Source organism: Dromiciops gliroides, chromosome 2, assembly GCF_019393635.1.
Source record: "Dromiciops gliroides isolate mDroGli1 chromosome 2, mDroGli1.pri, whole genome shotgun sequence".
Classification (NCBI taxonomy): domain Eukaryota; kingdom Metazoa; phylum Chordata; class Mammalia; order Microbiotheria; family Microbiotheriidae; genus Dromiciops; species Dromiciops gliroides.
In genome coordinates this window covers 488255653-488327741 of record NC_057862.1, presented here as the reverse complement: position 1 = coordinate 488327741, position 72089 = coordinate 488255653, and the positions used below count along the sequence as shown (strand labels likewise).

General features: G+C 37.8%; 1 protein-coding gene across 2 annotated transcripts; it reads right to left on the bottom strand.

Moving 5' to 3' along the window:
* Positions 1-17230: 17230 nt before the first annotated feature.
* On the bottom strand, positions 17231-49982 carry MLYCD (malonyl-CoA decarboxylase). Of its 2 annotated transcripts, XM_043987031.1 has the most exons (5): positions 49041-49970; positions 32203-32315; positions 31171-31327; positions 24275-24424; positions 17231-18683 (listed from the first exon to the last, which is right to left on the bottom strand). In XM_043987031.1, the coding sequence occupies exons 1-5, from the start codon at positions 49635-49637 to the stop codon at positions 18150-18152; spliced, it is 1551 nt and encodes a 516-aa protein (XP_043842966.1). In that variant the 5' UTR covers positions 49638-49970; the 3' UTR covers positions 17231-18149. The 2 variants fall into 2 exon arrangements, with proteins under 2 accessions (XP_043842966.1, XP_043842967.1); XM_043987032.1 differs by lacking the exon at positions 24275-24424 and having other exon boundaries at positions 49041-49982.
* Between the last annotated feature and the right edge of the window lie 22107 nt (positions 49983-72089).

Genomic DNA, 72089 nt, shown 5'->3' with positions numbered 1-72089 from the left:
TTATTCTTGGTTGTAATCTTAGCTTTTTTGTCTTCTGGAATATCATATTTTACTCCTTTAACATAGAAACTGGTAAATCTTGTATGATCCTGACTGGCTTCCCAGTATCTGAATACTTTCTTTCTGGCTATTTGTAATATTTTCTTCTTGACTCTGGACTTTGGCTATAATGACCCTGGAAATTTTCATTTTAGGATAACTTTCAGGAGGTGATTGGAAAATTCTTTCAATATCTATTTTAACCTCTGAATCTAAGGTATTGAGGCAGTTTTCCTTGATAATTTCTTGAAATACAATGTCTAGGCTCTTTTTTTTATCATGGCTTTCAGGTACTCCAATAATTCTTCAATTATCCCTCCCCATCAATTTTCTAAATAAGTTGTTTATTTCCAATGAGATATTTCACATTTTCTTTACTTTTAATTCTTCTAAATTTTGTTTTATTGTTTCTTGATGTCTCATGGAGTCATTAGCTCCCACTTGGTCAATTCTGATATGTAAGGGGTGATTTTCACCTGTCAGCTTTTGTGCCTCCTTTACTATTTGGCCATTTCTGTTTTTTTTTTTTTTAAGGCACTCCTTTAAATGAAGAGATTTTGAATTCTGTGGACAAGTTCACTGATCTTGGCAGTATACTTTGCAGGCATGTACACACAGATGATGAGGTTTACGCACACATTACCAGAACTATCTCAATGTCTCAGAGACTCCTAAGGAAAGCGTGGTAGAGAAGAGGTATTATTAGGCTGCCTACCAAACGGAAGGTCTACAGAGATGTTATATTGATTTCATTGTTGTGTGCCTGTGAAACCAAGACAATCTACCAGTGCCATGCCAACAAACTGAATCCCTTCCATTTGAACTGTTTTAGGAAGATTCTGATGATCACCTGGAAAGATAAGGTACTGGACATTGAGGTACTTTCTCAATCTGAACTACCCAAGCATTCAAACTCTAATATAGAGAGCACAACCCTGATGTACTGGCCATGTTATTTGTATGTCAAATGTGCATTTGCCTAAAAGACTTTTCACAGAGAACTCACACAAGGTAAGTGCTCACATGGAAGTCACAAGACACGATATAAGGACACTCTTAAGATCTCTCTGAAGAGCTTTAGAATTACTTGTGAGACATGGAAAACACTGGCACAGGACTGCACAGCATGGTATGTCCACATTAAAGAAGTCATTATACTGTATGAGCAGAGCAGAATCACAGTAGTCTGAAGGATATGTGAGAAGCACAAAGCTAGAGACACCTCCACTCCAAATAGTCATGTGGACTTTGTGCCCAACCTGCGGTATAACCTTCTATGCTCATATTGATCTAAACAGCCACAGTCAGACACACTGTAATTTGATCCTGACATAGTGATGTCATTTTGATCCTCCTTCATCCAAAGGACAACACTAATATTTCTGTACCTCTTTTACCAAGCTCTTTTCATAATTTTCTTGCATCACTCATTTCTCTTCCTAATTTTTCTCTACCACTCTTATCTCTTTTTTTAGCCTTTCCAGAAATTTTTGTTGTGCTTTGCATTTTTCCCTTGCAGCTGTGTTCATGTTGTTGTTTTCTTCCAACTTTGTGTCTTGATATTCCCTGTCATCATAGTAGTTTATGATCAAGTTATTTTGTCATTGTTTGATCATTTTTCCCCGCAGACTATTTCTCAATTCTTAGCCTCATGTTAATATTGGGCTCTGTTCCCAGGGTGGGGTAGGAGGCATGGCTCCAAACTTTGGGCTTTTTCACACTGCTGTTTTCAGAGCTAAATCTGGGGTCTTTAAGTTTTTGATGCTTCCAGGGTGGTGTGATCTGAGGAGAAGTATGGTCACTATTGTCCTGGTCTGAGCTCTCCTGAAATCACAAGCACTAGTGTTCCTCTCAGCCCTAGAACTGTGACCAAGCTCCCATTCCCCTGTAGCTGTAAGCACTAGTGCTTCTCTCTATTCTGGAATAATGATCTGCAATGTGTATCAAAAATGCAACAGGGTCATGTGCCCAGTGCCAGCTCAGGGACCCCTATAATATCTTTCTGACCAGTTGTATGACTGTTTCTCTGGTCTGAGAGTCCCTGAAGCTGGGCACATTTGAAACACCAGCCCTCTGGGCTCGCTAGAGCCCAGCATACTGGGCTGAGATTGAAGAGCTCTCAAGGTGGTACAATATATTTCATGGTTGGTGATTAATCCAGGAGCCCTGGCACCAGGAGCACTTACCCTTTCTCCTCCTTGTTGAGCCTCCTCTAGCCCTGGAGGAGTTCAAGGGCTCCAGATGGAAGTCTGCTTCTTCAGGAAGCCTTCTTGGACACTTCTACACACACTAGTCTCTCCCAACTTTCTCCTTATAGGACCCCTTTAGAGACTGTCTTTCAAAAGAACAAGCATTGACTATTTGCTTTTCAAATTGTTGGCACTCTGCTAAGCACCGGGATTACAAAGACCCAAGTGAAAGTCCCTCCCCTTAAGAAGCTTATATTCCAATGGAGGACACAGTGTGTTTATATATCTATATCATCTATATCTGTATCTATATACATATATCTAACTATATATAGAGATATAGATAGATATAGATATACACACATATACATATATGTGTGTATGTATATGTATATGTGTGTATGTGTATGTGTGTGTGTGAGTGTATAGAGTGTGAAGACAAGAAAGGTGTGCCTCAGAAGGTAACTGCTTGAGCTCAATCTTGAAGGAAGTTAGGGATCCCAAGAGGTGGAGTGAGGAAGATCATTCTAGAAGGGGGAATGAGAGTGGGGTTGGGGTGGGGGAGCCAATGCAAAGGTAGAGATAGGACATGGAACATCATGTGTGAAGAATAGCAGGTAAGCCCAGACAGCAGAGTGGCAAATGATTAATGTATAAGAAAACCAATTTGAAAGGAAGGGAACATGATGTGAAGAGTTTTACATGCCAAGCAAAGAATTTAATCTTTCATCCTAGAGATTATAAGAGAGCTACTGGAGTTTTTTAGGGAGTAGGTTCTTTTTTTCTACATTCTATTCACCTTATCTGTGTGACAGTCCTTGGGACTTTCACTTCTATACCTCCCATAGATTTAATATTTGTCAACATTTGTTTAATTGAATGAAGTAGAAAATTAGTGATCCTCTCAAGACTTGTCTATCTGTTTTTGAAGGCCAGCCCCTCTTTTTATACATCTTTAAAGCTCCTGGGATTTAAAAATCTGAGAAAAGTAAGAAAACAAGATCATATGGTATTTAAACTAACTTTCAGAAAAGAATGCTAAATTTGGAGTAAGAGGCTCTGGCTTCAAATGCTGGCTTCCCTGCTTAAGACCTGTGGCATTTAAAATTATATGTGGTTGCCTTATTTCTGTCCCAAGTTTGGGGAAAATTAATTGAGGTTCTAATATATTGCTACTTATAAATTAGAAGCTTTAGCACCAGTTTGAGGCATTAAACATTTATTAAAACATACCAAATATTAGTAATGAGAGAACACTTGGCTCAGTAAGTTAAGAAGGCCTATCTAGCCTAGAGGAGAGATAGAGCTCATCCTGGTTTCCTTCTTTCCCAAGTCCTCCACTGAGAGCATCAGAGAGCCCCTCTCTCTCTACCTCCTGCTCTGAAGGAGAGCCGCCCTCTCATAAAGCTCCAAGCTAATTGCCTAGCATCCTTCAAATCTATTGGTTTACTGGACTTGAGGGTGGTCCATGAGCAGAAAGTGCTGAGGTCGGAGTTCAGAGAACACACCCTTTTCAGGTAGGTGTGGTTTTAATTAAGTTAACTTTAAGCGAGTTAATTAGCAAAGTCAATCCGATCAATCTTAATATTATACCCTCAGCAGGGCCTCTGGGCGACTCAAAACCCATTATTTTCTCACAGACCTGTGTGACCTTGGACAAACTATGTCTCCTCTTTGTGCCTCAATTTCTCATCAATAAAATCAGGTAGGTGGGTTGGACTAGCTGCTTTCTTTCTTTCTTTTTTCTTTTTTTTTTGGTGAGGCAATTGGGGTTAAGTGACTTGCCCAGGGCCACACAGCTAGTAACTGTTAAGTGCCTGAGGCCAGATTTGAACTCAGGTTCTTCTGAATACAGGGCCAGTGCTCTATCCACTGTGCCACCTAGTTGCCCCCTGGACTAGATGTTTTCTAAGGTCCCTCCCACCTCTAAATCTATAACACAATAAATTGTTCTGTTTAGAATGGCACTTCTTCTTTTTCCATGACAACTTGTGGATTTAGCCTACTAAGAGGGATAATTATGATATTATATTCTTAGACATGCATGCCACTGGTTTGCTTCCATTTTACCAGTTTGGTTGATCTTAGACCTTTATTATCTAAGGCAGATGATCTCCAAATATCCTTCCATCTTGAAATGCATGATTTAATATGACCCTTGGAAAGAACAGAATTTTTTGCTTGGATTATTCTTACCCCTCAGTTAGATTAAAAACAATTTTTCTTGATATCTTTTGTTCTATCACCTAAATTTCCTCCTGTATTCTTCCCTCTCTCCTCCCCCAGTGGAACCTTCCTATAAAACAAGAAAAAAAGAAAAAGAGGAAAAAATAAGCAATATATTGAATATGCATATATAAATATCTATGCAATGTTTCACTCTGATTGACTTGTCGCCTCTGCAAAGGAGTAGAAGGGGTATCTATTCATATCTATTCTTTGGGGCCTTGTATGTCCTTTTTAATTTTCCAACATTATTTTTTAAATTATTATTATTATTTTTGGTTCTATGTACATTGTTGTAGCCATCATGGATAGTTTCCTTTACTCTGCATCAGTTCATGTAAGTATTTCCATGCTTCTCTATAGTTATCATTTATTGTTTCTTCTGAAATATTCATTGCATGGAAATATTTCATATTGTTTATGTACCACAATTTGTTTAGCCATTTCCAGTAGATGTGCATCTTTACTATTGGAAAAAAAGAGCTGTTATAAATATGGGGGTGTATATGGGAACTTTCTTTTTATCAATCACTTTATTGGGGTATAAGATTACTAGTGGGATCTCTGGGTCAAAGGGGTGGAACATTTGATTACTTTATTTGTATAATTTCAAATTGCCTTCCAAAATAGTTATATTAATTCACAGCTTCACCAAGCATGCATTAGTTTGCCTGTTCACAACCCTTCCAACATTGCCTAGCACCATCTTTTTTCATCTTTGACAGTTTGCTGAGTGCAAAATAAAACCTCCATTAGATTTTTAAGTTCTTCAGGGTAAAGATAAGAAAATCTGTATGCTCTTTAGCCTATATCACTATAGTCAGTCATTCATCCTATGGGCACTTGATAGTATATAAATCATAGGGACCAGAAGAAAAAGAAATAATTTGTCTAATACCCCTCATTTCACACATAATAAACTGAGGTTCAGAGGGGAATAGTTACTTGACCAAGGTCTAACAGCTAGGAAGTAGCATACCTAAGTGCTTGTTTACCTATGTACCTAATTACCTAAGTGGCTCTGTGTATAATTTCCTAATGTCCTAACTACCTAAGTACCTATATACTACTAAGTCCCTAATTAGCTAAGTATCTTTATACCCAAGTACCTAAATGACTAAGTACCAAATTGCCAAAGTGCTTAGGCAGATAGGGATTTAGGGAATTAGTTACTTAGTTACTCATATACTTATGAACTTAGGCAATTAAGTATTAGATACATAATTAAGTAATTTGCTATTTACACATTTAGGTACTTGGGCAGTTAGGTACATAGGTACTTAGGTGCTTAGATAATTGTACTTAGGAAAGTACCATAAAGGTATTTATGTGCATAAGGACATAGGTACTTAGCTACTTAGATATACAGGCACTTAGGTATACACATTTGCCTGTGTATAGATACACACTTATTAGTGCTCTATATACATTCATATAATTTAAACAATAGCCACCTATCCTCTCCTTAGTTTTTCCCATGTGTATTACTGAACTCTTAAATGATTGTGAATATCATTCAGGAGGCTCAGCAAATGTCCTAGATTGTATCATGTAATCAGAACAATATCATCTGCAATTAAAGCATCTGGAAGACCTCAAAATCAGCAGAAAAATCCTCTTTCTATTTGTCCTCTCTACTAGTTGTCCTCTATAACAGGAAAAACATCTTTGGTGAACATATTTTCTTTTTATTCTTTGCTTCATATTAGTAACCAGAGCTGCAGGAAAAAAGTTATCTTCGTGTTGAGAAATCAAGCATGATTCTTATGTATACAAGGCAGACATTTTCTTAAAGGAAAGGCTGTAAATGGTTATTATGCTTTGTTGAATCAAATCAACAAATGAAATGACATCTTGTAGTCTTTCCATATTTCAAGCCATTTTGTATTGTAATGATGTGTTCTGCTGAAGAATATAATTTAGGAAAACCTATGTCTCCATTTCATATTTTTATCAAAGATGACCTTGATATAAATGTATGATATTCTCATAAATAGGTCATCTAGGTGACCCAGTGGATAGAGTGCTGGGCCTGTCGTCAGGAAGATGCATCTTCCTAAGCTACAATCTGGCCTCAGATTTATGAGTTGTGTGACCCTGGGCAAGCCACTTAACCCTGTTTGCTTCAGTTTCCTCATTGTTGAAATGAACTGGAAAAGGAAATGGAAAGCCATTCCATGCTATTTTCCAAAAATAACCCAAATGGGGTCACAAAGAGTCAGACATAGCTGAACAACAACAACAAATTCTCATAAATACACTCACATATATATTAGAGCTGAGAAAAATATATGGATTGATCGTTATCAATGCAGCTTCTATTCTCTTTTATTAAGCAGTAATAATCCCATGCTTTCCCCCATTTATTTGGTACCTTCTCATCTTCAAATATCTTAAAAATATATCCTTTCATGTACTCAAAATTTTATTGGTTCAACTATGCACCTCCTTGGTGTAAAGTTAGTATCACTCAGGTGCTCTTGTTGTCATTGTTTTTCTTTACTGAAATTTCTACTTCCTCATAGTGAAAATTAGAGACTGTGACTCCACAAAGGTGGTAGGTCTGCTGTCAGTGATGAATAATATCATTTGTTATAGAAATGCTAATAGATTCCACTCACTATATGCTCACCATTATTATTATTATTATTATTATTATTGTTGTTGTTGTTGTTGTTGTTGGTTTTTGGGTGAGGCAACTGGGGTTAAGTGACATGCCCAGTGTCACACAGCTAGGAAGTGTCAAGTGCCTGAGGCTGGATTTGAACTCAGGTCCTCTTGATTCCAGGGCCAGTGTTTTATCCACTGAGCCACCTAGCTGCCCCCTCCCCCCATCATTTTTTATCTGTTCATTGCCTTCCATTCAGTTTCATCCTTAAATGTTATGGGGATGGGCTTGATTAATTTGTTCTCATGCCAAGTGCCTTTCAAAGTCAATTACTCCCTGCAGCACTTTTTTTTCTTGGGGGGGGAGGGCAATGAGGGTTAAGCGACTTGCCCAGGGTCACACAGCAAGTAAGTGCCAAGTGTCTGAGGGCAGATTTGAATTCAGGTCCTCCTGAATCCAGGGTCAGTGCTTTATCCACTGTGCCACCTAGCTGCCCCCAACCCCTGAAGCACTTCTTACTAATTCATTCAATCAACATATCTTTAGTAAGAGCCTACTATGTGCCAAACATTGTGTTAGGCTCCAGGGATACAAATTTTAAATAACAAAACTCCCTATTCACAAGGAACATACATTTTATTGCAGGAAACAGTGTATACTATATATAAGAATTCACAGAATAATACAAAATATTTTTATTTATTTTTTCTTTTTCTTTCTTTTTTTTTGGGTGGGGCAATGGGGGTTAAGTGACTTGCCCAAGGTCACACAGCCAGTAAGTGTCAAGTGTCTGAGGCCAGATTTGAACTCAGGAACTCCTGAATCCAGGGCCAGTGCTTTATCCACTGCGCCACCTAGCCGCCCCTGAATAATACAAAATAAACACAAGGTGGTTAAGTAAAAGGTAGCTATAGAGGGAGAGAATTAGCAGTTTTAACTAACAATGCATATTTTAACTAACAATATACATTTTGTATACTATATTTAAACTGATAAGGACAATAGAATATATTTGTCATGGTGGTATCTTTTAAGCTGATATTAAATAGCCCATGAATATCACATTTTTTTTAGTTTGACACAATTATTTGATATTGAAACCCTTTGACATTCTTGTAGTAGTATCTGCTTTTTGTTGCTTAAAAGTCAACAAATTCCTTAAGGAATGGTGCCATTCCATATTAATATTTATTCCTTTATCAATTTCCAATTTTGGCTCTATCAGTGTGTTATTTAGATAGGTCATATTGGAGCTGCTTTATTTGCATAGCTCACCTCACTTTTATTTTTCTAATTTGGTGCTGAATTTGATCTTTGCTCTGACTAATCAGTGGCATGACTATACACAAAAAGTTGATTTGGGAATGACTTCATCAGTAACTAATTTCTAGTCTTTTTAATAGTCAATTTCATTGTGCAGAGATTTTATTCCATGTTTACCATGTCTAGCTCTTAAGTATAAATGATATACATTCTTTGGTCCCTTTGTTTCTTGACTTTGAGTCTTATCTTTGAACATATTTTTTTTCACCATCAACTCTTATTTTTATATTGAACTATCAAATCTCATCTGGATGTAAATTAGGACTTAATAAGTGCACAGACTCATTCTACCTCTTGAATCTCTGTAAAATGTTGGCAAAAAAAGAGGTTTTTTTTTTGATGGTCTTTTTGCTCACCATGAACACTGTGGTAAGATGATCCAGTATCTTATGAAATTTTTCTTGTTGCCCTCGTATACATGATGAAAGCATTTCTGCAAATGCTTAAAGGTGTGTCATAATCTAGCCTTCCATTTAGCTTCCACTTTCTTACATTTAATGGTTTCAGTTACAACCAACTGGCAATATTGATGTGAATTAGTTCCTCAAGAAGATTAGAAAAAATATCATTTAATCAGTTGATATTTATTGATAGTATAAAAAATTCTATATCTGGTTCCACCACTGCCACCATCACTGCATGTAGCAGTGGTTAGAGTATGGAACTTGGAGTCAAGAAGACCTGAGTTTGAATCCTGCTCTGACACTTGCTAGTTGTGTGAACTTGAACAAATCACTTTTTCTCTCTTAGTATGTTTCCTCATCTGTAAAGTAGGAAGAATCATAGTACCTATGTGGGTTCTTGTGAGGATCAAATGAGTTATTAAAATCCTTAATGCACTGTATTAATACTTGCTGCTCTTATTAAAAGGAAACAAGAGGGCCAGATCTGAGATAGGCCATAATTATTCATGATGATAATAATAGCTAACATTTATATATGCCAACCTCATTTGATTCTCACAACTGTGGAAAGTAGATGCTATTGTTTTCCCCACTTTACAGTTGAGGAGACACAGCTAGTGTCTGAGGCCAGATTTGAACTCAGGCCTGCCTCTCCTCTTCAAGGAGAAAACAAACAAAAAAAGAATGTGGAAATGCAGTACAAAGGTCCTTTCAACCAAACCTCACATGACAGCCTCACTATTCTAGTCACGCTCCTCTGGACTTGATCCAGGTTGACAAATGGCCTCATTAACATGTCATGGTTCAGAACTGAAGGCAATATTGTCGATGTAAACAACATAGAACATTACAGAGGGATAATCACTAGTTTCATTCTGGACATTATATTTCTCAATACCATCTAAGAGCAAGTCAGCTTTTTAGGTTATCATGCCATATGGTTAGTGGACAGAGGGTAGCCCTGGAAGTCAGGAAGACTTGAGTTCAAATCACTTACTATCTGTGTGATCATACTATGTCACTTGCAATGTAGTTTCATCTGTAAAATGAGGGGGCTGGATATGATTCCCTCTAAGGTTCTTTCTAGCACTAAATCCATGATCCTATTAGACTAAATCTATTTTTTTCCCCAGAGAAGTAGCTCCTCTCACCCTATACCTGTACAAATTGAAATCTAGGAGTTGCTTATAGGAATTTAATTTATTCTTATTAAATTTAATTTTAGATTTGACCATTCTATTCTTTCAAGATCTTTTTGGGTGTTGATTCTACCATCCAATATATTAGCTTTCCTGCCAACCTCACACTATTTACAAAATTGATTAGCACATCATCTATGTTTTTATCTAAGTTGTAGGTAAACAGGTAGAACAGTGAAGAATCGAATTTAGGCTTCCTTAGACCTCCCTGTAACATGATGTGGATCTAGTAATCATTAATGTTTGGGGTGGTCTGGCAATCTATTTCAAGACCACCTAACGCACCGTTGTTCTGTCAATAATGGCCCATCAACTCCACATGGATAAGATGAAAGAGTTTAAAATGCCTATATAAATGCCAGACATATTTAAAAGGGAGAACAACTGATCTGCAAATAATGAGCTTGACTCTTACTTCTGGCTATATAATGAAAACAAGATTATGGTATAACACATTTAGACCTCAGAGAAACTTTAGAGGCCACACAGTTGAACCTGTTTTTACAAATATGAAACTGAGGGCCAGAAAAAGTTATGTGACTTGCTAAAGGTTGTGGGTGAGTTTGAACACAGTTTCTGATTACAAATCCAGTGCTTTTTCACTGTACTGAATCCCCCATCTAGCATGAGATATGTGCTGAGGTAAGGGAATATTAGGTCAGAATTCTGTATACATTTTCAGATGTGATCCTCGTATTAGACATTTATGCTTGTTTTTCTTTCTCACAAGAGAAGGAGGGTAAGGGAGAAGAAGAGGAAGAAGAAAAGAAAGGAAGCAAGCATCTATCAAGTGCCTAGTCTGTACCATGCACTGTGCTAAGGCCTTTACAAATATTATCTCATTTGATCCTCACAACAACCCTGAAAGTAGGTGTTATTATTGCCATTTTAGCTGAAGAAACTGAGGTAGGCAGAGGTTAACTGACTTGCCCAGGGTCACATAGCTAATAAGCATATGAATTCAGATTTGAATTCAGGTCTTCCTGACTCTGGGCCCAGTGCTTTATCCACAAATTCTTCCAAAAATTACTGTGATGTAAAGACAAGTTTCCAATAAATGATTTAAAAAAATGTAAGTCATGTCAAACTAGTAGGTTAGGGCAACCCTGTAGAGAAGGTATTCCAAGATTTTAGGAAAGCATCTTAAAAAAACGTTATACCAGACAAAATGGGGACACATAGGCAGGATGATGGCTAAGGTAAGTGAACTCAGAATTAAGTGACCAGCCTCAAAGGATTGTCCTTAATGGATCAGTTTAAACTTGGAAACGGGCCTCTAGTGGAGATCAGGCATCCTATTTTCCATGCTATGCTGTTTAACATTCTCAGCAATTTCTTGAAGTCATAGAAGCCAGGCATGTCACAATTGCAGAACTAAGAAGTACAGGTAATAAGCTGAAGACAAGAGTCAGTATCCAAGGAAAGATCCTGATAGGACCTAGCAGTGAAACAATGGGCTAAATCTAATAGGGATAAATGTCAAGTCATACTTGGGTTCAAACAATCGATTTCACAAGCCCAAGTTGGAAGAGGTAGCTAGAGATCAGGGAGTTTTAAAACAATTCAGTACAGCCTGACAGACAAAAAAAGCTCATGCATTTTTAGCATCAATTGATGGAGGCTGCCTGCAGAATGAGGGAGGTGATGACTGTGCTCTATTCAACTCTCCACCCCCACCCACTGCCCACAGTCTTTATCAAGTTTGTGTTTTGTTTTGGGTATCAAAATGTGTAAAGGATGAAAATTAAAGCTGGATTTGAGAAAACCTCGATCTGCTACTTCCTATTCATGTGACCTTGGGTGAATCACTTTACCTTCCTAGCAGTGTTAGTGCAATATAAAGAACAGTGTCTGGGATCAGAGGACCTAGGTTCAAATCCTGCCCCGATACTAACTTCATGTGTGATCTTAGACAAGTCACTTACTTGGGGTTCAGTTTCCCTATCTATAAAATAAGGGGGTAGGACTAAGTGGTCCCTTCCAGCTGTAGATCCAAGATCCTCAGACAAACTAGAAGGGATCCAGATAAGAAGGTGGCCAGCATGATGAAGAAATAAACTAGAAGACTGGAGAAAGAATCTTCTTCTGTTCAGTCTAAGGAAGAGTTAGTCAAGGAACAAGAAAGCAATCTTTGAAGTGCTGTCACATGAAAAAAGAGGTGGTGCAGTTCTACTTGGCCCCATAAGGTAGCCCTAGGAACAAAGGGTAGAAGTTAGAGAGAAGCGTATTATGGTTTTACATAAGAAACACTTTAAGATACATTCTATTCTGTCTCAGGGTAGAATGCCTTAAGAAGCAGTGAGTTCCTCCTCTACAATGGAGATCTTTATGTAGAGACTGAATGATCATTTGTCAGAGATGTCTCAGAACAGATTTCTCTTTAGGTCCACGGTGTATGAGATGATCTTGGAGGTTCCTTCCAATTCAGAATCTGTGATTAAGTTTGAAAATTATTTTGGACTAAAGATTATAGCACTTGATGAATTCTACCTCCTGTAGCATCACAGTGACCATCTGGTTTTCAATGAGAAATAGATGTAAACAAAGACCAGCATTGATGACTCAATCCCAAGAGAACTGCACCTGGATAGAGCAGCTTACCCTGGAATATAAAATCACTGTCCAAATGGAATACTCTAGGCCCACACATCAGGCTGTAAGTGAAGATACAGAATAATTACCTATTATTTAAAACTAGCATTCAGTAATGGTTAGAGGATAACACTTTGAAGAATCCAAATGAAATAGAAAATAATTTTGCCAGATATATATGGTAACAGAGTCAACTGCTGAAAGGTGGATAAATAAAATCTACTACCTTAACTTCATTATTTAAAACTGGAATGTTTAGAATCATCTGGAAAAAATTTACTTGAAAATAAGTAGGATGTGAGTTACCATTGCAGCACTCATTTTGTAAATACAAAGAGTACAATAATAAAATGTTCCAAAAATGTGGAATGTGTAGGACTAATGAGGTAGTCTCCTCTTTATAATCAGTAAGGGTTGTAGTACTCTTCATAATATACAATTTTGGGATTCAAAACCTATGACATGACTTGGTACAAGAAGGACTTTCCTTTCAAGGAGTGTTAAATCTCCACATTTATTATGGAATATCTCTCCTCAGATATCTTTGAAAGCAATTCACATTTATTCTAGCTTAAAATGAATTCCTATTTCTTGAGGATGGTATCATGGCCTACCAAAAAGGTGGCAAGATAAATCTGGTTTGGTTAATGTTTATCAATATTTTCCTGTTTCTTTACTTTATGATACCATTATCTGATAAAAGGGATGTGTGTGTGTATATGTATGTGTGTTAGAAGGTTGTAGATGAAGTTGAAGAAATTTGGGGACTTAGTACATAAAGGTGCCTATAAGAAACACCTCTATACCCTACTACATATAGCATTAATAAAAATTTAAAGGGCCCTTCTAGCTCTACTATTTCTTTTTTTGGGGGGGGGCATTAAGCATTTATTAAAGCATACCAGGTATTCACATAGAGTTCAGAAAGTTAAGAAAGGCCTATCTAGCCTAGAGTTCCAGCCTGGTCTGGTTTTCTACCTTTTTCTCCCTCCCCCAAAGGGGAGGTTCTTCAAGTAGTGTGGCTGAGACTGGCTCCTTATTGATGACACAGTCCACAGCCTCTGAGGACACGACTTCTCAGGGTTGGCCAAGTTTTTTTTTTTTTAAGCAACAAACATTTATTTTATTTTCCATTTACATGTAAGGGTAGTTTTCAACATTCATTTTCATAAGATTTAGAGTTCCAAATTTTTCTCCCTCCCTCCCTCCCTTTCCTCCTCACTCCACAAGATCACAACCAGGTTGTATATGTACAATCCACAAGTGCTCTTTTTATTAGTTCTTTCTATAGGAGTGCATAGTAAGCTTCTTCATTAGTTCCTTGGGATTGATTGTCTTGGGTCATTGCACTGCTGAGAGTAGTTAAGTCATTCACAATTGCTCATTGAACAATACTGCTGTCACTATGCACAATGTCCTCTCAGCTCTGCTCACTTCACTATACATCGATGTTCATTAGTCTTTCCAGGATTTTGGGGGATCATCCTGTTTGTCATTTCCTGTAGCACAAGACCATTCCACTACAATCATATAACACATCTTTTTCCATCATTCCTCAATTGATGGACATTCCCTTGATTCTCAATTCTTAGCCTCCACCAAGAGTTGCTATAAATATTTTTTGTACAATTTTTTCCCCTTTTCTCTTTTTCATGATTACTATTTTTAACTGTTTCCTTTCCTCCTATTCCCTTCCCCATGATATTTATTCTATTATCCATCTTCTTTCATCCTATCACTCTTCAAAAGGGATTTGCTTCTGTCTGTCCCCTCCCCTACTCTGTCCTTCCTTCTTTTGCCCCTCTCTCTTTATCTCCTTCCCCTCCTATTTTCCTGAAGGGTTAGAGAGATTACTCCACCCAATTGAGTGTGTACATTGTTCCCTCCTTGAGGCAATTCTAATGAGATTGAGGTCTTTGAGCCAAATCTGATGAGTGTTAGGCTCATTTACTGCCCAGATTAAACAGATTACTCTACCCAGTTGAGTATATCTGTTAGTCCCTCCTTGAGGCAGCTCTGATGAGTTTAAGGTCTTTGAGCCTTTTCTGATGAGTATAAAATTCATTTACTGCCCTGCTCCTCTCCCATCTCTTCCCCTACTCCATAAGCCTTTTCCTGTTTCTTTCATGTAGGATTTCACCTCTGCCCTTCCCCCTCCCCCAGTGAATTCCCTTCACCCCTCAATTTAACCCTAAAGATGTTATCACCTAGCTAAGTGACACAGTGGACAAAGCATCACCCCTGTACCCAGGGGGATCCCAGCCAAAACCTGGCCTCAGACACAAGACAGTCGACCACTGTACGACCCCAGGTATGTCCCCCAGCTCCAATTTTTTATGGTTCTCTAGGGTCTTGTATTTGAAAGTCAAATTTGCCATTCAGTTCAGGTCTTTTCATCACAAATATCTGAAAGTCTTCTTTTTAATTAAAGTCCCATTTTTTCTGCTGAAAGATAATGCTGTGTTTTGCTGGGTAGGTGATTCTTGGTTGTGTAAAGAATTAATTGTTATTTGAGGTTTTTATGCCTTGGCAAGCACTGGCCTAGGGCTCCGCAAACCGCATGGTGCTCCACCCACTGGTTGTAGCTGTTGCCAGGGCTCTGGCACCTCACGTCATCACCACTAGCCGACACCTACATGGGCCTGGCAAAATTATGATTGGAAGCCTAGTGAGGGCAGTCATGTGACTGTCAGAGCGGCCATCCCATTGGCTGGGGCTGTATGGAGTTTTTCTAGGTTTGAGGGAGAATTCGGCATTCTAGGTGGAAGCTGGAAAGCGACAGGCGTTCTGCTGAGTATTTTCAGCTGATTCCTGGGCAGTGGTATTTTTCAGGTATTATAATTTCCCTTTTCCCGTTTTATTTCCTTTCCCTTGATCCTACTGATCCTGTTTGTGTTTTTTTTTTTTTAAGTTCGTTCTTGTTAAAATAAATCTTGTTCTGTTTTGAGGGAGGCTGCCGGTCTCCTTCCTTGCCCCAATATTGTGGTGAGCAGCTTAGCTAGTACTCCTCAATTAAAAATTGGTCCCCACAGTTGTAATCCCATTTCCTTTGCCCTCTGGAATATCATATTCCATGCCCTCCAGTCCTTTAATGTAGAAGCTGCTAGATCTTGTGCTATCCTGACTGGGGCTCCACAGTACTTGAATTCTTTCTTTTTGGCAGCTTGCAATATTTTCTCCTTGACCTGAGAGCTCTGAAATTTGGCTATAATATTCCTAGGAGTTTTCCTTTTGGGATCTCTTTCTGGAGGTGATTGGTGGATTCTTTCAATTTCTATTTTAGCTTCTTCTTCTAGAATTTCAGGGCAATTTTCCCTGAGAATATCTTGGAAGATGGTGTCTAAGCGCTTTCCTTGATCATGGTTTCCAGGTAGAGCAATAATTTTCAAATTATCTCTCCTGGACCTATTTTCCAGGTCAGCAGTTTTTCTCAGAAGATATTTCACATTGCCCTCTATTTTTTCATTCATTTGGATTTGCTTTATTGTGTCTTGGTTTCTCATAAAGTCACTGGCTTCTATTTGTTCAATACTCATTCTTAGGCAATTATTTTCATTATAGAGCTTTTGTACCTCCTTTTCCCTTTGGCCAATTTGACTTTTCAAGCTGTTGACTGTTTTCTCATGTCTTTCCTGCATCACCCTCATTTCTCTTTCCATTTTTTCCTCTACCTCTCTAACTTTATCTTCAAAGTCCTTTTTGAGCACCTCTATGGCCTGAGACCAATTCATATTTTTCTTGGAAGCTTTAGATATAGGGGCCCTGATGTTGACATCTTCCTCTGAGGGTGCCCCTTGGTCTTCCTTGTTACTGAAGAAATTTTCTATGATCCTCACCTTTCTCTGTCTGCTCATCTTGCCTTCCTTTTACTAGACTTTTAGCTCCTTAAAGTGGGGCACTGTTTCCAGGCTTCAGTATCCCAAGCTTAAGAAGTCCCAGGTGGTACGATTTAAGGAGAATCAGGCTCTTCACTTGCCCGGCCTGTTTCCTGGTCCTTAGATGACCCCAGACCAACTTGCTAATCAACCAGCTTTGTGTGTTGTGATTTGTGGTTGTTAGCTCTGATGAGCCTGTGCCCCTCCCCCACCTGGGCCACTGCTACTCAAGCCTACCTCCTGGTTCTCAGCAGGGGTGTAAAATCCAAGCTCTGCCTTAGCACCAGCAAAGACCCCAGTAGTCTCCCCCCTGCCCAGGGTTCAGCCCACTCACCAGACTGTGAGCTTAGTTCCAGACAACACTGGTGCTTCAGCTGATTCAAAGGCTCTGGGGGTCTGCTTCCCTGGTGAGGCCTTCCTGGGACTGGATCTATGTCATGGTGACTGTGGGGTTGGGCGCAATTGCTCTATTAGCACAGCAGCTCCCTCCTTCTGACCTTCCAAGCCGTTCTTGGTTAGAAGATGATTTCAGCACATTCTTCTGAGCTCTACTATTTCAAGATTTTATTTTATTTTTAAAAAATTTTATTTATTTTTTTGGCGGGGCAATGGGGGATAAGTGACTTGCCCAGGGTCACACAGCTAGTAAGTGTCAAGTATCTGAGGCCGGATTTGAACTCAGGTACTCCTGAATCCAGGGCTGGTGCTTTATCCACTGCACCACCTAGGTTCCCCCTATTTCAAGATTTTAAATAAACAATACACATCAGACAACTATGTTTTTAATATTTAATACGTCATAGAGCAAACTTGCTATTTACTAATGAGCTCATTATAAGTTCACACACTCTCTTACAAAATTTCTCAAAGTTTCCCAATATATCCTTTAAAATGATCAACATATACTCCAGTAGCAATTCTGTTCATTTTTTGTTCATAGTGAGTGACTGAACTTACTGTACTTAAATATTTCCATTTTTGCCAGAAAGCTAAAAACCACCCATTTTTCACATGGATGGCCTTCAAAATTCAACTAGTAAAATGGAGAATGTTTTTGCATTTAATCCTTTAATCAGTGCTTACACTTCAAGGGAGTGGGAAAGAATGACATTAAAAAAAGGACTCATGTACAGTTATTTTTTCCCAATAGGCTTAGTGAACACAATTCTACATGATGTGAATTTATTTATACAATAGAAAGAAAAAAAGTGTCTTAATTCAGACCCCTTTTTTGGGTTGTCATGGTACTTATCCATCCAAACCTGAAGATAAATTTGAAAAATTTTCACATCCTTTTGAAAATGATGTTAAGACAAGGACACTGATACTGAGAATGATACTGAAAATGAATAAAAGGGTGAAGATTATTACATACATCTTAATGATGACTGGTAGTTTCTTTGGTTAAATATATAGGTCCACCAAATTTCTTCCTTTCCTCTGTAAGCTCTTGTGTAGCTTATCTGTATATTTATTAGGCTGACAGCTAGACTGCAAATAGCATTCATTTGCTAGTGCAAAGAAATAAAATTACTGTAAATTGGGACACAGAATCTGTCATTATAAATCCATTGTTTGGAAGAGAACACAGTTCAGTTTGTTTCATTACAAAGGATTCCTTTAGGACATAAGACCCAACATTTACTTCCTGATTTGAGAAAAACAAACAAACCTCCAATTCAAGAAGTGTCTGTTTAAAGCTTGCTAAGTTTCTGAAACTGAGAAACTAAATTTAGAACCTGTTCAGAAGCTTTGATATTCTTGGCTCCCAAGTATGCAGCACTGTTCACACCAGTTTCCTCCAAAAAATATCGATAATTGACCATCATCCCACAGGATGAAGTAGTACCTTTGAGGCTCAAATCTGCCAACCAATTGATCCGCCACATCACTGCCCCATTCTGCAGATGAAAGTTTGCCACTGGGTTGAGGGCATAACCACGATGCTTCTCTCCATATAAGTACCAAGCACAGAGTCTCATCAAAGGGGACTGTAATACCTTAACCAGTTTTTCAGATTTCACCCATTCATTGCTAGTTAAAAGTATCTTCAAAGTTTCACTTATAGGGCCACCTATGATATCTGAGATTTCATTGCACTCAGAATCTGTAAAGAGTTCATTTCTCCCAAGTTCCTTAGTTTGAGAACTCAGTGTTCCAAGAAGCCATTTGGTGAATCCAGGTATAGGTGACAGGCTTGAAAAAGTTTCAAGATGAGGAAATTCCTTCTATAAATAGAAGAAAAAGAAACCTTTTATCTAAATGAACAAAATCTATATTTTCCTAACATATAAAAGTAACTTTAAAATTTCTTATGTTGCTAAAATACTGCATATCAACAATTTGCATTACATTTTCAGCAATTTGAACTCATTTCTTTAGAAGAAAAGATTGGTGAATGTCAATATTGTTACTAAATGATCCTCAAGAAAAGTTTCTATATAATTGGGCAGTGAGAGATTAGCACCTTTTAAAGAGATACATACTTTTGTACTTCCATTCTTAAGGATATTTTAAGTGAAATAAATTAGTATGTCTGATTACACTTTCTAGGGCACTATGATAATTTTTGTTTATATGGATACTTCTTCAAGTGAGGCCATCTATAAACCTTATTCAATAGCCATCATAGGAGGCAATAAGCTTCTCCACACATGGCCAGGCTGTTTTTCATAAAACAGATACACAGCTTTTCTCTGGGCCCATATTCAAAGCCTCCCCAAGCTGGTAGTTGCTGCCAAAGCTCATCCACTGGCAAAAACTTCAAGAACTCAGGGTCACTTCCATGTTACAATGAGGCACTGAAGTAGAACTTTAATGGTGATAGATATGCTAATGTGATACATCATTCTTAAGTGCAAACTCTTCATTTCTAAGCAGCAAATCAACCATAAAGTAACACAACAATGACAATAGCAAAGTGTTCAGTGGCTAGGGAAAGTGCTTAAATGTAATTGCCACTATTTTCTGATCCATATTAGTCAAGCTCTCTTAGCTCTGTCTTGGGCTTTTTCTGACCAGGAGGAAAAAGGGGCATATTAATTTTCTAAAAAAACTCTTATAAATTCTCATACATGCTATCTTCTCCACTACTATGGGGGTGGGGTGAGGAGCAGAGGGCTATTTGCCTGCACATTTCCTGATTTCTTCCTTGTACCTAGGCATACACAAAGATGCTACTAGAGATACTGCCTACTCTTTTGCCATTGCTATAATGCTGGGAAAAGTAGAAAGAAGAGAGCAAAATATTAGCAATAATGCTGACATTTATATAGCACTTCATGAATTAGAAAGTATATTACATAATATCATCTTATCTGATCTTCAAAGCCAACATATGAGGCAAAGTCCAAGTAAACTTATTTCTTTTCTTTTTTTTTTTTGGGTAAGGCAATTGGGGTTAAGTGACTTGCCCAGGGTCACACAGCTTGTAAGTGTAAAGTGTCTGAGGTTGGACTTGAACTCAGGTCCTCCTGAATCCAGGGCTGGTACTCTATCCACTGTGCCACCTAGCTGCCCCAAGTATACTTATTTCACAGAACAGAGAAACTGAGGCATAAAGAAGCACTGTCTCATGTCATACAATTATTAACTATGACCATATTTAAAGATATTGTGAATATAAATCAGTTAAAAGGGAATAACTATAATGCCAGCATATATGTATATATTTAGTGCATAAGGTTATAGTTTTAATCATTTTATGCCCTGCTCTTTTTCTATTACTTCAAACTGCTTGTAAAGGAATATGAAAAACATAGAGCACTTTCCTAACAGGAATCAGTCTGTTAATATTTTTTATTGGAAATAGTTCTTAAAAGGTTCCATATTACTGTCACTACCAAATGTATTATCTCCTTTGTGGAAGAACTAAAATAGGTTATTAATTAAATAACAAATCTTCAATTAAAAATTGTGTATAAGATCCTTTTAGAATAAGGGATTATTTTATTTTTTGCTTAGCATCTATTGTAGTGCCTTGCGTGCAGTATGCACAAAATAAATTTTTATTTGTTTAATTGAATGAAATATGAAGAATACTTGAAAAAATATAAACAAGGTCCTGGTTCTCAAAGTGCTTATGTGGAATAAGGGGAGATACACTACATTCACATTCACACATACAAATAATCTATGGTAAAAACAAAGTCCTATATTAAGCCTTAGAAACAAAGATTATTTCCTTGGGGATGAGAAAGAGGAGTAGAAAATAGAGAAAGGCTTCACTTAAGTGAAAGGAACAATATGAAAAAAGATTCAAAAGTATAGGCTGTATTTAGGGGAAAACAAAAGGCCTAGTTTAATTATAATGTAAGGTAACTTAGAGAGTGCATGGTGTTAGAAAAAAGTAGGGAAGGTAGACTGGTACTAGATTTTAGGGCCTAGAATGATAGTGTCATAAAATTGCAGAGATAGAAGAGAGAAAATCTGACAGTCGAGTCGAAGTTTTTTAAGGATAATTTAAAAATGAGTATATTTGTAGGTAGCAAAGAAGAAGCCAGTCAATATAAAGGAAATCTCTAAGATGCCTTTATATTGACTGGTTCAACTTGACTGTCAAATTTCTCTCTTCTCCTGATAACTATCAAACATCTAGAAAGAAGCATCTAAGTTTGCTTCCAATTGGCATCCACTACATCAATAACCACTCCTCAATTTCATTTTGCAATACCAGTCCTTTGAAACTGTTCTTGCCAATGTTATTGACAAGTTGTTAACTGGTAAATTCAATGGCCTTTTCTTAGTTCTCACACTCTTTGATCCTTCAGCAGCTTTTGACACTGCTGACTATATGCTGCTTCTGGGCACCCTCATTCCCTGACTTTCACAATACTTCATTCTCCTGGTTCTCCTCCAAAGTCTCTACCCATTCCATAGTCTCCTTGACTATATTATCATTAATCTCTCTCTTAGCATGGGTTTTCCATGTGATCAGAGAATTGTAAATTTAGAGCTAGAAGAGACATTGGAGGGCACTCAGTTCAAACCTCTTGTTTTACCAATGAGGGAATTGAGGTACAGAGGTTAAGTGATTTATTTAGTGTCACAGAGCTAGTATGTCACAAATAGGATTCAAATTCAGGGTTTTCTGACTCCAAAGTTTATTGTCTATGCCACCTTTTCTTCTCTTTCTCCATTCTTCTCAGTGATCTCATCTGTTCCCATGAATTTATATGCCATAGGAGTCATATGACTCCCAAAGCTATAAATATTGCTCTATCTGACATTGTCACCTATAGGCTGAACATCTCTACTCCAGGCAGTCTCTTGGACATCTGAAATACCATGTTTAAAGTGGAATTGATTCCCTATTTCTGTTGTGGGCACTACCATTCTCTTAGTCACTCGGGTTAAATTACCCTTGATTACCTTTGAATATTCCCTGCACCCCATTCCTTATATCCAATGTTGCTAACTCTTGCTGATTCTAACTCCACAGCACTTCTCATATCCATCCCCTTTACTCATACAGTCAGTCACCCACTTAATATGGGTACTCGTTATCTCTTACTTGGACTATTTTAATAGATTTCTAATAGATACACTAATCTCCCTGTATCAAGTTTCTTCCCTCCAAACCCATCCTGTACATAGACATCAAAATAAATTTTCTAGAACCAAGTCTAACTGTAGAACTCCTATAGAACAAGCAAAAAACCTCCAGTTATTCCTGAATACTTCTTCAATAAAATAAAAATGTCTCATCCTGGCATGTAAAGTATTTACAGTTTGGTTTCTATCTACTTGCTATCCTTATTTCATACTACTCCCTTTTATATTTTCTATTCTCCAACCAATCTATATTCTATTTTCTTTATCTGTGCATAATAAACTAACATCCATGCCTAGAATGCACTCCTTTTTTTGGGGGGGGGCAGGGCAATGAGGGTTAAGTGACTTGCCCAGGGTCACACAGCTAGTAAGTGTCATGTGTCTGAGGTCAGATTTGAACTCAGCTCCTCCTGAATCCAGAGCTGGTCCTTTATCCACTGCACCACCTAGATGCCCCCTTAGAATGCACTCCTTTCTTCATTTCTACCATTTCTAATCTTCCTTTAAAGCCAGCTTGGTTGTCATTTCTTCCATGATTTCCTTGATCTATAGGTGCTTTCTCAAATGATCTTGGTATTATAATCATGTCTATACATGTCATATTACCACCAGAAAAATATAAGGTCCTTGAGGGCAAGTATTGTTTTGTTTTGTCTCTATTAACAGCACTATGCACAGTGCATTCCATATAATGGCTCTTTTTGTTTGTTTGTTTGTTTGTTTTTTTTTTTGGGGGGGGGCAGGGCAACAAGGGTTAAGTGACTTGCCCAACATCACACAGCTAGTACATGTCAAGTGACTGAGGCTGGATTTGAACTCAGGTGCTCCTGAATCCAGGGCCAGTGCTCTATCCACTGCGCCACCTAGCTGTCCCCCATGTAATGATTCTTAATAAATATTTCTTAAATTGAATAAAAATGTAAGTCTATAGCTGGAAAGAATGGTTAGGGAATAGTGATAAAGATTTGGAAATCTTTTGCATGGAGGTAATAATTGAAGCCATGAGGACTGATGAAACTGCTAAAAGAAAGAACATAGAAAGCAGAGATCACTTTGGAGGTGGGAAGAGAAAGGAGATCGAGGAGAGGAATCAGAGAAGCGGCAGAAAGGAAGAGAACTAGTAGGAAGCTAACGGTGGGGTGTGGGTAGTCTGTACTATAGAGAAGTCAAGGAAATTGTAGAATGAGAAAACAAAAACAAAATCCTTGTCAAGGAGTTATAAATTCAGAAAATATGCAGGAGATACCTATCTTTCTAATACCCAGGAGATATCTATTGCTACAATACCAGGAAATGACATGGATCCCAGGATTCCTTTAAAAATATGGACAAAGTGCTTGTAAAACCTTTGCTGAGTGCTAGTGAGAAAAGGAAATTTTAAATTTGCTCCTTACTCTATAATACTTTGTGAAATCAAGAGACACACATATGAAAAGTTAAGTGACAATATAGAAAAGTAAATGATAAACACCAAAATGTTGTGTGTTTTCTTTGTGGAAAGGACAAAGGGGAAAACAGTGGGCTTGGGTATCTGAAAGGACTTAAAAAGGTAGGAAGAGAAATGAGTTAAAAGGTAGATAGGATTGAAGGAGACAGAAAGAAGAAAGGGCATTCCAAACAAGAGGAGGAATAACATAAAGATTAGGTTTTGGTTGAGCAATCAGACTATTCTTTAGTGAAGTGAATGCCTCTGAGATTTGGTCTTGGTTGAACATCTTAGAAAATACCTTGGATGAAATCTTATATAGTATGGTTATTAGATTTATAGAAGACACAAGGCTCTGGAAGACAGATTAAGTTAGAGGACAGATAAAATGGGGAACCTGTTTTAGCATCAAGATGATGAATTTAGGCTTAAATAGTTTGAGTTTAATGTGGAAGCAGAACATTTTAATGGAAATGCCTAGACAAGAGAGGATTTTGGGTGAAAGGTAGGAACCATAGATATGTAACTGGGGTTCATCCAAATAGAAATGGACAGCTAAAGCTATAGTGGATAAGTTTTTCAAGGGGCAGTAAGGGCTTAATATTGCTCAAATTTTCATATTTTAGTTGGCTAACAAGTTACAAAGTAATATTAAATATAAATAGCTGATGAAAGAATAAAGCTAAGGTGTTTACTGGTTGATAGTTCAAATCTATGGTTCATTGTGAGACCAACAAAGACATGTATATAACTTGAACACACAAATAAAAATACAAACAAAAACCCACTCAATGAAGATGAGGACATGCAAAACAACATGACCACATTTGCCAAACATACCTGCAGCTCCTTAACAACTCGTTTTATAAGAAAACTTCCCAATTCAACACCTTGTAGGCCTTGCTGTGTCAAACTGATAGAATAGAAAATTGCAGTGACAATTTTGTTTTTGTCTTCTGTTTCCGAAGAAGAAAATTCTTTCACTATTGCCTGAAAAAACATATATAATGTTTTACGAATATGATTTAAATACATATAAAATTATAATCCTTTAATTTTGGACTGCAAAGTAAATACCTATAGAATGGGAATGTAATAAAACCTCAAAAATGACATCTTTAAGGTAAGCAGATTTACAGATGGAAAATGTTACCTGTCCACAGCAAAGCAAGGAAGGACAGGAGATAGATTAGTGGAATGGGAATCAGAGAACTGGGTTTTAGCCTTATAGCTTTTTTTTGGGGGGGGAGGGGGGCAATGAGGGTCAAGTGACTTGCTCAGGGTCACACAGCTAGTAAGTGTCAAGCATCTGATACTGGATTTGAATTCGGGTCTTCCTGAGTCCAGGGCCAGTGCTTTATCCACTTCACTACCTAGCTGCCCTAGCCTTATAGCTTTACCAGTAAAATACTTTCACAGTTTGAGAAGTGGTTTCCTCATTTGTAAAATGAAGATGTTGGATTAAATGAACTTCAAGATCTTTACTCTTCTCTTTTCTAATCTAAATAGCTCTATATTTTCCACTTATTTCTTCATTTTTTTAAAAAAAAATCACTTTTCAAATATGGAGATTTAAACCAGAAATGCTTGTAAATGCAAATCTAACTGCTGATAAAATTTTCAGATACCAATAAACACTGTCTACCAGAAGGTAATCTCAAATTATCTTTGAGATACTATGCCTTACTCCTACTAAAACATTTCATTATTAGGCAAATGATAGCATTATACTTATGACTGATTTATAGATTCACTATTCGTTCGTTTAACATAAGATTTATATATACTTACTTGCCCAGAAAAATGTGCTATGCACTGGGGAAAATATATAGATGATTAAGACATAATCTACCTTCATGGAGTTTACAATCCAGGAGGGAGGATGTGACACATTCAAAAACACACAGTAACTATATTTCAGAATAAAACATGATAAGAATATGAGAGGTAGAAAGTGCTTCTTTGGAAAGAAAAGACCATTTATGATTATGGGGTTGGGGGAGATCAAATCAGGAAATACTTCATGGAAAAGGTAGCACATTTGGGCAGGGCCCTGAAGGATAAATAGGACTTGGGATTATTGGCAGAAGAGGAGAGAGAGAGAGAGAAAGCATTCCAACATAAACCCAGGCAGATAGGTAAGAAAGTGCTAAGTATGTACAGGGAAGGTATTCTATTTTGCTTGTGACTATTATTTCCAAGATATTGTTTGCCATTCTTTCTCTAACCAGTGTGGTCCAATTCTCTATTTCTACAGATTTGTTGAAAGGTGTTTTACACTTAGTGAAACTCTGTCAAACGCCTTGCTGAAATTTAGGTATGCTAGAGTCCTAATCATCTAGCAGTTTTATAATGTATACAATGAGGAGGTTAGATTTGATTACCTCTAAGGTCCCTTTCCACTTGTAACAGTCTGTGACACTTCCTCCATCTACTAGTCTAGTATTCCTATCTATACTTGGCTACTCAAGAGAAAGTACGATTTTCTATTTTTCCTTGTATCCCCAAGGCTTGGTACTTAGTAGGCAATTAATACTTATTGACTAACCTGTCAAAAAGGAAAGCAGATGTTCTTAATAAACCCATTATATTTCATAACAATCAACAATCGCCTAAGTGTTCACAAACTATCCACTTAATAATCTATTCTAGAATTTCCCCAGAAATTTAAACTTGGTTATTTATAGTTTGAAGAATCTATATTTTTCCTTTTTGAAAAATATTTGCTGCCCCATTCCGTTATTCCTCCATTCTTTTTGTTTTTTTCAAAGATCACCAATGGCAGTTTGGCAATTTGCAAATTCTTTAAGACCAAGGTTAACTGCCCTTAGTAAAAACACCCACCTACCCTTAAAATTCCCTTATTTGAGTTTCAATTCCCTGACAACAATCTTTTGTTAGAGATAATCTAAACTCCTTCACCCTGTACTTCCTATTCTGAATATCATTCTCTTTTAAGTAAAACAGAAGTAGACCCAGCTTCTTGCTATTCTTTATCAATATCTTTCTTTTTTTTTAAATTTTTCTTAGCAAAAACCATTTATTTTATTTTCCATTTACATGTAAGGGTAGTTTTCAACATTCATTTTCATAAGATTTAGAGTTCCAAATTTTTCTCCCTCCCTCCCCCCCTTTCCTCCTCACTCCACAAGATCACAACCAGGTTGTATATGTACAATCCACAAGTGCTCTTTTTATTAGTTCTTTCTATAGGAGTGCATAGTAAGCTTCTTCATTAGTTCCTTGGGATTGATTGTCTTGGGTCATTGCACTGCTGAGAGTAGTTAAGTCATTCACAATTGCTCATTGAACAATACTGCTGTCACTATGCACAATGTCCTCTCAGCTCTGCTCACTTCACTATACATCGATGTTCATTAGTCTTTCCAGGATTTTGGGGGATCATCCTGTTTGTCATTTCCTGTAGCACAAGACCATTCCACTACAATCATATAACACATCTTTTTCCATCATTCCTCAATTGATGGACATTCCCTTGATTCTCAATTCTTAGCCTCCACCAAGAGTTGCTATAAATATTTTTTGTACAATTTTTTCCCCTTTTCTCTTTTTCATGATTACTATTTTTAACTGTTTCCCTTCCATCCTATTCCCTTCCCCATGATATTTATTCTATTATCCATCTTCTTTCATCCTATCACTCTTCAAAAGGGATTTGCTTCTGTCTGTCCCCTCCCCTACTCTGTCCTTCCTTCTTTTGCCCCTCTCTCTTTATCTCCTTCTCCTCCTATTTTCCTGAAGGGTTAGAGAGATTACTCCACCCAATTGAGTGTGTACATTGTTCCCTCCTTGAGGCAATTCTAATGAGATTGAGGTCTTTGAGCCAAATCTGATGAGTGTTAGGCTCATTTACTGCCCAGATTAAACAGATTACTCTACCCAGTTGAGTATATCTGTTAGTCCCTCCTTGAGGCAGCTCTGATGAGTTTAAGGTCTTTGAGCCTTTTCTGATGAGTATAAAATTCATTTACTGCCCTGCTCCTCTCCCATCTCTTCCCCTACTCCATAAGCCTTTTCCTGTTTCTTTCATGTAGGATTTCACCTCTGCCCTTCCCTCTCCCCCAGTGAATTCCCTTCACCCCTCAATTTAACCCTAAAGATGTTATCACCTAGCTAAGTGACACAGTGGACAAAGCATCACCCCTGTACCCAGGGGGATCCCAGCCAAAACCTGGGCTCAGACACAAGACAGTCGACCACTGTATGGCCCCAGGTATGTCCCCCAGCTCCAATTTTTTATGGTTCTCTAGGGTCTTGTATTTGAAAGTCAAATTTGCCATTCAGTTCAGGTCTTTTCATCACAAATATCTGAAAGTCTTCTTTTTAATTAAAGTCCCATTTTTTCTGCTGAAAGATAATGCTGTGTTTTGCTGGGTAGGTAATTCTTGGTTGTAATCCCATTTCCTTTGCCCTTTGGAATATCATATTCCATGCCCTCCAGTAGTCCTTTAATGTAGAAGCTGCTAGATCTTGTGCTATCCTGACTGGGGCTCCACAGTACTTGAATTCTTTCTTTTTGGCAGCTTGCAATATTTTCTCCTTGACCTGAGAGCTCTGAAATTTGGCTATAATATTCCTAGGAGTTTTCCTTTTGGGATCTCTTTCTGGAGGTGATCGGTGGATTCTTTCAATTTCTATTTTAGCTTCTGCTTCTAGAATTTCAGGGCAATTTTCCCTGAGAATATCTTGGAAGATGGTGTCTAAGCGCTTTCCTTGATCATGGTTTCCAGGTAGAGCAATAATTTTCAAATTATCTCTCCTGGACCTATTTTCCAGGTCAGCAGTTTTTCTCAGAAGATATTTCACATTGCCCTCTTTTTTTATTCATTTGGATTTGCTTTATTGTGTCTTGGTTTCTCATAAAGTCACTGGCTTCCATTTGTTCAATACTCATTCTTAGGCAATTATTTTCATCATAGAGCTTTTGTACCTCCTTTTCCATTTGGCCAATTTGACTTTTCAAGCTGTTGACTGTTTTCTCATGTCTTTCCTGCATCCCCCTCATTTCTCTTTCCATTTTTTCCTCTACCTCTCTAACTTTATCTTCAAAGTCCTTTTTGAGCACCTCTATGGCCTGAGACCAATTCATATTTTTCTTGGAAGCTTTAGATATAGGGGCCCTGATGTTGACATCTTCCTCTGAGGGTGCCCCTTGGTCTTCCTTGTTACTGAAGAAACTGTCTATGGTCCTCACCTTTCTCTGTCTGCTCATCTTGCCTTCCTTTTACTAGACTTTTAGCTCCTTAGAGTGGGGCCCTGTTTCCAGGCTTCAGTATCCCAAGCTTAAGAAGTCCCAGGTGGTACGATTTAAGGAGAATCAGGCTCTTCACTTGCCTGGCCTGTTTCCTGGTCCTTAGATGACCCCAGACCAACTTGCTAATCAACCAGCTTTGTGTGTTGTGGTTGTTAGCTCTGATGAGCCTGTGCCCCTCCCCCACCTGGGCCACTGCTACTCAAGCCTACCTCCTGGTTCTCAGCAGGGGTGTAAAATCCAAGTTCTGCCTTAGCACCAGCATAGACCCCAGTAGTCTCCCCCCTGCCCAGGGTTCAGCCCACTCACCAGACTGTGAGCTTAGTTCCAGACAACACTGGTGCTTCAGCTGATTCAGAGGCTCTGGGGGTCTGCTTCCCTGGTGAGGCCTTGCTGGGACTGGATCTATGTCATGGTGACTGTGGGGTTGGGCGCAACTGTTCTATTAGCACAGCAGCTCCCTCCTTCTGACCTTCCAAGCCATTCTTGGTTAGAAGATGATTTCAGCACATTCTTCTGTGAGTTTTGCTGCTCTGGGCATTTTCCTATGGTGTTATTTGGATGTTTTTTAGAGTGATTGTGTCATGAGTTCGGGAGCCCACTGCCTTTCCTCCACCATCATCAATATATTTCAATCCACTACAAGCAATAGTCCCATCTTTTCCTTATTCTTCTTCTTGAACCCTAAAATCTAAATATGGCTTGTTATTGTTAATATTTTTCATATTAGATCATACTATACTATCATTTTCCTGATAAGTATTGCAGGATTATGTTATTTTCATATTTGTGATTTCCCTTTTCTCCTTTACTGTCCATTAAAAAACATTTTGGCATTTATTATCTACAGTTAATTTTTTCATATGTCTATCTTGATTTTGTGAGGTGTTGTAGAGCAGGAAAGCAGGTCTAAATCACTTCATTACCAGTTCTGTTTTTTTATTTATTTGATTTTTGTTGTCCTTTTTTTTTTCTTTTAAGTGAGGCAATTGGGGTTAAGTGACTTGCCCAGGGTAACACAGCTAGTAAGTGTTAAGTGTCTGAGATCGGATTTGAACTCAGGTACTCCTGACTCCAGGGCCAGTGCTCTATCCACTGCGCCACCTAGCTGCCCTGATAATGTCCTTTTGAAACCTGTGCTCAATTCCTCAGTGAGCTTACCATGAAGCCACTTTGGCCTCATGTTTCTTTCTTACTCTACTGCAAAGGAATTACTTGTAACTGTACTACCAGCATTTCATTCTTGAGAATTTTATATTGCTCCTGTGTTAGAGTCTCAGGTGATATGACCTTATTCATCCTTTCTGAATTTTTTGAAATCTACTCTTCTAAAGCATAGGGTACATATTGAACTATACATGGATTTCCCCTCCTTATCTATTACTCACTCTAAGATGGCATTCACTTCATTTACTCTGAAGGTTCCCATATTTCCACTTTCCCAAATAGTTGGTTAGAATAAAGTCCAGAAATAGTTATTCTTGTCACTTCATCCACTTTATGGAGGATGATGTTATTAACTAAGAAAGTAAGGAATTTATCAGCTGCTTTATTAGTGGAGAGACCTTGAAAAACTGTATAGACAGCTGAAGTAATCTCATCATAATTACATTTCTGTCACAGTATCGGTTCTATGATTTACATTAGAAATTCGTCGTTTAATTTCTCTTTTTGATCATATGGTCTATAGTATGTATCCCTATATAGCTTCCGTTTTAGCTCCTTTTTATTTTTATCCATATGCTCCCTACTGCCCACAGCTAATAATAAACACCAAAATGTTGGACTAGTTTATAAGTTTTCCTTATTTTTTGGCCTTCCATATTTTCTTCTTTCATTAGAGTTTTCCTACTCTAGCTGAAGGTTCAAATATTCATTATAATTAATGAATATATTTTCTGATTATCTGAAAAAATGGACTATAATTCTGTATTTTTCAGTCAATGAGGCAATAACTATATTAGTTTACATACATCATTATAAAATAAAATTAAACAAAATGATACAATTTAATTTTTAAAAGTTAAATATCTACTGTCTAAAGTCCTGAATATACAAAGATGAAAAGTAACAAAATAATTATTTTGAAGACGCTTACTATCAAATAGAAGTGAAATAGCAATTGTACAAATGATTAAGAGGAAAGTTTAAAATGATTAAATATAAGAAGTCTACCAAAGGAGCTTGAGAGATTAAAGGAAAAAAAATCATTTCTCATTGAGATGATCAGAGAAAGCTCTTTGGAGAAAGTAGCATGTGGAGTGGAACATAAAGGAGAGAAAGGCTGCCAATATGCATAGCTGACCTAGGATGGGAAATGGAAGAAGAGGGGAATGACATGCACAAAAGTAAAGAAGTAGAAAAGGGCAAGCCTAGATCAGGGAATAAAGAGTTGTTCAGAAACCTGAGGACCTGGGAGTTTTGGTGGTGTTTATTTTATGTTGAATATTGTCAGAAAGGATACCTGGATATTGTTGGAAATCTCATTGGTCAAAGCCACATGCAAAACTATCAGTGGTTCCCCGGGTGTTGAACAGTGAGAAAAAAAATAACATCTTCGGTATGAACTAACACGTCGCTTCATGTCCATCCAGTTTTTGACAGGATGCACAGCCTCACACCTGAAGAGAAAATTTTAAGATGGCAAAATAATAGTTAATGATTTTTACATACAGCTAAGTCAGCACAAAACAAACAAACTTGTAAAACAGAGTTTTAGTTGATGCTCATCTCACCCTTATCTTGAATATAAAAATTTCAAGCATCTTAAATTCTGGCTATACTAAACATGATTAGCTATAATTATTATATATTACATGTTATTATAATTACATAATACAGTGTTATTTTGAGAGGCAGCATGGTGTAGGGGATCACAGAGCTAGTCTTAGAGCAGGTCAAGACCTGCTCTGCCACATAATGATCTTGAACCTGGACAAGTCATTTAACCTTTGAGTTCAACAGGACCCCCTAAAACTGGGAATTGCAGAAAAGTTGTTGATCAATATCGGTAATCGAGACTTTCCTCAGTGGAAGCTGCTCACATCAATGAAACCACAGATCAAAGCCTACACCTCTCCCCCAGACCCCAAAAAACTTATTAAAGTTTCAAAACTATAAAATAAACTTTAATATAGTAAAAGTTTTGAATAATATGTGGTAAAATACCTTTTGGATCTGATTTTACAAAATAGTGTTTTTCTTTAAAAGCCATATAAAAAAGTGATCATATTTAGTTTTGAATATCTATATACATACACACAATCTCTCACACATGTGTATATATGTACATGTATATGTATATATCTTTAATGAATTCATTTTTTTCTGATCAGCCTCCTCTTTCCATTTCACATGACCCCACTATTTACAATAAGTATAGGGTCATTTTGTTACTGTTTTCATTAGGCATAGTACAGAAACATACACTTTGAAGCTAGTTTTACCTTTATCTGAACTAATCAAGGCATCAGGAATAGAAATTCTTGATACTTACTCGCTGATTTTTTGTAGTACTTCACAAGGTGAGTGCCAGGTAACACGCTCTAGGTTTAAAAATCCTGTAGAAAACCAATCTGAAAGCATGTTCTTTAGCACTCCATTCATTTCCTGAAAAGGAAAGAACAATCAATAAATGAATTTAGGCCATAAAAACAGAGTCAATGTCATTCATAGTATATGAGAATGTGGGCCATCAGGTCACGTCAAAGATGACTGTGGAAGCTGCTTCTCTAAACAAATAACAAAAGGACATTCAACTATTTTTCTGACATAAATCTAGCCTTGGAAGCTGGAATATAAAGAAGATTAAGCCTCTAATTGGCTCATTTTAGTTCTGAAAATATGAATAATTGTAGTTCACTAAGATACCTAAATGGAAACTTTCAACTTTAAATACATTAAATAATATAATAATATATCAATTCACTATCTGGAGCAAAATGTAATTTGAAAGAAAATTATACAATAAAATAAGACTTGGCACTGGAATACGTTGATTAAGTTCTGACTTTGCAACTTCCTCTATGCGTGGCTCTGGGCAAGTCAACATCTCTGTGGCATCAGTTTTTTTTTCTAAATAAAACAATGCTTGTAGCATAATGTACAAGTATCAAATGAGAGGATGTGCATCAAGCAATTTAAAGCAAAACTAGAAATGTAAAGTTACTACTTAAAAATACATAATACAAATTCAGTTTAACAGTTAAGTATTTTTTAGTTATATAAAACATACTTCCATATTACTCATGTTGTTAAAAAAAAAGATAAAAAACTCAAGAAAAATAAAGTAAAAAAAGTATGCTTCAATCTGTATTCAGACACCATTAGTTCTTTCTCTGGGGATGGATAGCATTTTTCATCATGAGTTCTTCAGAGTTGCCTTGGGTCACTGTATTGGGAGAATAGCTAAGTCATTCACAACTAATCTTACAATATTGCTGTTACTTTGTGCACTATATATATATATATATATATATATATATATATATATATATATATATATATATAGAGAGAGAGAGAGAGAGAGAGAGAGAGAGAGAGAGAGAGAGAGAGGGGGGGGGGGCAATTGGGGTTAAGTGACTTGCCCAGAATCACACAACTAGTGTCAAGTGTCTGAGGCCGTATTTGAACTCAGATCCTCCTGACTCTAGGGCAAGTGCTCTATCCACTGCACCACCTAGCTGCCCCTGTGCACAGTATATTTAACTTTGCATCAGCTCATGTAAGTCTTTCCAGCTTTTTCTGAGAGCATACTGCTCATCATTTCTTATAGCACAATGGAATTCCATCACAATCACAATACCACAATTTGTTCAGCCATTTCCCAATTGATTTCCTCAATTTCTAATTTTTTTGCTACCAGAAAAGAGCTACTATTAATCGTTTTTTATGTATATTTTCTTTTTTAATAGTTAATGTTCTTAAGAATGAAAGCTGTTTGCTACCTGTATTTGTGGAAAGCATCAGTTGAGAATGATGGATAACAGAGTAATGATTCAAGCAGAGAAGGAAAAACAGCAAAACAAAAACCAGCAGAGAGAAATCATTAATGCAAAAAAACCCAAAGAACAGAAAACAAAATCCAGGAGAGAATGGGAATGAAGAACAACAGGATAAAAGCAGAGAAAAAAATTCAACAATAACAAATCTACAGACATCAAGAAGAAATGCCAAGGGGAAGCTGGGTGGCACAGTGGATAAAGCACCAGCCCTGAAGTCAGGAGGACCTGAGTTCAAATCTGGCCTCAGACACTTGATACTTACTAGCTGTGTGACCCTGGGGTAAGTCACTAAACTCTAATTGTATCACCTCACCAAAACAAAAGAGAAGAAAAGAATAAGAAAATGCCAAAAGCCAACAGCATACAAGAGCTAAAATCCTATAAACAGTTACTTGTCTAAAACATATTCTTCAGGAGTTGGCTTCTGGATGTAATGGTTACTATATGTGAAGCAAACATAAATTTTGAAAAAAAAGATTAAACCAAGAAAAGTTCAAATAAAATTAACCAAGTGAAAATTTTTTCTAGCAGCATGTAATTGACACAGATTTAGAGATTGAAAGGTTCTCAAGGGATCATTTAGTCCAACCAAAAAAAGTGAGGCCTAGAGTTTAAAATTGCTAGTGATATTCTTAAAGCACAGATCTCTGTCACTCTCTTGATCATTAAACCTCAATGGCCCTCATTTCCTTTAGGATCAAATACAATATTCTATTTTTAGCATTTAAAGCCTTTCACTACCTGGTTTCAGCATTATTGTACATCTCTTGTTGCCTTTCCAGGATTATCATACAATTCAAGTACCTTTTAGTCAAGCTACACTGGCCTCCATGCTATTTTTACATAGGGATGCTAATTAAACCCATGGGAGCTGATGAGATCACAAAGTGAAATAGCATGGAGTAAAATGAGGAGTAGCCTTGGAGGACATCTAAAGTTAGAAGGTATTACATCGATGAAGAACCAACAAAGGAGACTGAGAAGTGGTCAGGCAGAGAGGACGAAGACCAGGAATCATGTCTAGAAAGAGGAGAGTTTCTAGGAGGTGATCCACAGAGGTCAATTATGCTGAGAGGTCAAGAAGGATCAGAGAAGGATTGAGAAAAGGTAATTAGATTCAGCAATTAGGAGAGATCATTGGTAATACTGGAGAGGGCAGTTTCAGTTTAATAATGAAGGGCAGACCCTAGGTGGCAGAGGGTTAAGACCATGAATGGAGAGGAAATAGAAGAATAATGAGGAAATGGGTGATTTCAGAAAAACTTGGGAAGATATGTATGAACTGAAACAAAACAAAGTAAGCCAGTAAGCCGACTGAGAACAATAACAACATAAGAAAGAAAAACAACATTGAAAGATCTCAAAAAAAAATGTAAAGAATAAACACTGTCTCAGAGACATGCTGCTCATTGTCTAACAGAAAGGTGATAGACTCAAAATACAGAATATGACATTTATAGATTGACATATAATCATCTGGCTATTATAGGGATCTGTTTTGCTTTATTATTCATATTTTCTAGAGAACTTTTATTTACTTTTCCTTTCAATTTGGGGTGGGTGGGAGGAAGAGGTGCTATAAGGATAGAGTACTAAAAAAAAGAAAAAAGAATAGGATCACTGAAATATCTTTATATATATACATATACGTATATGTATATGTATATACATACACACACACAAAAACAAAAACACAGGAATAGAAGGTCAGAAAAAACATGGAAAGGTAGGGCAGTTTTGAAAGTTTTATGTTAAAATTGTTCGATGTTTAAAAAGAAAAAGCTGTACATAAAAGGATTTGCAGTTTTATGTAAAATCCTGTTTTATGTATGTATACACACACATATATATGCATACAAACATATGGAAATGGCCTTTTTATTTAGTGTTTATGTTCTGAATAAAAACTTCAAAAAATTCTAAATATAATAAATTACAAATATTCATCAGTAGGAAGAACTAAGCATATTTTTATGGTGTTGGGAAAAACTGCGGTCAAAATATTGAGTGCTGCAGTGAAAACACTACGTGTTACTTTGACCCTGGAAATTTTCTGAACCTTAAATTGATGTTTTCTATTTTATGATTTACATTAAAAGAAGAATCTGGTGAATGTGATAGCCCTGGACAAGAAAGATGAGGGAAAAAACATTCTTCTATTAGACTTTCAGATGTACTGTGGGCATTTCCTCTAGGAAACAAGAAGGGGTACCAAAAGTCTTAATTGCTTCAGGCTCTGGGGGACCAGTGAGACTGTGTACTGGGTAACCTGGTTCTACCAACTTGTCTTTTACTTACCTCTGAATTTGTTAGCATATGGCTCGATTTATTTTTTTAAACAGAGTATAAAGTAGGAAAACATCTGGAATTTTGTTTCTCACATTTAAAAAAATAATTATATATTTTTTGGATTTATTATATTATGGTGAAGTTTATTAAAAAAACAATACAGATTAAAGGACTGCTAGATTGGTAAAGCAGGTCATATTTGTCTTTCAACTTCTATCTTTACTTTAGGGGTTTCAGATTATAGTAGTGGTATAATGCCACTTCTCTTTATTTTCTGAGTGTACAATTTGGCTAATTTAGAACTGAAGGGAGATTTGAATATTCCCAAGGAAGAGGCTACTAATATCTTTGCTTTATAAACTAATTCTATACATTTTTTCTAACATTGCCTGTTTTATGTTACACCAATATTTACACAAGCTATGACACTAGGCATAGATTACTTGAATCTCACTATATGTTCCCGTATAACATAAAAGAAAAAATAAACGTGTTAGAAAAATAGCTTTCAATAATTTTATTTAATTGATTCAAAGTTATCAAAGCACTTTAGCATATCCAAGTTGTCATAGACATTAGTCCCTTCATGACACTGATTTAATTAGGCTAACACTCTCCAAGGGGCTGAGTGCCTAAATAATAATTTCAATAACCATTTCAGGGTGCCAAGTCTTGAAATTAGTTGTTCCCTTTTATAAAGAACTCACTTCCAGTTATAAGAAAGAACACCCATCTTAACACAGTCCTCCTAATCAATGGATATGCTGCAACATTTGGGGAAGGGGAAATTTACAAGATTTTGTGGGAATGTGAAAAAACTGAGCGGGAAATGAGGAAGATTATTTTCTAGGCAATATAAATTATAATAATGCTAAGAAACTAGTGGAAGGTTAGAAAAATAAGATATTACCTAAAATGATTAAGAGTAAAATGACTGAGCTTTATATAGGAACTGCCAATTATGTTACCTGTTCACTTGCTACTGGCATCTGTCTTACTCTGACACATGCTTATTCTTGTAGAAATTTCTGCTTTTTCCTTTTTAAAGACATTTAAGGAATAAATCATCTGGGTCACCTTTTAAATGTGTCTTCAGTTATGGACTAAAAACAGTTATTAAAATGAGACACTGACACAGAAGAACTGGGAATTTAGGTTAAAGGTTAAAATGTTCTACTGCTTAATTCTAACATTTAAAACAGTTGTTAGTGAAATTTAAAGCTTCAGAATTTAACTCAATTATTAGGAAACAAATATTACTTAGGCAAATTGAGGTATTATTCTTTATTATCAATCCCAGAGTTCAAAATACAATTAGGTGTACCTTGCTTTGGCTTTAGATCACAGAATTCCGCAAGGTTCACTTTGTATTTTATTGCCAACTCTATTAATCCAGATGCCACAGTGGGCCAGCTGGCTCTCCCTTTTAAGAGAGAAGTTTTATCTCCAATGCTTAGGAAATTGAAGTAATGATGGTAGACAATCATTTAACTTTTCCAAAGTACTTTACATATGTTAACTCATATAACCCTCCTATGAAGAAGGGAAGACAAGGATGAGAATGGGAAGGAACAAGCATTTATTAAGTGCCTACTATGTGCCAGGCACTGTGCTAAGCACTCTATAAATATTATCTCATTAAAATGGCAATCCACCCAAACCTTCTCATCCTGTGCAATTCTTATCCATGATCTTTCATAAATCTTTCATAGGAGAGTCTTCATCAAGGTTTTTTGGTATTTTATGGTAACTTGACTCCAAATTACCTTAATATATTAATTCCTTTCATGTGCTCTGGGGTTCAGCCAAACTGTCCAAAAGAACAATTTGCTGTTTCTCACACACAGCAGCATTTTCTGTTTCTATGCCTTTGTATATGCCATCCCTTATACCTGGAATTCACTCTTTTCTTACCTCTGCCTCTTGGAATCTCTAATTTCCTTCAAAATTCAGTTCAAAAGCCACCTCCTACATGAGAACTTTCTTAACTTTCCCAGCTGCTGGTGATTCCTCCCTCAAATTAACCTGTATTATACATACATACATACACACACACATATAAAATTATACCTGTGCATATTGTCTCCCCATATAAAATTTAATCTTCTTGAAGGTAAGTAATGTTTCATTTTTGTTTTTGTATCTCTAGTGCACAGTACAGTGTCTCGTACATAGCAGTGGCATATTGGGTAAACCACACCTTTACTTTTTTGGAGCCTGTGATATTTACTGGTAGCTAAACAGCATCTGCAGAAGAATAGGCTTTGTTTCACAAAGAAGCTTAGGGTGATTAAAAACACTATATGTTTTCCTAAAGGCAATCTAGCCTGTTTTTCTCATTCTATCCAATTTTAATTCATCTATCTTTATTGTTTAAGATGGTGAACCAGCAATGTGGCTTGCCTATCCAATGGCCTATCATAATCTAGACATTAGGCGTTTTTTTATCCACTTGATTTTACCTTTATTGATAGGCCAAATTCTTTTAGATGATTATATATCTCATTTAGGAAATTCTAAAAAAATTAAGGCATGATGCAGTCAGCACATTGTCATATCATCTGCAATAGCCTTTTTCTGTTTTTTCTCTGCAACAGATAGTTTCCACGATAGGGGTAGTAGTTTGTGTAGTGTGTTGTTGTTCAGTCATTTCAGTTGTGTCTAACTCTTTGTGATCCCATTTGGGGATTTCTTATAAAAGATACTGGAGTGGTTTGACATTTCCTTCTCTAGCTTATTTTACAGATGAGGAAACAGAAGTAAAGAGTTAAGTGACTTGTCCAGGGTCACATAGCTAGTGTCTGAGGCCAGATCTGAACTTGTCTTCCTGACTCCAGGCCAGGCACTCTATCCACTGTGCCACCTACCTGCCCCTTTGTGCATTTGTCTCCATGTTTATTTAATAACTCACTTGACAATCAGATAGTCGTTAAACAAAATAATTTCTTTAAAATGTTTCACAATTTTGATACATGTGTGGGAGAACTTTGTTGAAGGAAAATTTTTAAGGCTTTATTCTGCTTTTCTGAATTAACATATACAGTGAGATCTTGTTATCTTCTATACTTTTCAGGCAATTGTGTGACTATAAATATGTCTCTGCAAAGCCATGTTGGTTCCTTTCTCAAACCTTCATCAAGGTTTTTCTTGATGTATGAGTAGATTATTTTTAATTTTTTTTGAAAAGATAAAAAAGGCAGTATACAGATCAATAATTATTGATGTTTTCTTGGTTGTCATTTTTGGGTGGGAAAAGTTTATTATTATTTGAAATTATTTGGAACCTTCCCAGTCATCAAATATTGCACTAAGACTTGGCACACCCTGTGTATTCAAAATTGATTCAATACCTTCAAAATTATGTTTGAGCTAGCACAGATTACCTCTGCACGGGCCTGGTCCCCTGTTCATCTTAGGTTTTTATTTCGAGCTATTTATGCCTCCTTGCGCAGCATATCCAGAACTCTGTTGGTAGAGTTCCTTATGTGATAGCTCCAGTTGTCATTGATGGAACAAAGAGGTTGTTTTAAAAATACTTATAAATCTCCATTTTTGAGACTGGATATATGATTACATAATTAAGAATGTAAAATTACATTTCTGAATAACTACATCAATTCTCCATGGGGTGGAGATATTGCTTTAATGTCAAAATAGTAATTGGAGTAAATGATTAAATATAGAAAGTTATTTCTCTATCATATGACTGCCTTAATTCATAGGCAGTTTTATATACCCCCACAGTGACATGCAGTGATTTAACATAGCCCTGTTCCTGTATTTCTTCCAGTTCTAGAGTCTCTGCTGCTGCACTTCTAGAGTTAGACCCTCAAAACATGAGTTTGGTACTCACAAGACAAGTTATTACAAATAAGATAAATGATAAAACTGATTACAAATCCTGTTCAGTTACTAAAACTTACATTTATTTGAATTAATTATATTAAAGTATGATATCAGAAAATCACATAACAGCTTCTCAATTGAATTTATCCAATTTAAAGTGCATTATAAGATATCTTACTCTGTATCTGAATGATGGAAGCAACAACATATCAAAAAAATCTTGATGAAGACTTTCCTATGAAAGATTTATGAAGGATCATGAATAAGAGTTGCACATGATGAGGAAGTTTGGATGGATTGTCAGGCTCCAAAACAGAAGTTCTTATCCTTTTTTGTGTCATGGGTCACCTGAATACTTGGATCTTATCTCTGAGTCTTTAGCAGATGAAATGCAAGTTTGTTTCTTTTTATTTTAGATAGATGATGACATCTAAGGCATAATAAAAGAGGACTCTTTTCCCATCTAAAAGTCACATCGCCAAGCATATTTCATATTCATACCTTTTATGGAAAACAAAATATTCCATTTTTTAACAAGAAAAATTCTTTACACAAGGCCACAATTTTTGTTTTAAACACCTTTTCAATACCAAAATGGCTAACTCTATAATCCTTTCCTATAATACCACCAATGAGCTCAACGTACAATGAAATAGGCCCCAAATTCCAAAATATTTTTGGTCCAATCAAAAATCTTATGCTGCTGTCTATATATCATGAAGTCTCTGGTCTATTTCTAACAGACCCAATACCCTAGTGCTAAGTGATTTCAGGCATTTTAAAGATTCACAAACTGGGAAAAAAAACCAACAACTTCCTATTCTCGGATCTCTAGAATAGAGGCTCTTCCAACAAGAATAATTACAATAAAAACATGCCTATTTTGAGAAAAGAACTGATTCAATAGAACAAGTTCTTTTTGGGATTTTTTGTTTTGTTTTTTATAGCACAGTACTATGATGGGATGCAGTTAAAACATAATCCCTGCTCTCAAGTTCACAATCTACAAATATACATTCAAATTACTGTAATACAAAGCAGAATCCCCAAAGGTTAAATGATGACATAATGTGAAAAATACAAAAGAAAGTACTAGACAAAGACCAAGCACTGTAAGAAATTTGAAGATAAGGTCATTTCCAGCAGGCTTCATGGAAGAAGTGGCACTTGAATTGAGTATTGATGCACGGAAGGGCTTTCAACACAAAGAGCTGAGTTTTTTGTTTTTTTGTTGTTTTTGTTTTATTTTGTTTTGTTTGTGAGGGGAAGGGGAGAAAAGTGGGAAGTTATGTAGTTCAATTGAGGCATGGGAAATAGCATAAACAGAGTCACTGAACTCGCAGGATAAGAAAGGGGATGGTGAATAGTCCAGTTAGACCATAAAACAACATAAAGAGGAGTAGGAGATACAAGGAGAATAAAAGATTGGAACCAAATTATGGATTGGTAAAACAAAGAGTTTCTATTTCAACTTTATCCTTTAAGAAATGGGGAGTGGAGCAGCTAGGTGACACAGTCGATAAAGTACCGGCCCTGGATTCAGGAAGACCTGAGTTCAAACCCAGATTCAAACACTTAACACTTACTAGCTGTGTGACCCTGGAAAAGTCACTTGACCCTCATTGCCCCACAAAAAAAAAAAGAAAGAAAGAAAAAGAAAAGAAATGGGGAGCCACCTAAAGTTTTCAGCAAAGATAGGAAGCACAGGTTGAAGAAAGCGAAAGCAGACTGAGAAGGAAAATTAGTAGATGAGGTCTTTAATTAGGCTAGTTGTGATAGAAGTGGAGAAGACAAAAGCAAAAAGGCCATCTATTGCAGCAGTAAAATCAATAGAACTTACTGTGACCTACTTATTTAAAAATGTCAATAGGAAAGAAGAGATATCCAAGGATCATAGACTTCTTGTGGTTTGTCCTTCTTTCTTGAAAAGGCCCATGACATCGGGGTGATGTCATGACTTGCAGTGAATTGGATGTAAGTGAGGCAGGACTGTGCAAAGTCACTAGCCTCACTCTTTCCTCCAGAGCCATCTGGATCCAGGGGCAACATCTAGTTCAGGATGACTGGAGATGGCCCTAGATGTTTAAGGCAATTGGGGTTAAGTGACTTGCCCAGGGTCACAGAGCTGGTAAATGCCCAAGGTCAAATTTGAACTCAGGTCCTCCCAACTTCAGGCCCAGTACTCTATCCATTGTGCCACTTAGCTGCCCTGGAAATTGAACTAAGCCTTAACAAAACATAGATGTATGGATGAGAAAGAAGCACACTCTAGGGATATGGACAGCTGTTCAAAGGTGGGGAGGTAAAAGATGTAATAAAGTATAGGGGGAGAATCACATAGGCTCAGATGAGGTAATTTATAAACACAAAGTCCAACTGATGCACCTAAGACAACAAAATCAATTGAGTAGAATTTAGGAATAAATTCTATGTTTCCTTTCTCAGTCTAGTTTTCCTTCTTTCCCAAAAGACTATATTCCCAACCAATCACAGATTATTTAGCAATCTACAGGCATAAAACACCTAACCCAACCTTCTTCATCTTTGTATATAACTGCATCTCATGTGGTCCCTTCAAATTGTTATGTGACTGGTGTCAAATGTTTAGCCTCTGTGGGATGATACCAGTGATCATGAGTAATCTCAGAATTTCAATGTTGAAAGGGACCTTAGTGAGCACCCAAACTCAAAAAGCAACCCCCATTACAACATACTAGCCTTTGCATGAAAATCTTCAGTAAGGAGAAGCCCACTATCCATTTAGGCAGTCCAAACCACCTCTAGATGTAGCCTATTCAAATTTTCTTTTTTTGGTGTGTGTGTGTGTGTGTGTGTGTGTGTGTGTGGCAATTGGGGTTAAATGACTTGCCCAGGGTCACACAGCTAGTAAGTGTTAAGTGTCTGAGGTCGGATCTGAACTCAGGTCCTCCTTACTCCAGGGCAGGTGCTATATCCACTGTGCCACTTAGCTGCCCCCATTCAAATTTTCAATAGCTTCCTATGTCAATGCTAAAATTGCCTTCTTTGCAACTTTTGATCCTGCTCACAAGAAGATTTAGTGGCTCCATATTACAGCTTTTAGGATCAAATATAAACTTTGCCTCTTAGAGCCATTCATAATCTGACTCCAACTTACATTTCCAATAATTCCAAATCATTCTCCCTAACACTGTATGCTCCAGCCAAACTGGCCAACTTACATGAAATTTCATGTCTCCCCCCTTACCTCTTCCTCCTTACTCCTATGCCTAAAATGCTTTCCCTCCTTACCTCTTCCTCTTGGATTCCTTAGCTCTCTTAAAAATTCAGCTCACATAACACCTTTACATGAAGCCCAACTTCTCTCCTTCTCATACCTTGTCTCTCCTTCTCTCCTTGTCATACCCTTGGATGACGTCTTTTATTCCTGTTCTCTGGTGCTTCCGGTTGGTTGCAATGTTGCAGCCTACTCACACCTTCCACGCACCCATCCTTTTCATTGCCTTCTTATGTGGTACCCATCTTTAATTCTTTGGAAGCATGATATTCCATATTTGGCTGACATACAGAAACACTGATAAATGTCTGTATTGACAAGATGGGCCTTCATTTACTTGGGGTCAGTAAAAGATCCTGCAAGTTCCCAAAATAAACCCAGCCCATTCTGTTCCTTTTTTTTTTTTTTTTTTGGTGAGGCAATTGGCTTTAAGTGACTTGCCCAGGGTCACACAGCTAGTAAGTGTCAAGTGTCTAAGGTCGGATTTGAACTCAGGTCCTCCTGAATCCAGGGCTGGTGCTCTATCCACTGCGCCACCCAGCTACCCCCATTCTGTTCCTTTTTAACCTTAGGCCCCGCTTGCATGATAACAACAAATAAATAAATGGTCTGGTTAGATGGGAGATGGCAAAGACCTGGTCCACTGTTATTACTTATGAAAACCAACTTGTTTCCTAATGATACCTCATTGAGAAGGCCCTCAATTTATATATCTATAAATATTTTGTTCAGATTAGAAAGGGAGCAAATAAATCACTAGTTATTGCTGTCCACTTGGTAACTTAAAAAAAAAAAGTATTAACGATACCCAAAGACAGAAATTGTGTGCTATAATTTAATTTGTAGGACTTTCCCCACAAGATCCCCCCAGAATATAAAAGGGATAGCAAAGGAGGCCATTTTAATATTAATGAGTTATTTTAATATTAATGGCATTTCTTTGAGGAAAAAGCTTTGAGACAGAGAAATGCAAAAAACATAGAGGAAAAGCCAAATGGAAAGATCTTCAGGTCAAATGTTATGATGTCATAGGTCAGAAGAGTAGGGTGTGGGTTTTGATTCTGACATTGACCAGTCAAGTGACCTTCCTTGGGCCATGTCCTGAGGCACATCAACTTTCTGGGCTTCAATCTCTTCACCTTTAGATGAAGGGGCTGCCATGGATGATCTATAAGGGATATGCTAATTCTGAGTCCAAATAAATGCATGATTGTATGTAATTGCACACAGGTCAGATTAATCAAATTAATAATTCATTTACATGATTAATTCCTATCAAAGACAAATCAATCCTAGGTGGTTTTACTCCACATTTCTACTGATTTGACCTTATGCAATATATTTTCTACATTTGGAAACGTGCTATATATGGGCAAGAAGACTGGTCAGTGATGAGGCCCTGTGGTGTGTTGGGGCAAAAAAATGCTGAGCCTTCAATTAGAAGATCCAGATTCAAATTCTGACCCCGACACTTAGTAGCTGTGACTGGTGCTTCCCTCTGTAAAGTTAAAGAGAATTAACCTCTTACCTGCCTCACAGAGTTGAAGAGAGTATTTTATAAGCCTTAAAAACACTATAGATTTGAGTCTTGCTCTTATGTAAAACCTTGTACTGGATGTACCAGATTTTCCAGAGCAAACCTTTCCATCACTTAAACCATAATGTTATCATGCCTTGCAGTAGTGATGTCTTTTAACCAAGAGATAACAAAGAAATGTCAATTTGTTGGGTTTTCTTTTTTGGGGGAAAGGGCAGGGCATGCAGAGTAGGTACATTCAGCATACCCTTTTTTCTAGCACTGAGAGAAAATGAATTTTACAGTGTTATCCTACCTATCCCCCACTCCTCAACAAGAACTAAAACTTTATTTTATTGAATCCTGATGTCTTCATGAGAATCTTTCTAAAGCCATTTAAAATGATGCATTGAACTTAAACCATGGTTTTCTTATATTTTTCAGAGTTTAGCATTGTGCCTATCAGGTATCAAATCAATAATACCCTCAGGGGCTATGTTGTATGACTTCCAGAATTTGCTGCTACACTAAATGGCCCCAGAGCCAGATTTTTCCTGTTCTAATTTTGATCTCTCCCTCAAAATCAGGCTGTGGGTCATGATAAGAAGTGGTAATGATTCCTTCTCATTGTTGATTTTACTATCATCTCATTTACTGCTTCTAATCTGCGATGTGTCTGAAAAATCAAATAGCCAAGCTCCCTAGAATTATACATAAAAAGATTAAATAAGGTTCTTGTTAGAGCATTTCTAATAGTGTAACAAGCTCAAACAACTCTGAGGAATTTTTATTGGGGAGGGGATGGGATTTGTGGGGAAAGGAAAAGAAAGACTTTCCAAGCACAGGGAACATGAGGAGAAGCATAAAGTTGGAGAACTGGAACAGGCCAGTAGTTCTATTTCCCTGCAGTGTAAAGTATGTAGAAAGGAGTTCATTTGAAAGAAAGTTGGAGAGATCAGGTAATTCCAGAACATGCAACAACAACCTTGAGTGCTATAAGGGGTCTGAATTTCATCTGGTAGGGAACAAGAAGCCTATGAAGGATTCTGAGCAGAAAAATAGCATGGTTATCTGAATTAAAAAAAGATTAATCTGACAATAATGTGAAGGATGAATTGGAAGGAGGAGAAAATGGAAATTAAAAGAATGGTTGGCAAATGAGTTTTCCATAGGAAAATGTTCAGGGAACAGTGAGCTGATCAGGTTTACTGTGGGAAATAAGGCTAGAAATGTAGTATGGAGCCAGATTACTGAAGATCCTACATGCCGAACTAAGGAATCTGATCCAGAGGAAGGGGCACTTATTGGAAAGACAGTAAAGGGTTTTAAACAAGAGAGTAATGATTTACAGTTTCATAGAACTTAGTAACATTGTACTTTCTTATAAATTGGAAACTAAAGCAACACATCTCAAGGAGTTTAAGTTTTTGTTTTTTTGTTTTTGGTGAGGCAATTGGGGGTTAAGTCACTTGCCCAGGGTCACATAGCTAGCTAAGTAAGTATCAAGTGTAGGAGGCCACATTTGAACTCAGATCCTCCTGACTCTGGGGCCAGTGCTCCACTGTACCACCTAGCTGCCCCTGAGTTTAAGTAATGTAATAGGAAAACTTTGGTTATTGAAATCCAAAGAACTTGACCCTTCAATTAACTTGATTTCCCCTCTCACATTCTATTTTTTTTAAAGAGGCAGATTTTATGAATATAGGCTTGTACCATATATAAAGAAGCCAACTTTCAGATTATATCCTAGGATAGTACAGATGCAGGAAATATGCTGTATGCATTTTATCTATAACCCCAGAAACAATGAGAACTGAAGCACAGATTCCTGATTTCAGTTAAAAACACTGCACATGATTCAAGAAAAATATCCACCTTCCACGGGAGGGACTCAAAGGGGTACGAAGGATTACAGGGGCAGGTTCAAAACAATTACCTAAGAATTGCTTTTCTGCTACAATACAGCTTTGAAAGGAAGGTAGAGACTTTTAAATACCTGCCTTTAACTTTAGTTCTCAACTGAGTATGAAGAAACAAGCAGACACTGGCAGAATTAGAAATCATAGCTTTTAGGTAGGCTAGGAATTGAAAGACTGAAGCTAAGTCCTATTAGGAACAGATATAAAACCTAAGACAACTATCAGCATCAATATGTCAATCACCATTCACTTTTGTCACTTTGTAACTGATATCCAGTCCTCAACTATAAGAGGCTCCTTACAATTTTATAGGACTTAAAATCTGGAGGCAATTAAAAAGTAAAATTATAAAAAGCTCTAGGTAAATATTTTCAACATATTACTAAAATACCTTAGGAAGGCATGTTTGTTACTTAAGTGAATTATAAATAAATGAATAAACAAATAATAAACGGCCAAGTTCACCTGATCAAGAATAACTATATACATAGCTCATTTGGGTTTTATTTATAGACATCAATTTTGTTTGACTGCTTCAACAGTCCTGTGATATAGATAGGGAAAATATCCCCATTGTACTGAAGAAACTGGGGCTCTGAAAAATGAAGTGACTTAAGGTTATATAGCAAATAAGTGGCTAAGCAGACACTCAACTCTGACTAGTTCTGACTATGACGACATCTAGTACTATTTCACACTTATTATATCACTGTGACTCTCAAAGTTAAGAGTACATGGGCTACATATCAAATAAACACTGCCAAGAGATTTACAAATTAACATCATTCTACCTCGGCCAAAAGGTGTAGGCAATTGGTTTTTCCATAACTAGCACTAATAAAGAATTGTTCTGCTCAGCTCAGGTAATTTTTGTTTTCATTGGTGTCATTTTTTTCCCCTAGAAAGGAAAACCAACGTTATTCAACCTAACTATTTTTTTAGTTGCCATTATTGCTCCTGGACGAGGAAAATTCCCTCTACCAATATAGGCTTGCTACCTTCTCTAGAACTTCTAGTTTTAAAGAGCTGCCTAATGCACTGAGAGGTTAAGTGATGTACTCAGGGTCAAATGGTTGGTATATGTCAGAGGTGGGACTTGAACCCTGAGTCTACTTGATATGAAACCAGTCTTCTCTCTGTTATCCCAGGTTGGCTCTACCCCAAAGAATGAAGTTCAATATTGTATAATGTGTTACAAAGGTCTTTAAAAAGCATCTAGTCTGGGGCAGCTAGGTGGCGCAGTGGATAGAGCACCGGCCCTGGAGTCAGGAGTACCTAAGTTCAAATCCGGCCTCAGACACTTAACACTTACTAGCTGTGTGACCCTGGGCAAGTCACTTAACCCCAATTGCCTCACTAAAAAAAAAATAAATAAAAAAATAAAAAGCATCTAGTCTAATTTTCTTATTTACAGTTGGAAAAAATAAACCAAGAGAGTGTGATTTGCCTGATGTCATACAACCTGCTTGCATCACACCTAGGCATTCACTTCTAGAAGCTTTGCTCTTGTTCCATTATACCAGAGACCGCCAACACTGAGGAAACACCAGGAATCTTGAGGGGCAGCTTGGCATAATGGATCCAGAAAGCAATGACCCTGTAGGCAGAATGCTGTGGCTTTTGTGTCCTTAGTGTATAGCATCAAGCATGTCACACAGCTAGATGGCTCAGTGGATAGAGCTCTAGGCCTGGGTTCAGGAAGATCTCAGTACAAATCCAGCTGCAGACATTTACTAGTTGTGTGACCATGATCATGGGCAAGTCCTCAGGCACTGTTTGCCTCAGTTTCCTCAACTGTAAAATGAACTGGAGATGGAAATGGAAAACCACTCTAGTATCTTTGCCAAGAAAACCCCAAATGGGCTAACAAAGAGTCAGACACGATTTAAAAAAAAAAAAAGACTGAACAACATGCCAAAGACAAGGCACTTAAGGAATGCTTGTTGAATCATCTACTTCACCTTTATTGGTGGCCGAGCTGGACCAAAAATCCAGGGCACTGTTCTTTATATTGTACAAAGAGCACGAGAAAACTGCTGATGCCAAAAGAATAACTGTGAAAACCCAAGTCTCTCCTGTTTCCTTATCGGTACTGTGAGGAACCAGATGATATACTTGGATCCCTTTCAATTCTCTTATGAAACAATAGTGCATGTTTCAGTGAAACATAAAGCACTATGGCATCAGGGTGTGTTACTCCTGAGGGATTGTGTCAGTTTTTGTCTTAGTACTCCCTAGCGCCTAGGACAATTCTTGAAACATAGTAGGTGCTTAAAAACGCCTTCTTTATTGCTTCCCTTCCAGGGGTGGTGTGTGTTTATGAGGGGCCGGTACTCCATATCTTGGACCTAGAAGGGGGAAAAAAGGATTGAGGGAGAATGGAAAAGGGGCGGAGCCATGGGTCTAGGGCCGACTAGGGCCCAGGACTTGACCTTGATGCCCTATCCGCCAGCTCCAGGGCTGAGCCCCGGAGGGCGGACAGGCGGGGCCGGCGTCCTTCCTTACCCGGACGTGCGGCCCCTCGGCTATCTTCAGGGCCTGCGCCTCGAGCAGGTCTGCACGCAGCTGCACCAGGAAGCGCACTCCGCCCTCCAGCTTGCTGATATGCTGGAAGAGGCCCCGGTAGCGCGGCACCAGCGCGTAGCGGAGCCGGTCTTCGGCGTGCAGGAGGGCGCCGGGCTCCCGCGGAGTAGGCGCGGGCAGCGAGGGGACCTCCGGCCCCGCCCCCTGCGGGGACCCCGAGACCGCGGCCCCCACCGCCGCCCCTAGGCGCAGCACTCCCGCGCTATGCTCCGCCACCTGCCCGTGGTCCACGCCGAAGCCCCGCGCCAGGCGGCTCAGCAGCTCGGCCCGCTGGCTCGCGCCCTCCAGGCTGCCGTAGAAACGCATGAAATCAGCGCACTGAGCCTCGGCCGGGGCCGGCGTCTTCTCCCGGAGCTCGTAGGCCGGGGCCTGCGGCACAGTACGACCCAGCAGTTCATCCATTGCTCGCTCCAGGGTCGCTCCGGGGGCCCCAAGCCGTCGCGGCCGGGGCCGGGTTGGAAACCGGGACCGGAGTCGCAGGAGCTTTTGCGCTGACAGGCCGGACCCCAGGCCTCTCATGGCGCCGAGCGCCCGGGGACAGCTGTTAGGAACCACGGCCACCTCCACTACCCCGTGCCTTCCGGAATCCCCGAGCGGCGCTGGGCCCGCCCATTGGGCGAACTTGGGGGACGGGCACGGTAGCGGCCAATCAGAGAGGCAGGCGCGTGGTCCACTGCCCAGTGTGGCCAAAGAGGGCAGATTCAGGGGAACCAGGCCCAGTGTGGCCAAAGGTCAGACTCAGGGAAACCAGGCCCGGGACGGCAGAGTGGGGAAGCTGGGTGTGTATGAAAGGTGGAAGGCTGCCACCGGAAGTGAGTCTGATTGGAAACAAGAAGGTGCGGCATCTGGACTCCTCCAGCTCAACCCCCGAGGTCACAGCTGCCGGGGTGGGGTTGGGGGTGGGGTGGAGTTCTGAGGAGTGGCAAAGACCTGGGGAACTAACTTGGTCCCTTTCTGGAGCTGCCAGCCGCTCTGGGGCGTTATCGGATCTCCTCCCAGAAGCCAGGGAAACTGGACGGACGCTCCAGGGATCCGGCTTGTTATTGATCTTGATAATGACTTGTATGTGTGCTTCTGGTTTCTGTCCCGCTTCACTAAACTACGATCCCCTTGGTCATCTCTCTTGTTCAAGGACCACAGACTTCAAGGAAAGAGAGAAGGAAACGATTATTTATTAAGCGCCTACAACGTGCCAGGCAAAGAGCGTTACAAATTTCATCTCATTTTATCTTCACTATCCTGGGAGGTTGTAGTGATATTATTAATACCATTTTACAGTTGTGGAAACTGAGGCAGACAGGTAAAGTGACTTGCCCAGACTCGCACAACTAGTACATGTTTGAGTCCGAATTTGGACTCAAGACTATCTGACTCTAAGCCTCAACACTTATTCCATTTAGTTACTTGGCTGTTTGTAGCTGGTGAAGTAAAGGCTGCAACTTGCTAAAGAAAATAGCATTAAGTAACTGCAGCTGGAGGGTTAATGCTAACTTTTTAATCACATCCCCTTTCCCTCTATCCCTTTCTATTAGGGAAGGCTGAAAGGGGAAGATATAATGTCAACCAATTAATGAGTATCTTTAGGAGCTTCCTACTGTGCTAGATGCTGGGGACACAAAGACAAAAATTAGACAGCAAAGAGTTTAAAACTTAATACACACACAGATACACATATATGCTTGAAATTTGCAGGTTACTTTATGCACGTTTTTGTTCTTGCTCAGTAGAGTCCAACTCTTAGTGACTTCATTTGAAGTTTTCTTGGCAAAGTTATTGGACTGATTGGCCATTTCCTTCTCCAGGTCATTTTACAGATGAGGAAACCGAGGCAAATAGGGTTAAGTGACTTGCCCAGGGTCATACAGCTAGTAAGTGTCTGAGACTGGATTTTTGAATTCAGGTCTTTCTGACTTCAGGCTCTGTGCTCTATCCACTGCAACACCTAGCTATTTTGGTAGTTAACCAGATGATTTTTGATTCTGCTCCTTTTTGCAGAGAACTATTAGTATGTGTAATTCACTCATCTGGGAAGTTCTTGTATCATTGAAATTACATGTCCAATCCCTCCCCCTCTGGACAATATTACTTCATTGCTACAAGAGCCCTATATAGGACATCTTCTTAGTTACTTTGCAAATGTTATGTGTTAAGTGCTTACATGTTTCTTCCTGCAGGTCAGGGTTTTTCCTTTTTTTTTTTTTTGTCTATGTATTTGTATAGAAAAAACACTTGACAACTAATGTTTTATAAATGCATTACTACTTCTAATCTGACTGAGCCTCACAGACGCTGAGAAAAGAACTAGTTTTATTACCACTTTATAGATCCAAAAACCATAGTTAAATGACTTGCCCATAATTATGCAATTGGTAAGGCTTACAGCCTGAATTTGAACACAGGTTTTTCTGACTCAATGTTTAGCATTCTGTTGACTATACTGTGCTGCTTGCACATATCAGGGCCCAAAGTTAAGACCACCTCTATTAGTGCTGAACTGTGTCTTTTTCCTTACATATTTACTTGGGCTGTCTCACTGTTATGTCCTACTGGTTTCTAGCTGCTGACACTTTCAAGTTAATCATCTCACAGCTCCTGAGAAGATGGAGACCATGACTTCTTTCCTCTGTCCTTGATCCCCAACATCATATACCACTAAATCCCTAGGCATTTTTTCTTTTTTAAAATTTTTTTGGTACTTTATTTTCCCCCAATTATGTGTAAAAACAATTTTAACACTCCTTTTTAAAAGGTTGAGTTCCAGATTCTCTCCTTTCCTTCCTCCCCCCATCCATTGAATATGTTATACATGTGTAATCATATAAAATGCTTCCATATTAGTCATGTTGTGAAAGAAAAATAGGCAAAAAACACTCAAGAAAAATTTAATGTAAAAAAAAGTTTCCATCTATATTTGGACACCATCAGTTCTTTCTCTGGGGAATGGACAGATTTTTCACCGTAAATCCGTTAGAGTTCTCTTGGATCATTGTATTGCTGGCAATAGCTAATTCATTCACAACTGCCCATCTTACAGTAATACTGTTACTCTGTACCCAGTACAATTTCACTTTGCCTCAACTCATGTAAGTCTTTCATCTCTTTTAGGTTCTCTTCCCCCAATCCTGGAACTTGTTTAGCCTAGAGCAGGTACCCCTACACCCTATCTTTATCTCTTCAGGTTTTAGAGATATCTAACCCAGCTTAGTTCTTTTATATTGAACTAGACCTTCTGACCACTGAACTGAGGGAACAATGTGCTTCTAGGTATCCCTAGAACTTCGAACAGTGGTAAAAGAGTAAGCACTTAATGAAAACTTGTTGGCTGGGTAACTTTTGTTTCAAGAATTCTGCTCCTTGGGCTTCAGGCTCTTTGCCCCAGCTGGCACTTGTCTGTTTATCCCTTACCTAAAGGCCTTGGGGATTTCTATTTGCTTTCAATCAAAACCCTGATGCAGTTCTATTTACTTATTCCCTTAAATTTCCCTCCCGATTAGCTGCCCTTATTTTAAATTTGCTAATTTACTTATTTTCTATATCTGGAGATCCTTCAGATTTCCCTGCCTAAATGGTCAAAGTTCTTCTGTTTCTCTCTCTCCCTCCCTCCCCTCTCCCTCCCCCTCTCTCCCTATTACTTTCTTTTGTTTGTTTTTTTGGTGAGGCAATTGGGGTTAAGTGACTTGCCCAGGGTCACACAGCTAGTAAGTGTCAATCATCTGAGGCTGGATTTGAACTCAGGTTCTCCTGACTCCAGGGCTAGTGCTCTATCCACTGTGTCACCTAGCTGCCCCTCTCTCCCTATTACTTTCATTCTTAAATTCCTTAATCACTTATTCTCCTGCCTACATTTATTGGCTTGGCTAGACCTGCCAAGATCCTGTAATGCTAAAGTATTTTATCTAAACTCAGTTGTTCCTTTTGTTAGATACTGATAGAGTCCCACAAACATATTATCATAAATGGGTGCTATCTAACCTGCAGTCAGTTTCATCAGAAACTATCATAGAATCTTTCAACTTTACTGCTAGAAACAATCTCAGAAACCATTTAGTTCAACTCCCCCTCCCCCATTTTAGGTGAGGAATTAGTGACCCAGAGAAAAAACTTGCTAAAGAGAATAGCATTAAGTAGCAAGTAGAGCTTGGATTTGAAACTAGACCTTTTAATTGCAAATCGAATATTCCTTCTCCTACACTTCTACTCCTACTAGCACTTCTACTACTACTCACTTCCTGTAAAACAGAAAGATGTCTTTGTGTTAACTTATACTTTTTTTTTTTAGTGAGGTAATTGGGGTTAAGTGACTTGACTAAGGTCACATAGCTAGTAAGTGTTAAGTGTCTGAGGCCACATTTGAACTCAGGTCCTCTTGACTCCAGGGCCGGTGCTCTATCCACTGCACCACCTAGCTGACCCATGTTAACTTATACTTAAATATTGTTTGTTCTGTGAACCACTTTGGAATCTGTATTAGTGTAGGAAAAACAAGGACCAGAGTAAAACAACTTGTAGTACTTGACATATCCATGGAGGTAAACAAATGGTATATATAAATAAACAAATATTTTCTAAAGGACCATAGTAGGACTTCCATAACCTCTACTTTCCCCTTACTACATATTCTAACTGAAGTCAAACTTTTTGTTTGTATTTGTCATCAATCATCTGTAGGTACCAAGATCAACTCTTACTGTCACATTTAGTTGGATTCATTACACTAACAGCTGAAATCACTGGGAATATCTAATGACCCCAGTGCATCTGTCTCTACCCTTCTCTTTAGACTGTTTCTGGACTGAAATCTTTAATTATAATCCACTTTAGATACTATTTGGCTTCTTCCCTGCTTGCACCAATGAAAATAGCTTCAAAGGATCCAAGCAGTAATTCTAGGATGCTGGTTTCTAGTAGCAATCGTCAGGATTATGGAAGCAATTTACAATAAATGTTCTAGTTAATAACAGGTGTAGTGTTTATATATGTTAAAGATCCTTACTTAGTTTCAGGATGTATTATTTTCATTATGTTTCTATGTCCCCTCAAACATAGTGTTTGGCCAAATAGAACAGATAGAGACTAGAACAGGAAATTACCAAATTATCAAAAACAGTGGCATTACAGAATATTGTAATATAAAATCTGAAGGGGACCTTAAAGATCATCTAATCCAGTTCTGTTCAACTCAGGACCTGCCTCCAAATCTCTTTGGCTTCATATAGACACATGGAGGTAAATAGAGAAAAATATGCTCTACTGGGGACTCTTACACACACACACACACACACACACACACACACACACACACACACACACACACACACACGACATTACCCTTGAACCAGAAGAAATCAGAGAGCTAACACAGAGAAAAGAATGTTGAACTTAGAGTGAGGCAACTTGGCTTTAAATTCAGACTCTGACCCTTAATAATTGTTCGATCTAGGGTCAAATAACTTTCTAACCCTTAGTTTCCTAATCTGTAAAAAGGAGGCAAAACTACCTTCCCTTCTAAAGTTACTCTGATTAAAGTATTTTTTAAGTTGTGTTAAGAGCTAAAATTCTAGCTAAACTGTCTAAAATATCTAATGAGTGGTCGCCAATAAATTATAAACTTTAGCAAGAGTTAGACTTTTAAGCATTTATTAAGGAGAATAAGAATTTGGTAAAGAGAGAGAAAGGCCTAGATTTCTATCTATTAAAGGGAGAGCACATTTCTAGCTCCGCTCTCCACCAGAGTCCAAAGGAAAGAGTGAGAGCGAGCGCCAGTCTCTTCCTTCCTCCTCCCACTAGTCCGAGTCACTTCCTTTTCCAAAGAAAAGACTCCTGGTCTTGCCCTCAAAGACCTTCGTTTCATGGGCGGAACTCTTCTACAGTAAGTCTCCAGCAGGTGGCGTCATTCCAATCCTTACAGTTGTAAAGTTCTGTATAAAAGAGAGCCCAGTCACAAGCTACTAGAGGGGAAGAGTTGTGCAGTATAATAGATACAGAAATGAAGACCATACTACTTTCTCCCCATAGGCCCAGTTTTGTATATAACTAACCCTTCAGCAGCCATTGAGAGCATCCATGAAGAGAGGTTGTTGTTTAAGGAAGTGACACCCTCATGTTGATTGAATCTACTACCAATTGATGTTATCTAATCTAATTAGAACTAGGCCTCTCCAGTGGCAAGGCAGTTTTCTTTTTCATTCTTGGATTCTCCATCATGGTCTCCACAAAAGCTAGCCTAAACCTTTTCCTCAAATATCTATTTCCATCTCTAAACCCCTATCTCTCAGATGACCTCTCCTTCACTAGACCTTGCCCAACTTTCAAGCTATAATGCTATATTTACTTCATTACATTCTCTAACAAACTCCTAGAAAAAGAAGTCTTCACTTGGTGCCTCCATTTCTTAACAACATACTCACTTTTGTAATAAGGCATTTGATGCAATAACATAGCAAAACTGCTTTTTCAAAAATTTAACTTCTACAACTCTTGATATTTTTGTAAGGGAATCAATTCCCTTTTGGTTGGTTGATACAATCATAGATTATAAAGTATTAAAGTATTAGTCTTGCATTAACCTCTGGCAATCTCTTTGAAAAATGTGAACACCTTTCACTCAGTAGAAAAGGACAATGCCATTGACTGGCTGTAGGTTACCTTATCATAGTGATGGCCCAGTTAAGATTAGATAGTAGACCCAGACAGTACAATTATGTGACTTCCTTCAAAAGCATTTACTCTTTCATGATTAGGCCCAGAAAAGGTAGGGAGTAGCTGTGACTCAGAGTTCAGTACTGGCCAAGTGTGAATGGTAGAGGGACAAAAACATTAGACACTCAATGGTAGATGGTAACTTATACCCATAGCATTTTCTCTTATAGTTGTAGAAATATTATTAGGGGGCCATGAGATCTGTGTATGGGTACCCAAGATTGTTTGCCCCTTTTTTCCTTATTCTTCTCTTGAATTTTAGATTTGCTGATCACCCAGCAGGTAAATAGCAATTGACTAGAATTTGAACTTCCTTGTTGGCATGAACACCATAGAGACTGAGAAGCCATTGCCATTGGTTGAGACTTCCAAGCTTCCTTAAGGTGACAAGGCAATCAGGTTGCTAATTAAAAGCTGTCACCACAGCTGCTATGACTAGAGACTCTAGTGGTCTACTATTACTATTAGAGATCTATGCTTCAGAGGTGATCCATATTGATTCCAAGCCCCAAAACCAACAGCTATCATGACTCCCTATCCAGCTGGCGAAATTGAGGGAAAGACTGCTAATTTATCGCTCTTCTCCTGATTTCCTCACCATAACTTATGAACCAAATCTGGTATCCAGCACACATTATTCCTTATCTGAACTCACCACACCTGAAGAACTAGTTTGGCAAGTAGGAGATTTTGAGAAATGTCTAGATGCAAGTAGCACCACATTCCTCTAATTATCCTGTTTTCTTTTTTATTCTGTTCAATAAGCAATGTAGCCACAGTATTCTGAATAACTGAGTCCTGTGAATGTGTTTGGTTTTGAGGAGAGAGGAAAGCCTATCATGGAGTAGAGAATGTATATGTGTATGAATATGTATATATGTATATACATATATATATGCATTAAATCCTCAACTTTTGTAGGGTAAAGTTTATAGAAAATGGCACCAAAGTTAAAAAATGCAAATGTTGATACATTGAACCTATGGGAAATAGAGGGTTAGGTTCCTATGATGACCAAAAAATTCTTTCATTAGAGATTGCTAAAAAATATGCTTTTCTGCACATAATTCTTTGTAACAAAGCATTAATTCTGATGATATATACTTTTCTTAACACAGTAACCATGAAATAGCCTATAAAATGCACTACACAAAATAAAAGTTGGTACTGTGGGCAGCTAGGTGGTGCAGTGGATAGAACTCCTGACCTGAAATCAGGAAGACCTGAGCTCAATCTGGCTGTACACACTTACTAATTGTGTGAACCTGGGCAAGTCACTTAACTCTGTTTGCCTCTGTTTCCTCATCTGTAAAATGAACTAGGGAAGGAAATGGCAAACCATTCCAGTATCTTTGCTAAGAAAACTCCAGATGGAGTCAAAATACAGTAGGACATGACTGAACCAACATGCAAACCATTTTTTTCTTCTAGTAATACCCCAGAATTCTGTAACCTTTTGTGCTAACATCTCAATTTTTAAAAAGGGATTTCAGACAATATATTCACTTTTCCTAACACATGAAATATACAGTACCATACTGTACAAGTATAATTCTTGAAATTAAAAAAAATTTAACCTGAATCTTTATTTTCCACTGTATCAGATGATGGTATAAAGGTATTGTACTGTATACTATACTGTTGTAAACCTCTCTATGTTTGTCACCCTCTGAAAACTAAGGGAGAGTTTGCTAGGACTTTAGTTGCTGATGTTGGAAGATAGAGCCCAAAGGACTTTCACTATACTTTTGGTGCATAATTTCAACATAAAACTTGACTTTTAAAGGCAAACAATGAAAATATGCAGCCAATTCTGGTGAAACTCTTTATAATGGTAGGGTGAACAAGACCAGTGAAACATGTAGTAGGATAGAAGCCACTCCACAAACTTGAGGACTTTGCACCTCTTTTTCCCTTTATTTTTTCTTTGCCTCACATAGTTGCAAAAGTGTGTTTGGTTGCCAACTTGAAAATGAAAATGAGATTACAGATAAAATCATGGGAATTATCGAATTACAAAAGGTAAATGGGCATATGTCAAGGGGTGTGTGTGTGTTTCAAAAGATAGTCTATTTCACCTACTACATAACTCAGAACAAGAACAGTATGGATTTCAACTGCTTAACACTAGGGTGTAGTTCAGGTGTTTGTAGGTTGAGAGCCCTCTGGTGGTAAATGGGGATACTTACATTTTCTAGGAAAATTACCTTCCCTAGATAGGAACAGAGACATTCACTGGATTGATGGCCAAAGGAAAGCATGTTCTGATGGGCAATTCGGGTTATTTCACGTTTTGAAATAATTTTTATAGTGACATGCTGTGTTTTTGTAAGCTTAAGGCAGTCCATCACCGAAGACAATTTTACTGTTTACACTGTAGAATGCTACTTTTCCTCCTCTTCTTCTTCCTCCTATTGCTATTACAACAACTAGAATACACCAAGTTCACATGCAGGGCACACCTTATGATAGAAGGTGGCTACCATTATAGTAGCCAAACATAATTGTAAAGTGTGTGCTAAGGCAAGCCGAATGAAATTAATTTCATCTGTGTAATTCCTAAAGTCCTATTTTATATTTGTCCAATATAGCTGCCTTAAATACTTTCCTCACCCCTAAATAACCAACAGATATTTTAGATGTATAATTTTGGAGAAAATTCAGCATCTATTACCAGAAAGTTTACAGATTATTTCTATCATGCCTATATTATTTGCATTTGAAAACTTAAAAAACCTGCTTGTGCTTGTGTTTTGCCTATGTATTTTATGTGCGTACATAGGGGTCTATCCAGATGTAGCTCAAAGGGAAGCAGGAAGAAATATCACTAGTCTTCTCTGTTCACTCTTCTTCAAAGGAAACAGTTTCTGCTAGGAAAAGAACAAGTGGTTAGTGCCAGAGAGTAGGGAGAAAGAGAATGAGAGAAAAAAACAGGTTTAAATTGAGATCTTGATTACTATCCCTTAATAAGGAAGCATATAGCCAAGGCTTCCTATGAAATGCCATTTCAACAATGAACACACACAGCAAATAGCAAATCCATTTATACAATCAAGTAACACAAATCAGATAAGGTGTATACTTAAATACATATAGTAAACAGAGTGAAAGAATTGTCATTGGAAGTAAAAACTCAGCTCAACCAAAGATAGAATGCCAGATCTCACCCAAGGGGAAATTCCCTTAAATCTCTCATGTAGCAAGCTGGGGATAGAGACATGATTGAGGTGACAGGTCCTCTACATATTGACTTCTTCCTAGAATCTTTTTCCCCCTTCAAGGACCCAAAGAAAGTCTAGAATCAGTTGTCTTCTCTCAAAGAAGATGGAGGCTAGAAATCTAGGCTCTCTCTTCTCCTAAACTCTCACCAAATCTACCCACCACATAAGTACAGATCATTTAGTAATCAATTTTCACAAATAAGGAGAGTTCCATGCAAATGGATTTTGAGATACAGCTTGAATCTGAAATTTAATTCCCTTAGACTAACAATATTTAATAGTATAGCTAGTCATGAATTCTGGATGTCACAAATATACTACTTCTTTTTATGTCTAAAGGTATATGCACATATATTCAGAATTGAGTATAATTCCACAGATGTCATTTATCTAGGGAAGAGTACAGCTACCTAGTTTTGTGAGATTAAAATTGGATATTAGATCATAAATCTACCCTACTTAACCTTTCCCTTAATTTATCTCCCAGACTAGTAAATGGAAGAAGCTTCTGGTTTTCTAGATAGAGCTTTTATTGTATGGTAGTCACAAGGTGATGTTGATTAGAAGGATAGGAAAGTAGAAATACAATACAAATCGTCTTAAGTCTAGACTTAGTCTATATTCCCTATGAAACTCACCAAAAGCCGAAGGCCACCTTTGGGGAGAGAGACCGAGTCAAGCACGTGTTGTTAACCGAGAGCTGGGCTGAGTCAAACTCCAGTCTGCGTCTGTCTGTGCAGCGCAGCCAGGAGACCAGCAGAGCAGGAAAAAAGGCCCCACTTCCGTTCTCTCCTTGCCTTTTAAGCTCGCACCCCGGAAGTTGAGTGCTCAGCAGGCAATCTGGCATGCGTCGCAGGCAGACTGGTGTGCGTAGCTCATGCTGTTGGTCTCTTCCCCAAAAGCGTGGTCCTAAAATAAACTGGCGTCTCTCCATTATCTAACCGACTGTTAAAACTTTTTACCACAGTTTTTAATACTATGCCTCTCTTAATTCAGCTTTAGATCACATACACACACACACACATTGTTTCTGTATTTTGGATACCAAACCCTTAGCAAAGAAATTTGATAGATTTTTTCCCCCTGCTTGACCATTTGTCTCATCCTAAATGCATTAATGTTGTTTGTTCAGAAGCTGTTCATTTTCAAGTCCCCTCTTCTGCTGTAGATACAGTATTATGTTCCTTTAGTAACTTTAAGGATTTTTTTTCCTTTTCTTTATTGGAGGTAGCTCTGTTCCCACTGGCTCTCTTCTTCTCACTCCTGTACTCCTCTTCTTGTTTGATATTGCCCCTTCTCTGCTTCCTTTCAGTTAGTCCTTTTCCTTAGTTTTTATATTTCATTATTTTCATTTTCCCCTTTCCAAAAGGAATTTCTCTCACTCTCTTCATTATCCATTTTCTCTTGATGTTTACTCTAAACTCTCATTCTCTCAATCATGACCTCTATAAATATCTCTTCTCTCTCTTTTTTCTCTGTATTCTTTATGTAATCCAAGCTTCCAGGGTGATTCATTCTAGGATTTCTTCTCTAGGCACTCTATGCCTTATAAGGCTTACCCCCTAGATTTCTCTCTTCCATTGTGTTTCACTTCTTTTACAATGCCAATTACTGTAGCTGTCAGAGAGGACCTCACCATTTCAATGATTATTTAGTCTACCACTGAATTATACCCTCTCTCATTGACTTGTCTTTCTGGCATTTGCCTGGAAACCCCCTGCCTGTGCTCATGTTCTCCCACTCCTCCCCCAAGTGTTGCAACTCCTCTCCTCCCCAGACAAGTAGACTTTTTAAGGACCAAATCCTCCAGCCCTCCCCCAATATAAGGACCTCATCTCCTTTTATTGAGCATCTTTCTTAAGTCATAGGAGCATTCATCAGAGCTACCCCTCTCATCTCCAAAGTAAGACGTCCTTCCTACCTCCCTCTTTCAAACTTTCTCCCCCCCTCCACTTCCACTCTGTTATAGGCTCTTCTCTTTCTGAGACCACAGAGATCGCCTCCCCATTATTACTAGTCCTTGATTTGACCCTGGAGGTCACTTACTCTTCTCTATCCCCCTGTTTCCCTACCCTCCTTTCATGTACTGTCCCATGTTAAAATGTAGTTTCACCAAAGAAGCATTCACCTTTAGCCAGGGTGTTGCCAGGCTCTTTCCATAATTCCCCCTTCAGCCTCTTCATCGTCATCTACCAGATTTCTACTTTCACTCCCTGTCTTATTTTTTACATCAGCAAGATGTCTCTTACTGGTCTCCCTATTGCTATTGCAGTCATTGTCTGCTGCATTTATTCCTTCTGAGTTTCTTTTGTTTCTGGTGTTCAGGAAGCAAATAATCTTTTCTTCAGTTCTGTTTTTTTTTTCCTAAAAATATTTCAAACTTTAAAAAAATCTTTTTTGAATGTCCATTTTTTGTTCTGTGTTGTTAAACTTACATTTTCAGAAAAAGCCACCCTGGGCTGCTGCCTGAGCTTTAGTGCTCTTTAGAACACACTGTTTCTTTACCTTCTTTCTCTAGTTGGTGTGGATTCATGTTGTGTTATTTGGATGTCATTTCCTTTCATTTGAAGGACTTTCTCCTGATAGCTTGCAAAACTTGTTATTTCTGAATCGAATTGTTAAATTTAACTACTGTGTGTCTTGGAGTTTGCAGCCTTGGTTTTTTCCCTGCCCCAGAGATGATCTGTGATCTTTAAATTGGAATTTTATTTTCTATGTTCAGAAGTTTGGGCAGTTTTCTTCTATTATTTCCTTCATCATGGTGTTAAGGTTTTTTATCCTTTCATATACTTCTAGGAGACGTATGATCCTTAAGTTGTCACTACTCATCCTGTCTTTGAGATCTGGGTGTTGTGCTTACATAGTAAACATATTTTCTTTTAATGTTCTTGTTTTATGCTTCCCTTCTTCTAGGTTGCCCCTTTCTTCTGTGTATTTGTATTCCTAATCTATCATATTCTCTCTCTCTCTCTCTCTCTCTCTCTTTCTTTCTCTCCCCCCATCCCTTTTGGTGAGATTTTCCACAGCAGATTCAAGATTCTCTATTCTGCTCATTATGTTTTTGTGTAGGATATAAATTCTGCTCTTATAATTCTCATTTTTCTTTTAAACCACTCTGGCATAGTGTGTTATGGTTTCATGTTCTCAAATTCCACAGGGTCCTCTGCATAATCAAGTATTGGATCATTTTCCTTCATTTTGTAGTATTTATTTATGGATTCCTGAACTCATTTACTAGATCTGGAGGCAATATATATGTATGTATATGTATGTATGTATGTATATATATGTATATATGTACACATATACACACATATATGTATGTATATGTATATATGTATATATGTATATACACACACACACACACACACACACACATATATATATATATATATGTATATACACATTTTTTTTTTTGGCGAGGCAGTGAGGGTTAAGTGACTTGCCCAGGGTCACACAGCTAGTAAGTGTAAAGTGTCTGAGGCCAGATTTCAACTTAGGTCTTCCTGAATACAGGGCCCTTACTTTATTGACTTCTCCACCTAGCTGCCCCTCCTTTTGTTTTTATTGTTCTTGATGTGGATTCATTTGTTTATGTTCAAGGTCTCTGAGGTTTCTTCCTGAAATCTTTGGTACTTTCAGTCTTTCTCCACCTCTTCCACCTCCCCCACCCTCAATTTATTTTCCATTACTTATTTTCTGACTCCCTGTTCTCTGGTTGTGATTTCCTTGGAGGTTGGATCTCAAAGTATCTCAGCCTCCTCTCACACTGGTCAATGGTTCACCAGCCTAGGTCAATGCCCTAAGTGACTTTTGGCTGAGCAGAAATAGCCTCAGCTTGATACTGTGCTTTTTCCTTAGGCTTGGTGGACTAGTATATAGTAAGTATCCTGTTCTGGTGACCTGTTCCATTGCCTCTGTTCCTCATTTCTCTGGCTTGTTTCTGGTATTTTAGAGCTTTTCCCCCCAGGCACTAGTAAGTTCATAACTTTGTAGCACTGGCACTTCTAGGTTGGTGCCTCCCTCCCACACCCATCCATCTCCCCCACCCCTACCCCATTCCCCCCAAACTTTTACTCCATAAAGGCTATAGCCAAACTGGCTGAAAATGCCTGAGAAAACTTCTGCAGCCTTGGTTTCCATGGCACTGGGAAGAAGAAAGGGAGACCAGAATGCAGGGGTGGGTTTTCATGTAAACTTATGTTGTGTCCTTGAGTCTGCTAGTAAGGCCTCCCTTTTGGTAGCATGGTAGGTGGGAGAGGGGTTTTGAGTGAGCCCAGGGTCAGTGAGCATCAGTTCCTTCTTTTGGATTCTGAGTGTCTTAGACCATGGACCCAGCTGAAGTTGCTTTATCTTTGGCACTTATTTCTGTTTTGGAGAGGTTTGAAAAGTTGTGGGGATTGGAAAAAATATCTAGTCTATCATTTTGTTGCTCACATGACACTTGTAAATTATTTTAAGTCTTTTCCTGTCTACTGGCTCCTTCTCTACTGCCTATAAATATATAGATATTTTCCCCATCCTGAAAAAAACCTCTCACATGATCCTTCCATTCCAGCCAACTGTCATCCTATATTTCTTCTGCTCTTTGTAGCAACTTCTTGAATAGGCCATCTACAGCAGCTACTCTGCTTTCTTTCCTTTTGCTCTCTTCTTAACCCCTTACAACTCAGCTTCTGAGCTCGTCATTTCACTGAAACTTTCCAAAATTACCAATGATCTCTTAATTGCCAAATCCAAAAGCCTCATACTCCTTGACTTCTCTGTAGTCTTTGACCCTGTTGATTACCCTCTTCTCCTTGATGCAGTCATCTTTCTAGGTTTTGGGGATACCACTCTCTCCTTTTTCTCCTCCTACCTATCAAACCACTCCTCATTTTGCTTTGATGGATCTTTATACAGATCATGCCTTCTAATTGTAAGGTCCAACAGGGTTCTCTACCAAACCCTCTTCACTTCTTCCTCTATACTACCTCACTTAGTAATCTTATCCGTGCCAATCAATTGATTTGCCATCTTTATACTGATGATTCTCAAATCTACCTATCTGAATCTCTTGGCTTCCCTCCAATCTCACATGTCCAAATACCTTTCAGAAATCTTGAACTGGGAGTCCAACAGACATCTTAAACTCAACTAAATCCATTATTTTACCTCATAAACTCTCTCCCTCCTAACTTCCCCATTACAGTAGAAGGCGACACTATCCTCCCAGATTCTCAGGCCCATAACCAAGGTGTCATCCTTGATTCCTCATTTTCTTTATCTTGCCTCCCTACCCCATTTCCAATTTCTTGCCAAGGTCTATCAATTTCACATTTGTGGCATCTCTCAAATATGCCCCCTTCTCTCCTCTGACACTACTGGCACTCTAGTGCAGGCCCTTGTCACTTCAGGGATTGACTGTTGCTGTGGCCTGCTGGTAGATGTGCCTACCTCAAGTCTCTCCTCAATCAAATACATCTTACCCATCAGCCACCAAAGTGATTTTGATAAAGCAAAGGTCTGACCATGTCACTCCCCTACTCAATAAATTCTACTGACTCCCTATTGCCTCCAGGAGTTTAGCCCTCTCATACCTTTCCAGTTTCCTTATACCTTACTGTTTACCATGTACTTACTCTTAGATCCAGTGACATTGGCCTTTTTGCTCTTCCATGAACAAGACACTTCATTTCTCAGCTTTGGGCATTTCTTTGACTGTTTTCCATGCCTGGAATTCTTTCCTTCCTTAGCTTCACCTGCTGGCTTCCTTGGCTTCCTTGAAGTTCCAACTAAAGTTCACATTATATAGGATGCCTTTCCCAATCCCTCTAAATTCTAATGCCTTCCTTCTTTTAATTATTTCTAATTTGTTCTGTATATAGCTTCTTTATTCATATGTGCTTGCTTGTTGTCTCCCCTGTTAGATTGTGAGCTCCTTTAGGGGAGGGACTATGTTTTGCCTTTTTATATCTTCAGCAGTAAGCATAGGTCCTGGCACATAGATCTTTGATAAGCATTTATTGACTAACTGATCAAAACATAGGAGACAGCATGAATACAATGGTGAGAATACTGTATTTGGAATCAGGGTGCCTCAACTTGAATTCCAGTTCTCCTATATACCATCTGAGGGACCTTGGGCAAATTATTCTCATTAGTAAAATGAGAGGAGGGAGAGGTTGGACTTAATGATATCTAAGGTCTTTTCTCACTTTAGATATGTGATTCTATGATACTCAGACCAACCAGTTTCTACAACCTGTTCTATGTTCTACCTATTCATGATCGTTGGATCCAAATTCTGTCCATCTTTTGGTGGACTCAAGAGCTTCCAGGAAATTTATGAACTTAGTCCTAATCCATCCATATCCATACTTCTAGTGTTATAGGGAGGGGACTAAGATGTGAGAAAAACAGGTAAGGTTAGGAAGGGTCCAGCATATAAAGAGTTTTCAAAGCTAAGCAGAGGATTATATATTTGATCCTGGAGGTAATAGTAAGATAATATAATAAAATCAAATAGTAATCCATACAATATCTCCCCAGTAAAGGGGTCCTAACTCTTTCTTTTTTGAGGGGCAATGAGGCTTAAGTGACTTGCCCAGGGTCACACAGCTAGTAACTGTCAAGTGTCTGAGGTCGTCTTTGAACTCAGGTCCTCCTGAATCCAGGGCCAGTGCTTTATCCACTGCGCCACCTAGCTGTCCCCCTAACTTTCTCTTGAGAAAGCCTTTTCCACTTTTTGTGCTGCTTAAATTGTAGAAATTGTACAACAATCTACCTTTCTAAAGTTTGCTCACATTGTATTTAATTCTGTCCTTAAAGGTAGAGCAAGTCTAATCCTTTTTTCTCATGATTTCCCTTGAAGGACTTGAAGGCTGCTATCATGCCTCTCCTAAGTCTTCTCTACTCACTGACATACGAGAATAATTTAAAGAAATGAGAAGAAGAAATGACTTAAAGAAGACATAATAACTTACTGCAAGTATTTGAAGAGCTGTCATATGGAAAAGAGATTAGACTTTGTTCTGCTCTTTGTCCTCTAAGGCAGAACTAAGAGCAATAAGTGGAAATTGCAAAGAAATAAATTTCAATTCAGCATACAGAAAACTTACCTTACAATTAGTATTATCTAAAGGGGGAATGGCCTACCTCTGAAGGTGTAAGTTCTTTTTCACTGGGGGTGAAGCAAAAGCTAGATGTTGACTTGTAAGTGATGTTGTAGTAGGGTATTCTTTTCAGGTATTGGTCTCTGAGGTGCCTTCCAACTGTAATATTTTATGATCCACTATGACTAGTTTAGTGCTTTCCACATGGCCAGTCTTAATTAAATATTTATTAAATGTCTACAAAGCCTATTAAAAGGAATTGGCAAGAGGGCCAACTAAGCCAGAATATACTGAAAGCATTTATTGATGAAACTGGAAGGGGTACAAATAGATGGGAAATAGAACATATTTACTATCAATTCTACACAATTAAGTTCTAGCTCCATTCTACTTCTTAAATAATGGTCATTCAAAAGAGATCAGCCTTTTAGTCTATTCAGGAAAAAACAACAACAAAAAGTCAATTCAAGTCAACAAGCATTTATTAAATGCCTACAATATGGCAAGCATTGTATTAATGGGCACAAAGAAAGGCAACAAACAATATCTGCTCTCAAGAAGCTCACTATAGAACTGATCTAACCATTCTGGAGAGCAATTTGTAACTGTGCCCACAGGGCTATGGGGCTGTGCAAACCCTTTGACTCAGTAATACCACTACTAGGTTTGTATTCCAAAGAGATCATAAAAAGAAAAAAGGACCCACATACACAAAAATATAGCAGTTCTCTTTCTGGTGGCAAATCATTGGAAATTGAGGGAATGTTCATCAATTGGGGAATGGCTGAATAAGTTGTGGTATATGAATGTAATGGAATGCTATTGTGTTATAAGAAATGATGAGCAGGCAGATTTCAGAAAAACCTGGAAAGACTTAAGTGGACTGATGCTGAGTGAAGTGAGCAGAACCAGGAGGACATTGTATACAGTAATAGCACATTATTCCACAAAGAGTGTCTGGAACTATATGTGTTTTCACCTGAAGCAAGAACAAGTATTATATGCTTATTTTACTTATGAGGAAAATTAGAGAGTTTAAGTGACTTGTCCATGGTCACACACAACTAATTAGTATCAGAGGCAAAATTCAAACCCAGGTATTCCTGACTTTGAGACCTATGTGCAATACTATAATGTTTCTCTGATCCTGATAACCTTCAATTATCCCAGCCTGTTTTCTACCATTAAAGTTAATTTTTACTACCATTTCTCCTTCTGAAGAATGAAAAGTGCAATTCCTTCAAAGGAAATGGTGAGATGGTGAAATCTGTGGTGGTTGAGTGAGCTGCAACCTATTTCCAAGGAAGACTTGCATGCAAAAATTGGTCTAAAACACCTCCCAGTCTATCTATAGACAAAAGTAAAGGTGGGTTGGTTATGTAGCAAGAGTGAGAAATGAAGAGCTCAAATGTTACCCTGGCATCCATGAAATATTAAAATCCCTAAAAATAGCCACCAGAGGATTGGGGAGATCTGCCATTAAAGTATAAGGTGGGTGTTGCCTAGGCAGGTTATGTGAGAAGGGGTACAGTACTGAAATTATGTCTGTCTTTGTCCCTAAACATTGGTAATCTGCGGGAAAATCTTTTTTCCATTGGTTCATGCTGTTCTCCTGCTTGCTATCCCTTAAGGAGGAAGGAATGCCCCAAGTTTACATTCAAAGACTTGACTCCTTTATACCAAACTCTAGCAACACAAAAGATGATTACCAATAGTGATTAGAAAATAATAACTTAAGCACATAACAAACAGAACCAGATAAATTATTGAGTGCAGAATATACCAGGCACAATACATAGTAATAAATGACCTCTACTAGGAGCAAAATATCTCAGCCTGACCAAGAGAGAGTTTCTAATTTCACTAAAAGGGAAACTCTGTGAAGTCTCTAGGGAGTTAGGTTAGAAATCAAGGATATTCTGTGTAGCTGACTTTCCCATACATATCTGATTTCCAAAATGTATTCTCTTTCTCTTTAGATTAGTCCACAAAGAGTGTCTGGAACTATATGTGTTTTCACCTGAAGCAAGAATGCAATAGATCTCTCTAACACTAGAACAAGAGTTAAGTCATCATCCTCTCCATCAGTGAGAAAAGTCTTATCTAAATTACAGAAATTTTATAGGAGGAGAGGGGAAAATCATTCTGTATGAAAAATATGGATAGGTTGCAATCTTTAGTGGTGTACTATTTTTTAAGTTGAGGCTAGATGACCATTTCTTGTGAAAATGCTAGAAGTGGAAGGGATTTTTCATGAGGTATGGGTTGGAATAGATTGTAATGTTCACAGCAAATTAGATTCTATGATTCTACAAGTCAGTGTTCCCATCAATAAGGTCACATATTCAGAGTATTAAAGAATGAAGGTATTGTAGTTGTGAAATAATATCAATAGTTATATTTCAGTTCTACAAGCTAAGATGCTAATAGTAGTATTTAAATTTGCTCAGGACAATGATCTTTAATTCTAAAATCATTACTATCATACAATTTTACCAATCTATTTATGCAGATTTATAAAAAATAAGAATTCCATCATCCAAATAGATAGAAATATCAGAAATGGTATTGTCTAGCCTTCTTTTACCTCTTCATGATTTAAAATACATTTTCATTTTAGAAAAAAAATGGATTTCTAAAGTGCTGTCATAACAAAATTATAATTAACCTTGACTCCTGGCATTTTCCTTCTTTCTCAGCCAAAGGAATTTATAATTTTAGAAGTGGAATGATAGTGGCAACAAAAGGGCATGGGGGCTGAAGGAAAGCTATCTCATGTTCTGAGGCCCCTTACGGGATGTGTAGACAAAAACACTTTGTCTTGCTGAATACAGCATGAAGGTGTAATTTGTCCTTCAGTTTGTCCTTCCTGAAACAGAACACATTATTTTTCTTCAAGTGCTCATTTTCTCCTGTTTTTCATGTTCTTGTTTTCTGTCTGTGAAATTCATCATGAATAGACAATTGTTAGAACAAATATTCCATCTCATATTATGATGATGTGACAGGACAGCACTGTTGTACCAGGGTATTCTTTTTATTCTTTTTGGCCATATGCCAAAAAACTGCTCTTGGAGAGGTTAGTAGATGTCAGAAGAGTGCTCATGGAGTTCACCAGCACCAGCAAAAATCAGCAAAGCTACTAGAGGCCAACAGTCTGGCTGTCAGCCAGGTTATTCCCCTTGATCCTATCCCATTTTTAGAAAGGTCAATGCAAGCATGAGACTGCTAAATTGGAAACAGCATAAGCATTTCTAAAAATTAGAGCATCCAACAAAAAGATGAAGAGGAACAGATTCAAAGGCGGAGTAGGCAGTAGCATATCAGCTTGTAGTTTAATCAGAAACAATCAGAACTGTTAATGTTCATAGAGAGGAGAGACTTCTGAGAATCTCATACATATACTCTCCTCTGCTTCTCAAAGATAAGGCACTTTGCATTTGTCTCTAATATTGGTATTTGGAATCAGCTTCTTAATTCAAATGAGTATTTTGCTCCTTTGAGTTCCTACAGCTGTATGAAATGATTTTAGGATGATGTTTTCCCAGAGTAGTTTCATAGGGAGAAAAGAAAATGTATCAATGGTTTGCTTGTCTGTTGCCTGTTTTACTGATCTCCATAAAGCAACTCAAATTAACTTTTTAAAAAGTTAGAATCCATTTATAGGTTCAAAGATTTAGAGCTAGAAGAAATCTTAAAAATCTTTAGTTCATTCCCTTCATTTAATAGAAAAGAAAAATAAGTCCTAGAGATGGAAAATGTCTTACCATTCACAGAAAGCATATTGGAGGGTATGATTTTCTTGAAAATGACATTCCCTTTGAGCCTGTGGGGAGTACCTTAATACAAACTATAGATGGATGGCAGAATTTGCAGTAGGCTTGATAAGAGGCTGGTTGTGAACTGTTGTGAGAGAGATGGGATGAAGAAAGACTTAAATTGGGTCCTGGAAGAGAGAAAGGAGTATGTAATCAGTTAGGAAGACATTTTGAGGTTGCATATAATGTCTACTACTGCTTCTTTTTTGATATATGAATAATATTTCATTTCCCCCAATTACATGTAAAATAATTTTTTAACATTAAAAAAACCTTTGAGCTTCAAATTCTCTTCCTTTTCCCCTTCCCACCTCCTCGAGATGCTAAGCAATTTGATACAGGTACAATCATGAAAAACATTTCCATTATTAGTCATGTTGTGAAAGAAAACACAGACCAAAAATAAAACCATAACAATAAAAAAGTGAAAAATAGTATGATTTAAGTTACATTCATACTTCATCAGTTTTTCCTCTGGAGGTGGATTACTTTTTTTATCATGAGTCCTACAGAACTGTCTTGAATCATTGTATTGCTGAGAAGAGCTAAGTCATTCATTATAGATCATCATAGTATATTACTATTACTGTGTATGACATTCTCCTGGTTCTGCTCACTTTACTCAGTGTCAGTTCATCTAAGTCTTTACAGGTTTTTCTGAACATCTTGCTTTCATTTTTTTATAGCACATTAGTATTCCATTACAATCATATACTACAGCTTGCTTAGCCATTCCCCAATTGATGTACATCCTTTCATTTTTTTATCCTTTCATTTTAAAATTCTTTGCCACCACTAAAAGATCTGCCATAAATATTTTTGTACAAATAGGTCCTGTTCCATTTTTTAAAAAATCTCTGGGATACAGATATAGTAGTGGTATTGCTGCATCAAAAGGTATGCACACTTCTATAGCAATTTGGGCATAGTTCCAAATTGCTCTCTAGAATGGTTGGATCAGGTCACAACTCCATCAACAATGAATTAGTACCCCAATTTTCCCTCATCTCCTCCAAAATTTATCATTCTTCTTTTCTATGGTATTAGCCAATCTAGTAGGTGTGAGATGGTACTTCAGAACTTTTAATCTGCATTTCTCTAATTAATGATGATTTCGAGCATTTCTTCATATGACTATAGGTAGCTTTGATTTCTTTGTCTGAAAACTGCCTGTTCATATCCTTTAACCATTTATCAATTGGGGAATAACTTGTATTCTTAAAAATTTAACTCAGTTCTCTATATGTAAGAGAAATAAGGTCTTTGACCAGGAACACTTACTGTAAAGTTTTCCTCCCCCCATCCCTGATCTTTGCCTTTCTTCTAATCTTGGTTGCATTGGTTTTGTTTATGCAACCCCTTTTTTAATTTAATATAACCAAAGGCTCCATTTTATGTCTCATTATGTTCTCTATTTCTTGTTTATTTATAAATTCTTCCTTTATCCATAGATCTGACAGGTAAACTATTTAATGCTTTCCTAATTTGCTTATGGTATCACCATTTATGTCATATTATGTATCCATTTTGACCTTATCTAGGTATACCATGTAAGATGTTGGTCTAAACATAATTTCTGCCATACTGTTTTCCAATTTTCCTGGAGGTTTTTGTCAAATAGTGAGTCCATTACAAATAGTGAGTTCTTGTTCCAAGAGCTTAGGTCTTTGGGTTTATTAAACACCAGATTACTACGCTCATTTACTACTGTGTATTATGTACCTAAACTATTGCTCTGACCTATCACTCTATTTCTTAGCCAGTACCAGATTGTCTTGATGGTTACTGTTTTATAACACAGTTTGAGATATGGTATTACTAGGCCACCTTCCTTTACATTTTTTTCATTAATTACCTTGACACTCTTATTGGGAAGGCTTCTTAGTTTATCCCCATTACAGACAATGCTTGCTGATGGTTTCAGATAAATATTACTTATCATTTTAAGGTAAGCTCCATTTGTTCCTATGCTCTCTAGGGGTTTTAATAGAAATGGGTATTGTATTTTGTCAAAATGTTTTTCTATTGAGATACTCATGTGATATCTGTAGGTTTTATTATTAATGTGGTCATTTATACTGATAGTTTTCCTAATATTGAACAAGCCCTACATTCATGGTGGAAATTCCACCTAGTCAT

Bases quoted from the DNA above. Each gene is read 5' to 3' on its own strand.
- MLYCD (XM_043987031.1), bottom strand. From the start codon at position 49,637: ATGAGAGGCCTGGGGTCCGGCCTGTCAGCGCAAAAGCTCCTGCGACTC. The intron at 32,316-49,040 runs GTAAGGAAGGAC...TTTCCTTTTCAG, and splicing joins CCGAGGGGCCGCACGTCCGG to GAAATGAATGGAGTGCTAAA. The intron at 18,684-24,274 runs GTATGTTTGGCA...TTCTATTTATAG, and splicing joins GAGTTGTTAAGGAGCTGCAG to AAGGAATTTCCTCATCTTGA.